This window comes from Vipera berus (assembly GCF_964194415.1).
Source record: "Vipera berus genome assembly, chromosome: 2".
In the NCBI taxonomy this organism is placed as follows: Eukaryota; Metazoa; Chordata; class Lepidosauria; order Squamata; family Viperidae; genus Vipera; species Vipera berus.
Window position 1 is genome coordinate 213,697,402 of NC_138203.1, and position 72,089 is coordinate 213,769,490.

General features: G+C 39.9%; 1 protein-coding gene across 6 annotated transcripts; it reads left to right on the top strand.

Moving 5' to 3' along the window:
- The first annotated feature begins 34,471 nt into the window (after positions 1-34,471).
- On the top strand, positions 34,472-58,608 carry HRH2 (histamine receptor H2). 6 transcript variants are annotated; one of them, XR_014025419.1, is made up of 7 exons: positions 34,472-36,195; positions 45,126-45,272; positions 45,990-46,056; positions 46,488-46,622; positions 49,748-49,880; positions 51,258-51,299; positions 54,120-54,228. XR_014025419.1 is itself a non-coding variant. In XM_081319992.1 (2 exons), exons 1-2 carry the CDS (start codon positions 35,111-35,113, stop codon positions 54,304-54,306), a joined length of 1,272 nt encoding a protein of 423 aa, XP_081176118.1. In that variant the 5' UTR covers positions 34,472-35,110; the 3' UTR covers positions 54,307-58,608. The 6 variants fall into 6 exon arrangements, 1 of the variants encoding a protein (XP_081176118.1); XR_014025421.1 differs by having other exon boundaries at positions 51,258-51,364; positions 54,120-54,163; XR_014025422.1 differs by having other exon boundaries at positions 35,159-35,218.
- Positions 58,609-72,089: the final 13,481 nt, after the last annotated feature.

Consider the following 72,089-nt stretch of genomic DNA (forward strand, 5'->3'; position numbering starts at 1 on the left):
CAGAGCAGATTAGAGCAAAGAATCTCAGAGAAGAAGCCATCTATGTCAAAACTGAACAGCCCTCTCTCAACAGAGGGGGAGGGATGTGACATCATCTATCTTCAGTCTACAACACAGTCCTTTTAACAGTTCCAAGAAAGCTCCACACCCATTTGCATTACTCAGGTGACCCTGATGACATAGATTAACCTCCAGGTGGCCTCAACACCTCTCTAAAACAGGGGTGTCAAATTGCTGGCCCGCAGGCTGGACACGTCACGAGGAAACCGCGCCCACCCCATTGCTGGCAATGGGGGAAAAGTACCAATATGTCATGCAACGTGATGTCGTGAGTTTAACATGTCTGCTGTAAAACAATGAAAATGACCAGCTGCCTGCAAGGAGTATAAATCCTTCCATTTCTATCCAGTCAGAGCTGAAGAAGCTTCTTGGGTGAGAAGTGAAACGTCTTCAAAGAAAAACAAAAAAGTCCAGTTGCCTTGTGAAAAAGCACATTTGGGATAATCTCCGAGAAGGACACAGCTCTGGTTAAAGCCAAAGAAAGGCATTACAAGGATTGCACATCATCTTTGAGTACCTGTTTTACATTTGGGAGGCATAAATTAATTCTATATTTGGACAAAAAATTCTGAATAGACATTCTCCACCCCACCCCACCCATATCAGATAAAATCCCATCCTGAATTGTTTGTTTATTAAACTTGTTTACTCCTGAATCTGGAACAACTCAATAATTTACAATATAAATAATGCTAACTCCCTCTAGAATTAGAATTCTCCACAAGGAAAACATAAAACAAGTCAACAAAAATTATAACCATAGGCAGTAATTGTAGTGAAGAAAGGGTTTTCCTTCTTCATTACATCACAATTAATGCACCGCCATAATGCTACTGGCTTGGAATCAATTCTAGACTCAGTGCCATACTATAAAAAAAGTGACCATCTTTTTATCTCTGCTTGTTTCAGAGAAATTAACTTGTTATAACTAAGCATGCAAACATATAAACAAACAGACATATAGAATGATAAAATAACCGCATTCCAATAACTAACGGAAATGTAAAACACTTGAATAGCAATTTAAAAATTTAAATCTTAAGACAGCAACTTATTTTTTTTTATTTTATTTTTAAATTAGCAGCACTAATTACATGGATGCCAAGATGCACAACAAACCCTTGTTGCAGTGGGGAAGGGCATCTTTGAACAGAAGGAGTGAATGCATGCAGAAGCAAAGCAGACCAGAATCAGTTAATGAGGGTCATGGATGCTGTGCAGAAAGGCATATGAATAGGGTTTTTTTTAACAGTTTATGAATAGTTTTTTTAAAAAAAAATAGGAAATTACAGGTAGTTCTCCACTTACAACCATTCATTTAGTGACCGTTTTAAGTTACAACAACTTGTCACAACAAAATGACATGATCATTTTTCACACTTATGGCAATTGTAGCATCCCCATACTCCAGAAGTTGTGAATGCTCCAACACTGGAAGTTTTTAAGAAGAGACTGGACAGCCATTTGTCTGAAATGGGATAGCGTTTCCTGCCTGAGCAGGGGGTTGGACTAGATGACCGCCAAGGTCCCTTCCAAATTTATTATTGTTGTTGTCGTTGTTGTTATTGTTGTTATATGATTAAAATTCAGACCCTTGGCAACTGGCTCATATTTATGACAGTTGCAGGACCATGTGATAATCTTTTGTGACCTTCTGACAACAAAAGTCATTGGGAAGCCAAATTCACTTAAGAACCATGTGACTAATTTAACACTTGTAGTTATTCACTGAATAACTGTAGCAAAAAAGTCATAAAATGGGACAAAACTCATTTAACAACGGTCTTGCTTAACAACAGAAATTCCAGACTCAGTTGTGGTCGTAAGTCAAGGACTATTTATATAATAAAATCTTAACAAGTGAAAAAAAACCCTAACCCTTCAGATTGTGAAGCTTATTCCTGAACTTGATTCCAACCTCAGGAATTGCTGAGACACAGAAGAAAAACTCCTGTAATGGAGCAGGCTCATAGGGTAAGTGAAGACAGTCCTGCAACTATTTTAATCCTGAACTATTCAGAGCTTTAAAGCTCATCACTGCCAAAACATTAATAATGCTAAGCAAGTCATGGGAAATAAAGCAAAAGGGCTAGAAGCAGAAAAAGAACTCAATAACTCACTCAAACATGAAGATCAAGTAACAGCCACTGGGAATAAACCTTTGGACCTTACGAATAGGCTTTACCAACTTACTAATACATTCCATTGCCTGGCAATGTAATAAGAATTATCACCAGTTAATATCTATGCTATGAAAAACATAGCCTAGACATTGATAATGAGCCTTATCTACAAACAGTGCCTAGCACTGCATGAAGTAAGAACAAATTTCAGCCTTCCCCAAACTGGCTTTCTGTCATGTAAAGGACTACAACATTCAAAACACCAGACAGAATTTGGAAGTTCTCCAAATTACAATCACAGAAATCTGAAGAACACCAGACTGGGAAAGGCTGGTTTATTATTGTTGTTGTTGTTGTTGTTGTTGTTGTTAACCACTTCTGTAATAGTTTGGGACTTTGATCACTGCTGGTGATGACCTATAAAGCCCTAAATGGCTTGGGTCCGGATTATCTGAGGGAACACCTGCTGCCGGCATCAACCTCCCATCGTCCTGTGCGCTCCCACAGGGAGGGCCTTCTTAGGGTACCGCCGGTGAAGGATTGCCAGCGGGTGACTCCCAGAGAGAGGACCTTCTCTGTGGGTGCGCCTGCCCTTTGGAACCAACTTCCGATGGAACTTAGGACTGCCCCGACCTCCGCTCATTCCGCCGGGACCTGAAAACTTGGCTCTTTGAGCTGTCGGGCCTAGACTGAGGGGTTTTAATTGGGTTTTAATGTTTTAACTTTTTAAATTTTGGGCTTTAAATTTAATTGTTTTAAATTTTTTTTAACTTTTGTATGGTATGATTTTAATTGCCCTGTAAACCGCCCCGAGTCCTACAGGAATAGGGCGGTATATAAGTCAAATAATAATAAATAAATAACAATAAACATTTCCCTTAGGTGTCAGAGTTCGTTCAGTAGCATGAGGAAAGCCAAGAGTTGAGCACCAGCAGCTATGAGACCAGCCAAAGCCAAAAGTAGACAAGAACACATGAAAGCCCAGGAGGAACTTCTGGGTCACGTCAGGATTTGCTGGCACAGAAAACTCCCTTAGGCTTCTTCCTATCCAAAAGGACTTATTGGTCTTTCTAGGTGAATGGAGTCGATCCACAGCCTGCGACAATTTCAGAGATAAGAGGGTGCAGTTCTGTTCCAGCCCACATGAGGGGGCTGCACAGATTCAGACATAAAAGGGAATGTGAATGCAATAGTAGTGGCTAATTTCACCGCTGTTTTTAAAAATCTGCTTTTTATAGGAATTGTTAAAATATACATTAGTATGCCACATTGTACTTTTTGACAGATCATACCTGGATGAAAGCTGGGAATTCTGATTAATCCACCATGTCACAGGGCAGATCAAGGGAGAAATAGTGTGGGTGCATTCTTTGTTTGCCATTAGCTTCTTTTCAGAGAGACAGATGAGATTTCATGGGCCACATAAGAGTTACTTAGGTGAGATGATTGGTGTAGAAATGTGATGAATAAAATAAAATATACCCTAATTTCCTTTCTAACAGAAATAATTCAACTTAGACCCAATGGAAAAAGTTCACTTTCTTTTAACCCATTGAGTCATATTAGTAAATTTCTGGATGCAAGCAGGAAAGTGCTGTGCCTGCACATCAGATGAGACTTCTGGGCCACGTCTTTGCAGCTTTAATTTTCTTTCTAAGAGAAATAATTCAGCTTAGAATTAGTGAGAAAAATTCACTTTATTTTTTTCCTTTTAAGAAATATTTCTGCGTGCAAACAGGAAAGAGTTTGCCCAGATGTCTTACACATCACTGTTTCCATTGCCCAATACCTGTGCTGTTAGTTTTTTTCAGAAATCTTTTTTATTTGACCCTCACTTGGATGAATTATTCATAGGGGCCTAGTACCAGGAGCTTTTTCCTTTATATTATCCTTACCACAACCTGCTATACTTCTCAAGCAAAGAAACTCCATTATATGCATTACTGTCTGGCAACACATGGCCCTGCCTTTGGGCAAATAGATGGCTTTTTGCTGTTTCCTATCTATGCACATTATGTAAATACTTTACAGGACGCTGCTCCTGTGAATATATATTGTTCTGGGATTTTAGGCAGTTCTTTCTGGCAAATTCTGCAGACATGACTTTCTTGGAAAGGCAGCAGAGAATGCAGCCCTTGAAAAATCTTATTCTGCCCACTCCTTCCTTGACTCACATATGCAAAAATCAGCCAGCCAACTCATTGGCTGCTTTGATATGTGGGGGTGGGGGAGAGGTGGGAGGGAAGTAGGAATAGAATTGGAGGCAGCTATCACTCTTGATATCAGCCCCGTGAATTTCCTTCTCTGCCAGGAGAAATTTAGCAGCTGAAAGAGACAGAACTTAGGAAGGGTGCTACCAAAGACAGAGAAATAGAGAGAGAGTAACCTTCCTGACTATCACTTCCAGATGGTTTTTTCCCTCCTTCTCTTCTCTGCACAGGTAATGTGACACCTTTTTCCCATCTCCAATTGATGCATGCCTTTTTAAAAAAATAGGAAGCAAGGCAGAGAGTTAATTTCTTTGACTGACTCCTACATTTAGCTTGTCATTTTGTGGGTAAATAAGAGAGCAGAATCTTTCAGATCCTTTCTTTTAATTTTCTCAAACTCCATGGGATTATAGCCCCTCTATCCTGGTGAGCAAACGTTTGACCAAGCAAGATTCCCAAAGTCAGAAGTCACAGTTTAGGCAGCAGAAAAGTATTTCCCACCCACCCCGGTCCTTCCAAATGGAAGGAATGGAGGAAACAAGATAAAATTAGGCACTTTGTTTTTAGTTATTAAAGAAACTATCTGTTTGGAAGCCCCTTCCTCTTACACATAATAAATCCTGCTGTAAGAAATTCCTAAGCCACTAATATTTTTTGGAAGAGTGCCAGCTGTACATCTGCAGCTACATGTTACAAATTAAAGGGAATATGTTGGGTTCCTAAGAAGAGCTCACAGACTACCTTGCTGTGGATTATTGGGAAGCACATCATCTGTTATACCAGTTATTATAAGTTAGCAGCAATGAAGATGCATGTTAAAAGAATTTCCTGACAACGTGTCGTTGAACTTGGCCATAATGATGATCCAACAGAGAGAATAATGGATCTATTAGGAGGTTGCATCCATATTTTCTATTGCCATCTTCCCTTCATAGCAGAAAGTAGAGGGAATAATGAGAAAACACTTTGAAAACTAGGAGGAAAGTAAGAGGAGACAGTGCACTTCAGAAATTCGACAGCTTTGATGTAATGATACCAACAAATGGCCCAATCTTTGAGTAGAACACTTGTGCTTCTTTGGAGCACACAGAAATATAAGCTATCTACTCCAATTTTGAGAAATAAAATTTTGGTGGTAGTAGTGGTTAGTATCAGCTAACCTATTCTGAATCTCTTTGCTTTAATTTTGAGCAAGGGTAGGCAATAAAGAGATCTGGGTCTATCATCAGTAGATCTCTGGGTGATTTGCAACAGACTTGTAAGAATTTCTGATTCCCAATTATTTAACAATATGCACAACAAAATGACTCTCTTCTTGCTGTAAATTGCTCTGCTAAAAGAAAGACTGGGATAAACAGACATGGATTGTTCCTTTGACAGCTTGCAAGCTCCATTCATTTGTGACATTCAGAACAAATTTCCAATCTCAGATTTCCCTCTAAAGTGAGGAGAATTGACAAGTGAAAATAGATGAATTTCCTAACATCATATGGTGGAAGGGACAGCTTCAGAAATGAATTCAAATACATTTATTCCATCATTTCAAAAGCATCTAAAAATACACTTCTGACTGCTGAGCGTACTTTTTTTTAAGAAATGTTTGCTAATTTCTCTTGTGCCATATAAATCATTGCTTGTTGCAGTGAAAAGAAATAATTTTGACAGCATTTCTAGATCGTTTATAATTTTATTAAGGAATTGTGATATATGTTTTTACCATCATCTTGCTATGTTGTCTTAATTTTTAATTTTAAGCGGATGTCAAAGATGTAGAGTTTAAATATATTTGTGAGAAGTTGGCATTGTTGAAATATAAATATTTGGGCTGGCTATAGAGGAGGGATGATGAAAAGTAGGATTATCTAAATGAGAAGTTATTTCAGCTGGAACTACCAAGCTCTGGTTGCCATGTGCAGCTTCCTTATCATTCCCATTAATTATCTCAGTCTGGAATCATGCTGATTTACAAAGAAACTGCACACACTAATCACTGCATTGAAAAATCATGCAATCCTGCTCAAAGTTTATTGATAGTTGGAAGGAAATCACATGAGAGACCAAGAAAGAGAGAATATATTCTAAGGAAGAAATCATCTATTCTAATTCCATTCTCCCAAATGTTTGCAAGTAAAAAAAAAAGACTATTAGAAAGTCCACATTTGTTACAGTTTTCAACTTTTCTGATACATGGAATACTGGGTGCAACTTTTTCCGCAATGTAGGTTTTGTAGAAAATCTCCCTAATGTAGAGTATCATTTTCTCTAACCTGCAGTCTGTATGCATTTGAACATATTATTTTCAAATATGTGCATCTTGATACAAAAGTCTGAGGTAGCCAATGATATTCCTTCTTGTCTGTGCTACAATAGTCTATTTTGGCGGATCTCTCCAAGGAAATGCACACATTGAAATCCATGGTAAATTGCTTTTATATCCCAATGCACCCAGCTTAAGAGCCATAGGACAGGACTTTTCAACCAGTGGTATGGGTACCACCTGTGGTACATTGGCACCTGGCAGGTGCTATGCGACCATCCTAGAAAAGTGATAGCGGGGGAGGGGAATGAGTTGAACTGGTGGCAGCACCGCACAAGCCTGAGCAAGAAATGGCTGGAGCTGCAGGGCAGTCAGGGCTCAGCGGAAGCTCCAGGATCAGCGCCAGGCTTCAGCTGGAGCTTGGCACTGATCTTGGTGCTTCTGCTGAGCCCAGAAGAAGCACCAGTCAGCTGGAATGTTGCAGCATCTCCAGGGTCTTGTGATTTGCATTCAGATGCTTGGCGACTGATTCATATTTATGACAGTCATAGTGTCCCAGGGTCATGTGAAGTGACCAAAAGCTGCTGCAACCACCCAGCAGAGGGGGGGGAATAAAAACCAAACACCCCCCCCACCCCACCCCTGCTGCTAATCCTCAACAGAAATGCTCACAACAATGAAAACCTCGGACAGGAGGAAGAGCACCGCTGGATGGGCAGGCAGGTGTCTTGCTCGGCTGTGGCTTGGGGGCCACTTTTTTCAGTGCCATTGTAACTTCAAACAGTCACTAAGCGAACTGTTGTAAGTCGAGGACTACCTGTACTTCATCACTTTTTTCCTCTTTTTTTTTGGTCATCAAGTTTTTGACACCTTGCTAGGTGATTGGTGGTACTCGGATGTTGCCATATCCTAAAAGTGGTACAATGGGTGAAAAGGTTGAAAAGCCCTGCCATAGGAGATCAGGCATAGCATTTTTCAACTGTATCTGTTATTGAAATGTTTGTTGAACATCTCCTGGTGAAAGATCTCTTCATTTCTTAAATAGTGGCAACCCATTTGGGTTGATGTGGAGATGTGGGAAAAGTTCAGGCTGATACAGTGGTACCATGTTTGTCAAGAACAAAGTCCTCTTGTATTGCATGTCGCTCATCTCAAAATAGACTTTTGAATTTTTACTGTGGTTGGGAGGATGTGGGAAAGATTCAAAGGAGCATGCTCATGCACCTAGAGTTTGCTCATCTATATAAATTATATGATGAAGCAGCAGATTACCTGCCTGATTATTAACAAATTAGCCTTGAATTGTATTATGTTATGTGAAGGGAAATGGGAGAAATGAGGGAGAAGAGATCAATTTGTACATTAATGTAAGAAGCATACCCAATGCCAATGCCAATCAGGTTGACATTAATACCTGGTAAAATTCTGGAAAAGATAATCAAGCAGTGGATTTTTGAACACCTAGAAATGAACAAGCCAGCAGGGGTTTGTTAAAAACAGATTATGCTAGACAAATCTTATCAAATCCTTCTTTAATAAAGTGACTAAGTTAGTGAAATGCTATGGACATAGTATACTTGGCTTCAGTAGGATAGACAACATCACCACCAGAGGGATTCACAACTGGCTAACCAACCCAAACATGTAGTCCTTAATGGAACATGGAGGGAAGCATACAGTGGGGTACTTCAAAGTTCTGTCCTGGGCCCTGTGCTCTTCAACATCTTCATAAATGATCTAGGTGAGGAGATAAAGGGGGTACTCATTAAATTTGCAGGTGATACCAAGCTGGGGGGAATTGCTAATACTTTGGAAAATAAACTCAAAATTCAGAAGGATCTTGACATATTCGAGCATTGGGCCCTATGCAACAAGATGCAGTTCAGTGATGAAAAAAGTAATGTTCTGCACTTAGATAGGAAAAACCAGATGCATAGGTACAGAACTGATGATATCTTGCTCATAGTATACTTGTATACTATGTATACTAGTCATAACTTGTATACTAGTCATAACTGTGAGAGAGATTTAGGTGTCCACCACTTACGTATACAGTACAGTAATGTACTGTATCTGCCAAAACAGCCAATGCAATCGGGCTGCATCAACAGGGGGATAACATCAAGAGCATAAGAGTGATAATGCTGCTTTATTACTTGAAGTCCTGTCACAGAGAAATGGGTATTGACTTATTCTCCAAATCACCAGAGGGTAGGATAAGAAGTAATGAATCTATTTTTAAAAAATAGATTGGACAGCCATTTGACTGGCTAGTAGATTGACAGTAGCTGGATGGCTTTGAAAGAACAAGATAACGTGTGGGTAAAAGGTATATGTATACGTTTATGTACATTAGCCAATGAAGGCAGTTAAACATAATTTCAGAATCAGTGCATATGAAAATAATGTTGAGAGTAAAGACAAAAATAAACAAGTCACTCAATTTCAGTGAGAGATGTGTAGAGTGATTTTATCCTGGAGATGCTGTGTGTGTCAAATGCAGGCTGGAGAAGAGGAGATCTCTGCATCCTGGATTATTGAGGAAAATCATCCACAAAGCTGATTTTTGTGGGGGAGATGTTTGAGAGAAGCGGAGACACACTTATTCCCAACCTCTCAGCCTCTTTTTTTTCCTGCTGGTGTCTTTAGGCAATGGATAAGACAGGCTTAAGGTACCTTTAAGTGTATTGTGGTTAAAGTATTATTTCCCCCTTATTCCATCACCATCCAAAGACAGCTTCGTTATCTGTTGTTTTTGTCATTCATTATTCTGAGGAAAGTCAGACGACTGCAGTTCCTGGAAGCAGAAGCAAGTAAGGAAAGGGCAACAAGGAGAACCACTTATAGGATAATGGCATGTTCAGTCCACTACAAGTGAGGAGCACTCTAACTTGTTATTGGAGAAAGGTCTTTGATATACTGTTGCATATATCTGTTGTGTTTAAGCAGACTTTGATTGTTGTTGTTAGTTGCGAAGTCGTGTCCGACCCATCGCGACCCTAGGGACAATGTTCCTCCAGGCCTTCCTTTGATAGCACGGGCAAAATGAAGCAGAAATGCTGATTTTTTTTAAAAAAAAACTTGGTGTGTATTTATGTGTTAATGTTGCAAACAGCAGGATCACAATCCCTCTTGACATCTTTCTACAGTATCTGTTTCTCTCTCTTTAACACGCACATACACAGAAGTAGCACAAAAGCATGTCAGGAATGTTTCTTCCTACTAAGGCTGGCCTTGCAGCAGGTTAGAACAGTTGACAGTCACAGTCCTCCTCAGGTGGATTTGTCAGGCAAGTCTTATTCTAGGCCAGGGGTAGGCAACCTCGGCTCTTTTATGACTCATGGACTTCAACTCCCAGAATTCCTGGGAGTTGTGATATCTGAAAAACAAACACTGTAGATTTACAGTGGTGTGGTTCTTTTTATCGAGGCAAAAAGATTTTTGTGGCAGGTGCCTCTCAGTGAAGTAGATTACAGGCCTTTAACTTTTTAAAGTGCCTCGGGGCTCATGATAGTTTTTACAATAGTGATTACTAGCGTTGCTGACACAGTCATTAGTCCACAATCTGGAAATGTTCACTTTGTCCATGGCCCCAAAGTCTGCTGTTCTGGCAATGACCAAGCATCAGCTGGACCAAAGGAACAGGTAACCAATAGCAGCAGGGAAAGAACAGTCTTCAGCAGAATAACAGGGAGGGCAAGGTTAGACTCCAAAGAATGTCTGCATGAATGAAATAGACAGAGACCTAAAGAAAGAGCAGACATGCATGAATGTGTAAGTGTGACCTCTGAAAAGTTCCTTCACTGCCAACATGCTGCCCATCTCCAGCATGTTATTCACGGGCATACAATGACCTAACAGACTCCCTTTTTCTATCTGGGGTTGGTAACCAGAAAAAATGAGGCTGGTGATTTTCAAACACTGTTCATTCACTTACTTATCAAGATATTTAAAAGGTAAAGGTAAAGGTTCCCCCGCACATGCATGCTAGTCGTTTCCGACTCTAGGGGCCGGTGCTCATCTCCGTTTCAAAGCCGAAGAGCCAGCGCTTGTCCGAGGATGTCTCCGTGGTCATGTGGCCGGCATGACTAGACGCCAAAGGCGCACAGAACGCTGTTACCTTCCCACCGTAGTGGTCCCTATTTTTCTACTTGCATTTTGACGTGCTTTCGAACTGCTAGGTTAGCAGAAGATCAAGATATTAGGCAGTGCTTTTTGCCAGGCTGAAATAGAGAAACAGATAAATTCAGTAAATTACATTGCAAATTAGATTGTACAGACAGTTAATAGAACAGTGGTCTCTGATGCTTTACCACCTCCAAAGATCTCCAAACCAATCCCTCTGTGGACACTTTAGGATTTATTTATTAAATTTATACACCATCTATCTCTCTATCAGATACTATTGTAAATGGTGTAGCTTAGGAGACCTTCTATTCCATACAAATGCTGCTTTCAGAAACAAAAAGTATTTTACCAACAATGTTCTTGTTTAGGAATGCTTGAGGAGTTTGATCTGTTTGAAGAGATCTGACTTTTATCTCCTGGGCAACAAAAAGATCAGAACTTTGCAACATTTTGGTGTTTTTAAACTCGTAGTCTAATGAGAAATCAGTTAGTATGGATGCATTAATTGTGGGTGAACACTTGGCAAGCAACAGGCAGATTCATTATATCCCTTCCTGCTGACTGTGGTAACTGAAGGCTAGCAGCAAAGAAGTGCAACATATCCTCTTAGTCATAAAAATGTTGCAATTATCAAGACTCAAGGCGCACTATTGCAGGAAATGCTATTTACAAATCTTGAATGATTCCAGGAAGACTTGAGAATATTCTTCCCAGACTATGCTAAAAGTTACAATACCCAGCACTCCAATACAACTATTCTGGGAAGTTTTAGTAACTGAACTCTGAGGTGACCTATGAGGGTAACCATCCACTCAAGCCATTCATTTTCCAGCTTGACTTGGCAGATATGGGGGGGGGGGAAACTTGTGATCCAGATACATCTGAAGGAATATAATTCCAGTGCCGTACACAACTGAGAATCCCAGTTCATCAGAGTTTATGATTGTGCAGAGGATTGTGAACAGATGAATGCAGTTACAGAGCTCATCCCAAATGCTGTGTATGAATGTAGGTAAATTTAAATTTAGAATGCCTGAATGAGGCTACTGTAAGTCCTTGACAGAATCAAGAAGGTTGAAAATTCTGTCTTTCTTCAGAAAATTCCATAGAAATGAATTAGGAGAAGGCATGAATACAAGATTATAGAAAGGCCTGCCTTGAATAGACAAAAGACAAATACTGCATTTTAAGTCTCCTTGGCTAATACTAAACTATAACAAGAAACTGTAACCTACAGTATGTTTGCACACAAGAGTTCCTGTTCCTGTTTGTCACAACAAAGCTGTTTCTCCACCATGATGTTAACACCTCTGGATGGTTACAAACAGAAGAATTATAACACCTTACAGACGTCTCAGCCTCTTAGAAGAAAATACAGTGTTAATATTCTCTAGAGAGAAATGCTGGACAGAAGGCATATTCTTTTGGCAAGTTGTTTTGATAATTGACAAACTAAAATCACTTCTTTCTGAATATATATTTTTCCTTCTCCTCCTCCTTACTCCCCACCTCTTCAAAGAACATAATTCAAATAATTAGTATCATAATGATGTCTGTATAAGGATATACTTGGTCTAACTTGGGGATATTTACACTTATATTTTAAGAAAAAGCCACTATTATTCAACTAAAAGACAAATACTGTAGGAGCTATGTAGCAACTTGGCAGCCAGGAGTGTGGGTACAATATAGCACAATTATATCTTCTGTCAAATTATTTGGTATCAATTGAGGACTAGTGCAATTATTATAATGCTTCAAAAATGTAGGCTGGTATTTTGGAGAGAAATAGTCCATGTTTCAAGGATGAATTAATATTGGATTGGTAAATGCTTAAGATGTGCATAGTTAGCTGAATTATGAACCTGCTGAGTTAAGATTAGGATACTCATTTAGACCACTTACAAAGTTGGCAAAAAAAGAGGGGCAGCTCTATAAGAACAACCTTGCTGAACCAACCTAAGAGTCATTTCAGTCCAGCGTTTTCTATCTCACATTGGTCAACCAAACATGGCGCTCTTTACCATTGTTTGTTGCAACTAAATGTGCAATTTCAGGCATTTTCCCCCAAACCTGGAAATAACATTGTATCTTCAAAACCCATTCCCTTGACAATCCTGCCTCTCATGGATTTATCAAACACCTTTTAAAGCCATCCAAGTTAGTGACCATCATATCATGTGGTAGCAAAATAATGTTCTATGTGAAGACTATTTTCTTTCATCTCTAATCAACTTTGTTGGCTGGCCCATGTTTCTAATATTTTGATTCAATGAAAAAAATATCTCCTGCCCATATCTCCATTCCATGTTAGATTTCATAAAGTCAAGCCCCCCTTCATTTGCTTCCCCGCCCAGTTAAGCTAAAGATAAGGAACATATTCTAGAAAAGCTATTTGGAAACTCTCATTATTTTGATTGCCTTCTTTTGTCTTTTTTCCCCCATAGGGGGAAAAAAGGAGGTGGTGCAGAAATTACATTCGATACAATTACATTCGATACAATCTCCCATATACATATACATTTGATACAATCTCCCATATAACTTCAGGATTTTACAAGTCTTTCTGCACATGTAAAGGCCTTTGTGAGTTTTTCACCCACGTTTTCCTTAATCTAAATATAAAGAATGTCCAGAATTATATAGTCTGTTTTCTTACATTCTCCTACTCAAGGAGAGCAAGACATCAATCTAAGGGGAAAAAACAAATATAGGAAATGTTCTTTTCTATTTCATGTATTAATCTAACTGATTGGACACTGAATTTTACAATACTAGTGACAAAATAGTGTCCTTTATTGAACTTAAGTTATAACAAGAAGGTGGTTAAAGGGCTGGTATGATGCCTCACACTACATTCTGGCTAAAACAAGTGCCTCACTCTACTGAGTGCTAGACTGCTCTTGCTTGCCCATTATATACAGAACATCCTTATATTTTGGATACATAATATTCTATCCTCAATAACAGTCTACCATTGTTACTGAGGAGAAAGAATCAGAAAATCTTCATATGATTTATGACTGCCTTTTCTAACTTTGGATACCAATATTTGACTCCTCTGAATTTTTATGACATCTATTTTGTCTCAGCCGCCTCATACATTTAAAGCATTTTTTTTCTCTCTTAATTTTGTAAGGTAAAGGTAAAGGTTCCCCCCCGCACATGCGTGCTAGTCGTTTCCGACTCTAGGGGCCGGTGCTCATCTCCCTTTCAAAGCCGAAGAGCCAGCGCTTGTCTGAGGACGTCTCCGTGGTCATGTGGCCGGCATGACTAGACGCCAAAGGCGCACGGAACGCTGTTACCTTCCCACCGTAGTGGTCCCTATTTTTCTACTTGCATTTTTACGTGCTTTCGAACTGCTAGGTGGGCAGAAGCTGGGACGAGTAACAGGCGCTCACTCTGCTATTTTGTACCTTATATTTAATCAATTTAAGTTTTCAGCTTTTTTTCTTTGCAAAATGTCTTCATTTTTGTACATCTATTATAATAAAGGAGAATATTTGTAGCTCAGGGTTGACACGAGGGGTCCTTGGTGCTCTCTGAGGTTGCTTGTTTTCTTGCAGATGTTTCATTACCCAAATTAGGTAACATCAGTGCTAGTGCTCATGTATTATAATTTTTTTAAAAAAAACATATTTGATATAAAAACTCTTCTTCTTTTCCTTTTTCTCTTTTTCATTTTGGCCAAAGCAATCCTGTCATTTTTTTTTAAAAAAGAGGTTTCTTTGTGGGACAAAATGCCTGAAGGCTAACTGTGGCTAGGCCTGGTTCAAAATATTTCATTTCATTTCTATAGTCTCAGTGAAAGAGTAATAATGCCATCCCTAGGACTGGTATAATTTTGGTCCAAAATAGGACTTCCACCTTCCTATGAATCCATCACACCTCTGATTGCCCTAGGACAGGGGTCAGCAACCTGAAACAGTGAAAGAGCCACTCGGAACCGGTTCCCTCACAAAAGGAAAAACTGGGAGCCGCAAAAAATATGTGCGCATGCGTATACATGCACACATGCGCAGAACAGGGTTTGACTGAAGAGTGGAGCCAAGGCGAGATATGCACCTACCCTGCATATTTGAATTGATTGGTTGAACTTTTTTAGTCCCTTTTTTTTGGACTGCACATGGCAGAGGACTGGGAGCCGCAGGAGACGGCTGAAAGAGCCACATGCGGCTCCGGAGCCGCGGGTTGCAGACCTGTGCCCTAGGAGTATTCTGTTTTGCCCAATATCAATCAGTGAAACATTGATTTTGGTCTATCTGAATCAGCAAATATCTGTACAGAGGTAATCTTTCATTGGGAGATTTCATTGGGAGATTACTCTTTCTTTGGGAGATTCAGTCAGAGATTTTCATACATTCCTATGCCTGAATTTAATAGAAAATTCTTGCTTCTCTTAGCACTCAATCCATGTTCTTCTCTACATGATTCAGTACAACTCCACCAGCTTCACTGTGCCAATCCTACCCCGGGTTTCTCTAATCTTCTGGTCATTTTCAGAAAATGTAGGGATTGCTGAGTCCAGCAGAAAACAAAAGGAATTAAAAACTTTGAGCCCAATGTTCTTAGAAGAAAATTATTTCAGGAAAAATATTTCACTCTTTTCCCAATTACACGGTTCAGTGGTTAAAACCACAAATCATTGCTGCTGGTCTAAAAATAAACAGACCTCAGGAATAAGAATTTATTTTGTCATTCTTACAAAACTGATTGAGAAATCCAAAGACAATATAGATAATAACACCTGCTGCCTTAAGTTGTGCAATTCTTGAAAACATTGATTTCCATCATTCGACAAAAAGCAAAACGATTTTTAAAAAGAATGATTAAAAGAAGCCTCTTGAATCATTTGGGAAATAAATACGCCACTTATATGCTATAGTGCCCCAAATCATTTCTTTTTCCCAATATACACACATAATGGTCTTTAGCTACCACTACAAGAAAAAGATTCATGAATATGCTGTATCCAGCCACTGTTTAAGAGCCATACATATGTACAAGGCCAAAAGCAAAGCTGAGGTTGAGAGCATGGGAAGCCATAATGATTCTCCAGTGACAGCAGTCTGTAGAGACTTGAGCAGGAAGTTAAAAAACATGAAGTGGGAAGTCAGCTCTAACTGAGAAAAAGAAAAATCTGTTACTTCCTTTGATTCACAGGAAAAAAAGTACCTTAGAGCCATTGTTTCTTCACCATTCATAAAATAGATCACAGTAGCTGGATCCACGATATTGCAGGAAAAGTTAGATAACAGAATAGCAGAGTTGGAAGGGATCTTGGAGGTCTTCTCATCCAACCGCCTACTCAAGCAGGAGACCCTATATCATTCCAGGCAAGTGGCTGTCCAGACTCTTCTTAAAAGTCTCCGGTGATAGAGCACCCGCAACTTCCTAAGGCAAGCAGTTCTCACTGTTAAGAAGAGACCTCACATGTGACAAAAGATGGGTACTGAAGAGAAAGCGGAATTATGACTGGGCACTGAGTCCTTTGGCCCACCATCTGTCCTAGAGCATCATATAACCAAACCGACCTCTGCCTTTTTTGGTCTGAAAAGCTTAGATAGTCCAACTTCTTTTATCCTAATGGTTTCCGCAAATCCTAATGTTCCAACTCTGATAGCACATATCAGTGTTTGGAACAAATCACAATAGATGAGAATGGGGCTAACACCATTCTGTCTTCTCCAACATAAGCAACAAACGAATCCTTAGAGAATATATGAGGCTAATCTTTTTTGTGAAGAAAGTGAAGAAGAACTAAAGAGCCTCTTGTTGCGGGTGAAGAAGGAGAGTGCAAAACTTGGGTTGAAACTTAACATTAAGAAAACCAAGATCATGGCATCTGGCCCTCTCAATTCCTGGCAAATAGATGGGGAAGAAATGGAGGTAGTGACAGATTTTATTTTCCTGGGCTCCAAGATCACTGCAGATGGGGAATGTAGCCAAGAAATTAAAAGACGCTTGCTCCTGGGGAGGAAAGCCATGACAAATCTAGACAGCACACTAAAAAGCAGAGACATCACCCTGTCAACAAAAGTGCGTATAGTCAAGGCTATGGTCTTCCCAGTTGCAATGTATGGCAGTGAAAGTTGGACCATAAGAAAGGCTGAGCACCAAAGAATTGAGGCCTTTGAACTATGGTGCTGGAGAAGACTCCTGCGAGTCCCTTGGACTGCAAGGCGATCAAACCGGTCAGTCCTAGAGGAGATCAATCCTGACTGCTCTTTAGAAGGCCAGATCCTGAAGCTAAAACTCAAATACTTTGGCCACCTAATGAGGAGGAAGGACTCACTGGAGAAAAGCCTAATGCTGGGAAAGATCGAGGGCAATAGAAGAAGGGGACGACAGAGAATGAGGTGGCTGGATGGAGTCACTGAAGCAGTAGGCGTGAGCTTAAATGGACTCCAGAAGATGGTAGAGGACAGAAAGGCCTGGAGGAATGTTGTCCATAGGGTCGCGATGGGTTGGACACGACTTCGCAGCTAACAACAACAACAACAAATCTTTTTTGTGCTATGCCTTTTAGACATTTTGGAATACAGTTCCCCTAGTCTCTGAGCTGATGGGACTTGTGATGTAAAGGCCAACAGATGGAGAAAAATGCTTATATGAGTAATCTAAGATATAAAATACTGCAGAATTTCCATTTATTATGACAATCAAGATATATTATTCAAATGGGAATCATGCCTTTCTTTGTTAATGAGTATGAGTAGTTTAAATAGTACCTAATTTACATTTTTGAAAGAAGCTAAGTAGATGTGCCAAAATTTTGAGACTTCTTCACTTTGCTAATATCTGATATCCAGCTCCTCCAACACTATCTGATGTTCTTCAGTTATTCTTGTCACACTAATCCAATAGAAACTCTACTCATAGGATGAAGGTATATTCGAACAGTACCACCTTGGCTATGGCTGGCAGGAGATATCATGATGGAAAGCCCTTTCATCTCTTCATTCTCTTTCAAGATGGTTCTGTTCTTAATTAAGCTTCCCTTTGATTGTAAGTAATGGGGGGGGAATAATTAGACCAGCTAAATGGCTGGTTTAAATCCCACTATGAGCTGGAATATTGGAAATCTTGGGCCAGGATCTATTAGATCTTCATCCCACAGCCTTTTTATCTTTCTGCAGCCTCCACCTCAACCCCTCCACATATTCTTTTGGCATCAAGATTGCATCGTCTCAAGAGGGAGAAATCAATATTATCTAGCCTAAGAAAACTCTCTCTTAAATCAGCAATCAACAACATTTTCAGGCACCATTGGGCACCTAATAGCCTCCAACTCTTGTGTGATTTCAAAAAAATCATCCCAAATTTTGTGAAATGTTTTGGGAGATTAATGAAAGTTTATAACATATGGCCATCTCACAAGATGATTGCAAATGAGTTCTCAGGCAATAGACATAAAGAAATACTACTAAAGTATACCATTTCTTGTGTCTTCAATTTCTTGTATTTATATAATCTTCTAGAAACAACAGTCTAGTTCAAATGTCCTGGACACCTTCATCTTCATTTATATTACTCCGTTGCTAACAGGAACATTCCAAAATATGATTGTAGGTTTTTTTGTTTTTGTAAATCAATCTAACATCTCTCCTACAATTCTAACAAATTCTAACTGATTCTGTAACTGATCGGTCTTGTTTTTCATGAATTCATCCCAAAAAGTGGAGTTTCTTGGAGAGCGGAGAACTCCTTACTACATTAATTTTTCTGCTGAATTTTCTGCTGAAATTTTCTCTTGAATCCTCTCATTATGTGATTTAAATTCCAATCAGAAGCTTCTGGGGCTATATGTAGAAGATTTCCACCTTTTTCATTTCCTTTCTTTTTTGATATTCACTAGGAATGCATTTTTACCGATAGCATTGCTTATTTTATTTTTTGTAGCTTGACTTTCCACCAAATTATTAATTAATTTCCTAATGGTCTTCATACATTTCCTATTTTTTTCTTCAATGCCCATTCAAATTAATCTCAGTGCTTTCCATTCATCATAATACTTTCACTTAATTATCCATCAGCAGCAAGCCGCTTAAATGCATGTAATGAATGTATTCATTTAACAAACAATAACTCATCATCCCTAATACATTTCATTAATGATTTTAAGTATGATTAAATATAAATAATCCACTCCATTCATTTGGCTTACTTTCAGTCACTTCACCAGTTAATAGGTCTGTTAATTTATACATGTAATCTAATTGCATTCCATCCAGTACAGAACATTATGAATGGGTCACAAGAGGTTTTATTCTGGGTTCTTCCACATTACATTTCTTTCACTAAAGTAAGCCTAAAACAGTTTGAAAATTACCTCAAGTGATTTTCATTGCAGATGTTCAGGAGAGAGGAATATGCCATCTGCCAATTGGGGCCCCATACCTCCAATTGATCAATTCACTAAAGACTGCCTTGAGCTGAGTTTAGTTCCTGGTAACTTCATGAACACATCCATGTAGAGCAAGGGTCTTCAAACTTGGCTGGCTGAGGAATTCTGGAAGTTGAAGTTCACAAGTCTTAAAGTTGCCAAGTTTGAAGATCTCTGATGTAGAGGTTTTTTAGCAGCAATGTCAGCATTTTTTCTGGGATGTTTTTATAAGAATGCAAAATATGCCATTCCAGAATTATCCTAACCTCTCATCTTCCTGCAGTTTCTAGAGAAACAAAAACAATCCTAATCTCAAACTCCCATGAAAATAAATAAATAAATTTTCAACTCAGCTCTTTTTAACCTACATAATCATAATCATAATAGTAAAGTTGGAAGGGACCTTGTAGGTCATCTAGTCCAACCCCCTGCTCAGGCAGGAAATCCTATACCATTTCAGACAAATGGCTGTCCATTCTCTTCTTAAAAACTTCCAGTGTTGGAGCATTCACAGCTTCTGGAGGCAGGTTGTTCCACTGGTTAATTGTTATAACTGTCAGGAAGTTTCTCCTTAGTTCTAGGTTGCTTCTCTCTTGATTAGTTGCCATCTGTTGCTTCTTGTCCTGCCTTCGGGTGCTTTGGAGAATAGCTTGACTCCCTCTTCTTTGTGGCAGCCCCTGAGATATTGGAACACTGCTATCATGTCACCCCTAGTCCTTCTCTTCATTAAACTATACATACCCAATTCCAGCAGCTGTTCCTTATATGTTTTAGCCTCCAGTCCCCTAATCATCTTTGTTGCTCTTCTCTGTACTCTTTCTAGAGTCTCAACATCTTTTTTACATCGTGGTGACCAAAACTGGATGCAGTATTCCAAGTGTGGCCTTACCAAGACATTGTAAAGTGGTATTAATACTTCACGTGATCTTGATTCTATCCCTCTGTTAATGCAGCCTAGCACTGTGTTGGCTTTTTTGGCAGCTGCAGCACACTGCTGGCTCATATTCAAGTGATTGTCCACTAGGACTCCAAGATCCCTCTCACAGTTACTACTACTGAGCAAGGTACCCCCTATACTATACCTGCACATTTGGTTTTTCTTGCCTAAATGTAGAACCTTACTTTTTTCACCATTGAATTTCATTTTGTTAGATAGCGCCCAGTGTTCAAGTCTATCCAGATCCTCCGGTATCTTAAGCCTGTCTTCTGGAGCTGCTGTACAAGTAAAATGTGCAAGAGAATATGTTTTATTTTAAAAGGGAAACACTCAAACTACTTAGTGCCATCACTTCACTGCACTTAAAAGCATCTGGAGGTGGTCATAATATGATATTGGCAGCTTTGCAACCAAATTTCCAAATTTCATTAAGGTTGGGTGCATGCTGCTCTAGCAAATGAAAAGAGAAAGAATTCCTAAGCAATACAGAACCTCTTCAGAAGTTGCATTTTTAAATGCAGCTGCAGAATGAATCCAGGAGAAAGACAACTTACTCAGCTGAGCAGGAAACTTGACAGAGTTTCCTGGATTGCAAGAACATTTCTTTCCCTCATTCCTGGAAATTTGCTTCTTTAAACTTTTAATACAATGGAAAAAAAGAGAATGTTTTCACTTCAGAATGGCCAATCTGGATTTAGGAAATTATGTCATCTGTCAGAAAAAAAGATTACTATTTTTCATTCTCCTTCTTGGACTGAGGAGGATGAAGAAGATAATTTTTAGAATACAAATAGGATGCAATATATTCAGTTTCAGTCCAAGAGGGACAGGAACTCTGAGTGAATATGCTAAATGCAGGGTATGTTGATCATGGCTGTTGAAATTATACATCATTCCAGTCTCTCAAGAATTAGGACTTTCCTTACTTTTCTATAGGCATGGCACAAACATGCCCTGGGAACCTTTTTTTTCCATCAGGGTCCCCATGGAGTTGCCTTCATCTCACTCCCAACCCATGAGTGATATAAACGTAATTGATCTTTTGAGTCTGTACAACTCTAAATGTAATTCCCCACCCTCTTACTCTAACACCTTTGAAATACAGCTTCAAGAGATATAGAAACTCTTAGGCTTTATCACCTATTATGCTGAAGAAAAGTCAAGTGCCTGTAGTGAGTGGGTAGAGAGGCCAAAAAGGTAGGAAGGAGATCGGCTAGAGGGACAGCAAATTCACAGTTTTCTGCCCATTCAAGGGATGGATAAATAGCACTTCAGCTGAACATTGGAGAAATGGTACTTAGTCTTTTGCTTTCCGATTCAAAGTCAACTCTACACCATAGTAATTAGATGATATGTGCATTAGATAATAGATAAAGCAGGTGAGCCATTTTGGTATAATGATCAAGACACCAAGGTAGAAACCAAGTGATGGTAACTTCTAGTCCCACTTTAGGCATGAAAGTCAGGTGTGTGATCTTTGGCCACTCACTCTCTTTCAGCCCTGGGAAGTAGGTAGTGGCAAACTACTTCCAAAATCTTGCCAAGAAAACTGCGAGGTCTAGTCCAAGCAGTTGTTAGAAATCAATACTGACTTGAAGGACACATTGTTGTGCAGGTTCTGAGGGTTTGCTTAATAAAAACATACAGGAAACCAGAAGTTGCCTTTAAGCTTTACATTTTTATTCAGTTGAACAAAGACAGGCTTCTCTAAAAGAGAGAAAAAGTCCCAAATATCAGAAATGCCTTATTTTTATACCTTCTTTGATTACATAAGCAATTCACCCAGCAAAGCTGACACACATAAGATAAAGACTTTCCCCTTTAAGGCTGGCACACTGTAGGAAGCAGAAGTAGCTAAAAATGTTCCCTTTTGTGTTTTCCCCTAAGATACTGTATGTTCCCGTTTGGGTGTTTCCCTAAGATACCATACTGTATGTTCCCAGGTGGGTTAGGATATTAGGTGTTTCCTTTGCTGTCCTTTTATGACCTTGCATTCATGGTTTTGCAAGTGGCCAGAGACAGTGGGGCCATTCTGGTTTCCTGTATGTTTTTATTAAGCAGAACCTCGGAACCTGCACAGCAATGTGTCCTTCAAGTCAGTATTGATTTCTAACAACTGCTTGGACTAGACCTTGAAGTTTTCTTGGCAAGATTTTGGCAACTGATACTGTCCCATAAGTCCAGGTCAACAACACATACACACACACACACACATACACACAATCAGCAGAAGATAAAAACTTGCAAACTACTTCTGTGGCCTTACCCTCAAGCAATGTGGGTAATTTTATAAAAATTAATGGCGAAAGAAAACAATAAATACTCCAAGTTGCCATTCACTACCATCTTTTTGCTTGAAAAAAATCATGCCTAAGTGTCAATCAAGAGAGGCATCCCTTTACATCTGCCAAAAGAGGATGGAACCTTGATTTTCCAATGGAGTCTGTCTTTAACAATATATTTGGCAGCCTCCTAACACAGTACATTAATTATAATTCAAAACCAGCAGGGTACTTTTTCCTCTGAAATGCCAAAAAGAAAGCATTTTGTTGCCAGGTTTTTAACATTTATAGTTTTTAATAGACTTGTATTTATTGAAGCTGTTTTAATTGTTGATTGGGAGCTACTCAGAGTTCGACATAAAATGGGTGGCTATAAGAAAAAAAGAAAGAAAGAAAGAACAAAAGGAAGGAAGGAAGGAAGGAAGGAAGGAAGAAAGGAAGAAAGAAAGAAAGAAAGAAAGAAAGAAAGAAAGAAAGAAAGAAAGAAAGAAAGAAAGAAAGAAAGGAAAGAAAGAAAGAAAGAAAGAAAGAAAGAAAGAAAGAAAGAAAGAAAGAAAGAAAGAAAGAAAGAAAGAAAGAAAGAAAGAAAGAAAGATTCAGCCTTTTATTGCATGTTCATGTCATTATTAGAGGCTTGGATAAACAGCACAGAAAGATCAGTCTCTGAGTTAGACTGGAATGTAATTGTATTCTGAAAAGGAAAGGCAAAATTTCTCAACTTTCACCTGCAGTTTATGGTGCCAATTTCAACTGTTTTTATCATGCAAACAGTCTTGGAAGATTTCTAGAATATTTGATTGGATCAGATACTATTATACTTTAATAAAGGAATATTTCTGCAGCAGCAAACTGGCTTTCAGTTTGGTGTCAGGTTTTTTTTAATCCCATTTTTATATCCCGCCCTTCTCTGAAGACTCAGGGCGGCTTACAATCTAAGCACAAATCAATGTGCTTAGTTTGATGTAGTGATTAAGCAACAGGCTATAAAAACCAGTAAACCGTGAGTCTTAGGTATCAAACCAACTGGGTGACCTTGGGCCAGTTACTGTCACTCAGCCCTAGGAAGGAGACAATGGCAAACCACTTCTGATATCTTGCCATAAAAAAATGCAGGGACTTGTGTAGGCAGTTGCCAGGAGTCAACACTGACTTGAAGGCACAAAAAGAAAGTGACTTTCAGCTCTTATAAAGCAATTATTTTTGTATTTCCTTGTCACATACAATGTCCTAGTTTTGGTTGTGTGTTAGTTTTCACCTGGCTTTTTCCATATTAGTGAAGTTGGGAGGAGATGAGGAAGAGAACAATTAGAAGAGACAATGCTTCCAGGCCATTTGCGATTTGATATTCCTTACATGGAATTAATTAATTAATTCAAATGGTGATATTTCTTGACTTTGACAACATAGCAAGCAACCCATTTAGAAGGGCAAAAGAGCAGGAGCCTGCTTTATTACAACTCAGAAGCAGGACGGACTAAGAATGGACTATGCACCTCCCATCACCAGGCAAGCCAACCAAAGAAATGACAAAACCTCCCATTTGGCAAGCTTCTCCACCAACCCTGCTTACTGCTGGATGATTTCCCCTCACCTTACCTGCTCAAGAGCTAAACAAAGACTTCGTTGTTTTGTTTAAACATCTCAAGAAGCTGCCATTAGAGTGTCTGTGTTTGTAGAAACCCAGATCAGTTTAAGCTAAAAAAATATTTGGGCACCAGGCATTCTTAGCCTTTATATGCAGTCAGTGTTGCCCTGTTACTACTGCTATTGCTACTACATATGATCTATGTAAAAGTCCTTCCTTCCTTCCTTCCTTCCTTCCTTCCTTCCTCCCTCCCTCCCTCCCTCCCTCCCTCCCTCATTTTAAAGAGATAATATTTATGTAGCTACAGTATTAGTCCAAAATTAATGGTTAACCCCACTCCATGTTTCAGAAGCCTTCAGAACTCTTCTGCAAACAATTAAATTGTTTCAGTGTCTACCAAAGCTAGAAACCATTTTGACATGCATCATTGAGGTTGCTACTAGTGATTGCTGTAGTTAATATAAGATCTCAAAGCTAGTTTTCTTGTTTGACAGAGTGAGATTCCACCCCCCCAAATAGCCTTTATATAAACCATAATAAGACTTATTTGCTTGGGTTATACTGTTATCATTTGTTAAACTAGGTTTAAGGTTTAGCAACCTTTAAACCTGTTTCATGTGAAGCTGCCAATTGATCATTATTTGGGGGGGTTTCATTTAAAAAAACTGTTTCATTTTTAATTGATCTAGTGGACGAGTCAACTGCAACACAACCTTCTCCTTCCACTCTTCACTGCCTACTGAACTACTGCACACAGCACCATGGGATGGGCATCACTATCCCAGCCTATTTCTCACACATGCTCAAACAGAAGTTTGTTTCCAAATTGCCCTCGGAGTTCTTGTTCGATCTCTCGATCTCTGCACCCCCCCCTCTCTCTCTCCTTTTTTTTCCACATTTATCTTTGAATTCCTATTTCTTAAAGGTAGACATCAGAACCCTAACATGCTGCAGGTTATTGCACCATGACAGCTGCACCACAAAAATGGAGAAAAACTGACCCAAGTTATGTAAACCATTCTAGTGGGGAGATGAGAAGGGAGTAGGGTATTCACTGGCTAACATGGGCTTACAGGTAAGCCCAAATATCTCTTGGAAGAGAAGATCTTGGAAAAGATAAGCTTAGTTCTAATGCTTTCTTCATCTCGTTAGGCCAATTCAGACATTATTCTAACTGGACTGTTCAAAATAAGAGCACTTCAGATAATTCCATCCATCACTGGTGTTCTTGTGATATTGGCTCCCTGCAGTCTTCACACATTCAGCTTTATTATCTGCAGAGGGGGAAAAAAGTCTATGGCTTCTGTCAAGTCAGAACACTGTATTATGCATTATCGGTTTCTTGGCTCATGTGGAATCCTACATATACACAGCACATTGTAGGCTTTTTCCCTGCAAAAAGCCACAGAGAACATACAATGCCTGCAGAGAACAAGATTATTTGAGCATTTATTGTTCCAGATATAAGAACATCTAAATGGAGTTTTTGTCTTCTGTCTCTTTTTATAGTAATTGTGTGAGAATGTTTGATAGATTTCTAGATAAATGGTTGGCTTCATGGCTTTTTTTTTTAAAAAAATGGCACTACTACCAAGATAATGTCTTGTCCTTGCCATCAAATTCCACAATAATCAGGAACGTTGTTCATTATTCCTTGCAACCTCCTGTTGAATTATGAATATTCTTCATAATAAGATACTTTCTATTGCATGTTGCAACATATTCAGTCAGGGGGGAAAAGCAAAAAAAAAAAGTCATATACAGTATGTGTAAATGTATGGTTTTGAAAGCATATAGCTCAAAAACACAGATTTCTATGGAATTTAGGAAGAAACCTATTGTAGCTTTAAATTATATATATATATATATATATATATATATATACCCCTTCATGGATTACTGCCTTGTCGTGGCGAAGGGGCTTGCGTAATTCAATGAAGCTATGAGCTATGCCGTGCAGGGCCACCCAAGACGGACAGGTCATAGCAGAGAGTTCTGACAAAACGTGATCCACTGGAGAAGGAAATGGCAAACCACTCCAGTATCTTTGCCATGAAAACCCTATGGACAGTACCAAAAGGCAAAACGATATGACGCTGGAAGATGAGCCCCTCAGGTCGGAAGGTGTCCAATATGCTACTGGGGAAGAGCAGAGGGCTAGTACTAGTAGCGCCAGAAAGAATGAAGCGACTGGGCCAAAGCCGAAAGGACGCTCAGCTGTGGATATGTCTGGTGGTGAAAGGAAAGTCCGATGCTGTAAAGATTTTTTCTCCATAGGAACCTGGAATGTAAGATCCATGAATCAAGGAAAACTGGACGTGGTCAAACAAGAGATGACAAGACTGAACATTGACATCTTAGGTATCAGCGAACTAAAATGGACAGGAATGGGTGAATTTAATTCAGATGACCATCAGGTATACTACTGTGGGCAAGAATCCTTCAGAAGAAATGGAGTAGCCTTCATAGTCAATAAAAGAGTAGGAAAAGCAATACTGGGATACAATCCTCAAAATGACAGAATGATCTCAGTTCGAATCCAAGGCAAACCATTCAATATCACAGTAGTCCAGGTCTATGCCCCAACCACCAGTGCTGAACAGGATGAAATTGACCAGTTCTATGAAGCACTACAGCACCTTATAGAACTAACACCAAAAAATGATGTTCTTATCATCATGGGGGATTGGAATGCTAAAGTAGGAAGCCAAAAGATAACTGGAATAACAGGCAAGTTTGGCCTTGGAGTGCAAAATGAAGCAGGGCACAGGCTGATAGAATTCTGTCAAGAGAATACAATGGTCATAGCAAACACTCTTTTCCAACAACCCAAGAGACGGCTCTACACATGGACATCACCAGATGGTCAACACAGAAATCAGATTGACTATATGCTCTGCAGCCAAAGATGGAGAAGCTCTATACAGTCAGTAAAAACAAGACCAGGAGCTGACTGTGGCTCAGACCATGAGCTTCTCCTTGCAAAGTTTAGGCTTAAACTGAAGAAAGTAGGGAAAAGCACTAGGCCACTCAGGTATGAATTAAATCATATCCCTGTTGAATATACAGTAGAGGTGACAAATAGATTTAAGGAATTAGATCTGATAGACAGAGTGCCTGAAGAACTATGGACAGAGGTTCGCGACATTGTACAACAGGTAGCAACCAAAACCATCCCAAAGAAAAAGAAATGCAAGAAAGCAAAATGGCTGTCTGAGGAAGCTTTGCAAATAGCTGAGGAAAGGAGGGAAGCGAAAGGCAAGGGAGAAAAAGAAAGATACACCCAATTCAATGCAAAATTCCAGAGAATAGCTAGAAGAGATAAGAATGCCTTCTTAAATGAACAGTGCAAAGAAATAGAAGAAAATAATAGAATAGGGAGGACCAGAGATCTTTTCAAGAAAATTGGAGAAATGAAGGGAACGTTTAATGCAAAAATGGGCATGATAAAGGACCAAAATGGCAGGGACCTAACAGAGGCAGAAGAGATTAAGAAGAGGTGGCAAAATTACACAGAAGAACTATACAAGAATGAGCTTAACGTCCCTGATAATCACAATGAGGTGGTCACTGACCTCGAGCCAGACATCCTAGAATGTGAAGTGAAGTGGGCCTTAGAAAAGCTGAGCAACAACAAAGCTAGTGGAAGTGACAGTATTCCAGCTGAGCTATTCAAAATCTTAAAAGACAATGCAGTAAAAGTGCTACACTCAATTTGCCAGCAAATTTGGAAAACTCAACAATGGCCACAGGATTGGAAAAGATCAGTTTACATTCCAATTCCAAAGAAAGGCAGTGCCAAAGAATGTTCAAACTATCGCACCATTGCACTCATTTCTCATGCTAGTAAAGTCATGCTTAAAATCCTACAAGCTAGACTTCAGCAGTATGTGGATCGAGAACTACCAGAAGTGCAGGCAGGATTTCGAAGAGGCAGAGGAACTAGAGATCAAATTGCCAACATACGCTGGATCATGGAGAAAGCTAGGGAGTTCCAGAAAAACATCTACTTCTGCTTCATTGACTATGCTAAAGCCTTTGATTGTGTGGATCATAACAAACTGTGGCAAGTTCTTAAAGAGATGGGAGTACCAGACCATCTTATTTGTCTCTTGAGAAACCTATATGCGGGTCAAGAAGCAACAGTGAGAACGGGACACGGAACCACTGATTGGTTCAAAATTGGGAAAGGAGTCCGGCAAGGCTGTATACTGTCGCCCTGCCTATTTAATTTATATGCAGAGCACATCATGAGAAAGGCAGGGCTAGATGAATCAAAAGTTGGAATTAAGATTGCCGGAAGAAATATCAACAACCTAAGATACGCAGATGATACCACTCTAATGGCAGAAAGTGAAGAAGAACTAAAGAGCCTCTTGTTGCAGGTGAAGAAGGAGAGTGCAAAACTTGGGTTGAAACTTAACATTAAGAAAACCAAGATCATGGCATCTGGCCCTCTCAATTCCTGGCAAATAGATGGGGAAGAAATGGAGGTAGTGACAGATTTTATTTTCCTGGGCTCCAAGATCACTGCAGATGGGGACTGTAGCCAAGAAATTAAAAGACGCTTGCTCCTGGGGAGGAAAGCCATGGCAAATCTAGACAGCACACTAAAAAGCAGAGACATCACCCTGTCAACAAAAGTGCGTATAGTCAAGGCTATGGTCTTCCCAGTTGCAACGTATGGCAGTGAAAGTTGGACCATAAGAAAGGCTGAGCGCCAAAGAATTGAGGCCTTTGAACTGTGGTGCTGGAGAAGACTCCTGCGAGTCCCTTGGACCGCAAGGCGATCAAACCGGTCAGTCCTAGAGGAGATCAATCCTGACTGCTCTTTAGAAGGCCAGATCCTGAAGCTAAAACTCAAGTACTTTGGCCACCTAATGAGAAGGAAGGACTCACTGGAGAAGAGCCTAATGCTGGGAAAGATCGAGGGCAATAGAAGAAGGGGACGACAGAGAATGAGGTGGCTGGATGGAGTCACTGAAGCAGTAGGCGTGAGCTTAAATGGACTCCAGAAGATGGTAGAGGACAGGAAGGCCTGGAGGAATGTTGTCCATAGGGTCGCGATGGGTCGGACACGACTTCGCAGCTAACAACAAAAATATATATATATATATATATATATATATTAACAAACAAATGAACACTGGGATAGAATTAAAAACTAAAACAGTTTTTATTGCTGAAAAATCAAGCTTTCGTTGGCCAACTGCCAACGTCATCAGGATGGAGATGCTGGGGTGGGGAGATTCCGTTTATACTGTTGGTGTCTGCACTCTGCTCATGGAGCATGCTCAGATCTGTTTGTTGAGGTCTGCCGTATTTCTTTGAGTTGTCGCGCATCCGTTTTTGGGATGTATTTGTCTCTGGGTATCTGTTGTTAAAAGTGAATTGTTTATAGCTCCATGTGTTGTAGCCATAACCCTGGTCATTGTCCGTGTTCTCATGCCAGGGATCTTAAATGGTTGTTGCTCTTCTTCCTTGTGTTCGACATTGCAGAGTGGTTGTGTGCTGGTGCAACCTTGGATTTGATGCAATGAGATAATTTGTGAATTCTTGCGCTGTTTGTCTTCATGTCGCGCACGTCGTTGCTCTTCCCAATTTTTTTAGTGCCTGGTATGCAGGGGGGAGGTCTATATGCCGGTTGATGGAGGAATGGTTTGAAAACCAGGCTTCCTTAAACAGGCGGCCGCCTTTAGTGTTGTCACTGGCAATAGCCTCAGTCCCTGCTAGATTAAAGGCATGGTTGTGTGTAGCCATGTGCGTCCACACCTGTGAACGTTGTTCTTGTCTTCTAATAGCAAGCTTGTGTTCATGCACCCTAGTCCTCAGTCGTTTTGCTGTCTCCCCAATGTAATTGCAATTGCAATTCTGGCATGATATCTTGTATACGACCGAGGCTTTTTCTTCATTGGGGAGTGGATCTTTAGGGCGCATGACGCAAGCTCGTAAGGTCCGATCAGGTCTGTGGGCAACACCGACTTTGTGAGGGGTTAGTATGCGCGCTGTGGCCTCGGATACACCGTGGATATAAGGCAGTGTTATCCGTGATGTTAAGGCGTTGTTACATTCATGGCGGGTAGGTTCACTTGGCCTGCTGTATTGTCTGATGAAGTTAGACGGGTACCCGTTGTTTTTGCAGACACGATAAAGGTGGCGTCTTTCTTCTTCAAGGAATACTACCCGAGAGCTGTATTGCTCACAGCCAGGAGATGGGAGAAACTCGCACGAAAGATTACTTGTGTTTATCGTAAACTAGCCTTTCTACACGACTGCCTACGTAACGATCTACCTCCGAGGTCACTCTGGAAGAAACCGCTTGTGGATTCCATGGAGTGCCGACTTGCCATTCATCGATTCCAACGCCATACTATACGTGCATTGATTAATGACCATCATAGAAAGATCCACACTATGACGATAGCAGCCCACGAATGCCAGGAACATTGCCAACAAATCCTTGCACGCCAGCATTACCAGCTTCTCACTTGCCATATTAGTGAAGATACAAGAAAGATCAAACAACTCAGGACTGAGGCCCTGCATCACAAAATGCAACGCCTGCGTGCAATAAGCAAACCTAGTTCTAACAATGATTTGGTACACAATTTATCATCCAAGACGCTTTCTTACAAACAACTTGAACTGTTACAACGTGATGCAGGTTACAACCTAATGGATGCGCGCCCTGTGGACTTTGTGGCAGCCTTTGAATCAGCCATCCAACAAGTGAACATCAATGAAGTGACCAAGGACTCTATCAGGCACCGCATCACAAGCCTACTTATGACTCATAGACGCTGCCAAACATTATCAGTTACTGAAAGAGAAGCCCTAAAGCAATTACAAGAGGACACATCCATCGTCATCCTCCCAGCTGACAAAGGCAGAGCAACTGTTGTAATGGACCGACCTGACTACATCCACAAAGCCCTCACACTGCTCAATGACACTAGTGCTTACCGGACTGTCAAAAAAGACCCCATGACAACCCTCAAGAACCAAATTTCCAAGGTACTGGATAGATTAAAACGGCAAGGGAAAATTGGGGAGGAGGCTTTAAGAACTATGCGCCCCAAAGATGCGCCCACTGCCAGATTTTATGGACTCCCCAAGATCCATAAGGAAGGAGCTCCCCTAAGACCCATTGTGTCTTTTAGGGGAACTCCAACCTCAGGGCTGGCCAAATGGCTATATGGCAGATTAAGATATCTAGTAATGAACAATGACACCACTGTGAACTCCTCTAGTGAATTTTTAGAGAAAATTAGATCCGTCAGCATAGAGGAGGGGGAGATCATGATTTCCTATGATGTCACCTCCCTATTCACCTCAATTCCACAAAACTTAGCACTTGCTGTAATTGGGGACTGCTTGCAACAGCAGGGAGTGGGGCAACATCAAGATTCACTTAACAACGAAGATCTGCTTCAGCTTACGTCCCTATGCCTGAAAACGTTTTTTACATTTCAAGGCACCATTTATGAACAGGTGAAGGGCACCCCTATGGGGTCCCCCATCTCGGGTGTCATTGCAGAAGCAGTCCTGCAACAGCTAGAGACCCGCGTGATGTCCACATGTCGGCCCAAGTTTTGGGTGAGATACGTGGATGACACCTTTGTGATTGTCAAAAAGCAGGACAAGGACAGGCTGATGAGGAAGCTCAATTCCATCTATCCTGATATCCGCTTCACCGCAGAAGAAGAGACCAATGGGGCTTTGCCCTTCTTAGATGTGTTAGTTAGGCGTCAACCTGATGGCTCGTTACACACATCGGTCTACCGTAAATCCACCCATACGGACAGGATACTTCATTACGAAAGTAATCACCCCACAACCCATAAGGCCAGCTGTATCAGAACCCTCTTTAGACGTATAGATACGCATTGCAGCACGAATAAGGCAAAAAGGGAAGACCTTTATCGTGTCTGCAAAAACAACGGGTACCCGTCTAACTTCATCAGACAATACAGCAGGCCAAGTGAACCTACCCGCCATGAATGTAACAACGCCTTAACATCACGGATAACACTGCCTTATATCCACGGTGTATCCGAGGCCACAGCGCGCATACTAACCCCTCACAAAGTCGGTGTTGCCCACAGACCTGATCGGACCTTACGAGCTTGCGTCATGCGCCCTAAAGATCCACTCCCCAATGAAGAAAAAGCCTCGGTCGTATACAAGATATCATGCCAGAATTGCAATTGCAATTACATTGGGGAGACAGCAAAACGACTGAGGACTAGGGTGCATGAACACAAGCTTGCTATTAGAAGACAAGAACAACGTTCACAGGTGTGGACGCACATGGCTACACACAACCATGCCTTTAATCTAGCAGGGACTGAGGCTATTGCCAGTGACAACACTAAAGGCGGCCGCCTGTTTAAGGAAGCCTGGTTTTCAAACCATTCCTCCATCAACCGGCATATAGACCTCCCCCCTGCATACCAGGCACTAAAAAATTGGGAAGAGCAACGACGTGCGCGACATGAAGACAAACAGCGCAAGAATTCACAAATTATCTCATTGCATCAAATCCAAGGTTGCACCAGCACACAACCACTCTGCAATGTCGAACACAAGGAAGAAGAGCAACAACCATTTAAGATCCCTGGCATGAGAACACGGACAATGACCAGGGTTATGGCTACAACACATGGAGCTATAAACAATTCACTTTTAACAACAGATACCCAGAGACAAATACATCCCAAAAACGGATGCGCGACAACTCAAAGAAATACGGCAGACCTCAACAAACAGATCTGAGCATGCTCCATGAGCAGAGTGCAGACACCAACAGTATAAACGGAATCTCCCCACCCCAGCATCTCCATCCTGATGACGTTGGCAGTTGGCCAACGAAAGCTTGATTTTTCAGCAATAAAAACTGTTTTAGTTTTTAATTCTATCCCAGTGTTCATTTGTTTGTTAATTTTAACATGCCTGGGATTCGTATTTTTAATCTTATCAAGGAATATATATATATATATATATATATATATATATATATATATATATATATATATATATATATACATATATATATATATATATATATATATATATATATATATATATATATATATATATATATATATATATATATATATATATACGTTATCTTCTATGAAATTTGGCAGCCTACATCTGTTTCCAATAATCTAGCATTTCTGGAAATTTCATTCCACACTAGAGAAAAACAGAAATATTAAACCAGAAGTACAAGATCTTTGCAGTGATTCTGTGAAAACTGTCATCTCTTTTTTCCTTCACAAGTATCTACCTACCCTGCAAATTTGGTCCTGATTTAAAAGAAGCATTTATATTACACATGCTTAATAATGAAAACCCTGAATTCTGTTTTTTCCATCTCTTCTACTGTTTCTTTCCAGTGATGAATTAACTGTTGCCTTTAACTCCCTGCTAGGTCTTTTTAGTAATTGCAGTTATATAGTGTTTCTCAAACAATACAGTGATACCTGGATAAATTATTAGTTTGTGTATTTATGTGTAGTAGTAGTAGTAGTAGTAGTAGTAGTAGTAGTAATGATAGTAGTTCTGTTGTGGCTTGGGGTTTTTAAGGAAATAATTGAAATTCCTGTAAATAATTATCCAGATGTCCATAAAATAAATTCCTAAGATATATCTTATGTCATTTAGGAAAGATCTCCCACTTTGCATGTGTTCAATCTCTGGCATACTTAGTTAAATTATCTCTGAGGCGCCTAAATTTTTCTGCTTGAAAAATATGTTTCTCCTTAATATCCTGAAAGAGAAAGAATTCTGCCAGACTCAGCAGATAGTTTTTCTACACTATTATATAAAGGTAAAGGTAAAGGTTCCCCTGCACATGCGTGCTAGTCATTTCCGACTCTACGGGCCGGTGCTCAACTCTGTTTCAAAGCCGAAGAGCCAGCGTTTGTCCGAGGATGTCTCCATGGTCATGTGGCCGGCATAACTAGACGCCAAAGGCGCACAGAACGCTGTTACCTTCCCACTGTAGTGGTCCCTATTTTTCTACTTGCATTTTTATGTGCTTTAGAACTGCTAGGTTGGCAGAAGCTGGGACGAGTAACAGGCGCTCACTCTGTTACGCGGCACTCGGGATTCGACCTGCCAAACTGCCGACCTTCTGATCGACAAGCTCAGCGTCCTAACCCACTGAGCCACTGCGTCCCTCGGCACACTATTATATACATGTACATAAATATGTATGTGTATGGATATACATGTAAATGTATAAGTATATACATTTACACCTCTGTACAGATGTAACTACCTATTATATGGCAGATTTATATCTCTTATACAGGACTTAATTCTTAATTCTTCCTTTCAGATTCTACCAAGGAAAGGCATGAAATATGTCCTCCTACTCTTCAACTGTTCCTACTTACCTTGGAAGAATTTTAAATAGAAACATTACTAAAAAAAATCCCAGGACTTTTGCAGCCCTTCTTTGATGTGATCTACGAAGCAATATTTGGTTACTAAAACATCAAGCAACATATGCTACATTAATTACCTCACTGAAAAGAAGAAACATAGAGTGATGAAAAGCAAGAGGCTGCTGCCCAAACCAAAGGAATCTGAAGGAAGAAAGAAAGGGGCTTTACTGCACCCAGGTTAAACAGAAGCCAAACAAATACTTCCAGGAAATCTACAAATCAGTGTGTAAAAATGACAGCCCTTCTGTGTAGCTTGATCTCAGATGTATACTGCTGCTAAATGTGGAGATTTCATTTCATCATCATGGACTGATAAATAATGATCAACTACTACTCTCTCAAAAATTATCATGCATTTATAAGAACATTGTTAATGAACATTCTAGCCTTTCTTTTTTCTTTTTTGTAACTATTAACCAAGCAAAGATTCCTCTGGGGAAAAATGAACAGGATCCAGTTTGTTTCACTGTAGTCATAGCTACGTAATGGGAGAAGGCATCTGATTGTTAGCCAATTGCTCAGAGCCAGCTGTCTTCCTGATACTATCTCATTGATTAAAACCTGGGAACCAATTGTGAGATGGGTAAAAGAAAATAGTTGGACTAGGATCCTTCCTAAGTATCTGTGTGGCAGCTGTCACAGGAATCTGCATGGATGAAAAGTGATATTACTTTGTGAAGCCAGCATGAATTCCACAAAGGTTACAGATGGTTCTCTCTGCCTTTTGGAAAAGGTGCTGATTGGAGCTGTTCTCACAGTTCTCATTGTTGTGACTGTGTGTGGTAATGTGATGGTATGTTTGGCTGTCTATTTCAATCGACGGCTTCGCAGCCTAACTAATTGTTTCATTGTCTCATTGGCCTTTACAGACCTACTACTAGGCCTACTTGTTTTACCCTTTTCAGCCATCTATGAGATTTCCTCCCATGAATGGCTCCTGAACATTACTTTCTGCAATGTCTACGTTAGCTTGGATGTCATGCTATGCACTGCTTCCATTCTCAATCTATTCATCATTAGTCTCGATCGCTATTATGCTATTACGGCACCCCTCCGCTACAGCACTGTGGTCACTCCTCTACGAGTCATTGTAGCTTTGATCCTGATCTGGGTAGTGTCCCTAATGGTTTCTTTCTTACCCATCAGTTTGGGATGGAATACCAATGACACGACTATCCAGAACCAGATCCAAATGAATGGGAAGCAAGAGTGCAAACTGGAGGTCAATGCGACATACGTTCTGGTGGATGGCTTGCTAACTTTCTACTTCCCCTTAATTATCATGTGCATCACCTACTACCGGATATTTAAAATAGCCAGGAAACAAGCTAAGAGGATTAACCACAGCACTTGTTGCAAGACTGACAAAACTATATTGCCCACAGTGAAAGAACACAAAGCCACTGTGACCCTTGCAGCTGTGATGGGAGCCTTCATTGTATGCTGGTTTCCCTATTTCACTGTGTTCACATACCGAGGTGTGATGGGTGCAGTATGTGACCCACTGATGACTGTTGTCATATGGCTGGGTTATGCCAACTCAGCTCTAAACCCCATTTTGTATGCTGCACTGAACAGGGACTTCCGGACAGCTTATCAGAGGTTGCTTAAATGTTGGCGAATAAGGCCAGATGCAAGGGAAACTTCTCTATCACATGAAATGAGAGACAAGTCCTGCAATCTGATGACAAATCTATATGAAAACAAATATCTAGAGACACATACAATGAATGGGAAGGCAAAGCCTCTAATCAAAGAGACCATAAAAAGGTAACATTCTCTGAAGGCTAAATAATTATTGAGATCTGCATTAGAGGCAGAAGGAAACTTCTGCATCCTGTTTAATGGCCCTTGGGTCAGAATGAATTGCAACCCTTTGGCAGCCTTGGGGAAAGCAGTGTGACCTATAAACTCCAATCTGTTCAGCTAGATTTGTCCTTGGGCAGTTTTAAATTGCCTGAACCTAGAACACTTCCCATTGCCAGGCAAGCTGACCAAAGAAGGAAGCTGTCCATGAGGGCTGCATCTCAGCAATTCTGCCATCTTCTACATGATTTCCCCTCACTTTCCCCCAGTATTGTTCCTCCAGTTTAGTCTGGTAATTATCCACTATTTCTATTGTCTCCTTACTCATCTTAAATTGCTCATTTTTTCCACCTGCATTTTTTAACATTCAAGGAAAGCTCTGCCTTTTCACTCTCCTAGTTTTGCTTGTTTTTGTTTTTAGAATAATTGCTGTTAAGTCATTCTCAGTTTCTGCAACCAATGTAGTGATGTCTACCAATCTCAGATTTTAACATTGTTTTCACTGATTGTTTCCTCTTCCAGACCGAAAGCCCATATGATATATTCAGTGTAGAAATTGAACAAGTATACAAGTATAGCAGTAGAATCAGTTCTATATGACTCCTTTTCCAATGGTAAACCATTCTTGTGTTGCTGGATTATCAACACAAAACAAAAGTAAAATAATGGAATAATAAAATAAACAATGAAGATGAAAACAAGAATACAGCAATATGATTACAAAAAGATGGAGGGGTAGAGAGAGGAGTTACCTCTTACCTTAGAGAGGAGTATATTCCAAAGGGCAGGCACCATGGCAGAAAAGGCTCTTCTTCTAGATCCCACAAGTCAGAGTTCTTTGACCGAAGGGATCTGTAGTTGGACCAGTCTGCTGGCACAAGTAAGCCAGGCTTGTCCTAGTGAGACAAAGTCAGTGGTGGGATTCAGCCAGTTCGCACCACTTTGGCAGAACCGGTGGCTATTTTTTTGTTGGCCAGGCCCAGAATGGATTTCTGGTTGCGGCATCCACACAGAGAACCGGTTGTTCATATATTTGAATCCCACAACTTGACAAAATGGTTCATCAGGTAGCCTGGACCTATGTCATTAAGGTTTAAAGGTAATATCCAACACCTTGAACTGCACTCAGAAGCAGACCAGTAGCCAGTGAATTTCATGGAGCAGAGGTGTAATATGGGCCATGTTAGGGGCCCCAAAGACTTGTCTCCCTGCTACACTTTGCACCAGTTGAAACTTCTGAATGGATTTCAAGGGTAGCTCCATGTAAAGCACACTGCAATAGCCCAGACAAGAGGTGACTAGAACTTGAGTAATTGAGCGCAGGGAGTCAATGATGCAGGAAAGGTTGCATCTGGTGCACAAATCGGAGCTGTGCAAAAGCTCTCCCAATTACACCTGCCACCTGTTCTTTGAGCAGGAGACATGATTCCAGGAGAACCCATACGTTACAAAGTGGGTCTGAGTCCCTAGTGCAATCCCATCCAGAACTAAGGATGACAAAAACCCAGATCCTGAGGTTCCACACCCCCAAAGCCATTCGGTCTTGCCATAATTCATTCAAATTCTGTTGTCCCCCCATCCAGTTCCCTACAGCCTCCGTGCAAGGGTAGTGACAAAGTAGGAAAATTGTCTACCCTACCTTGTGGGTCACTGTGGCTTTCTGGTTATTGTAAATATTTCTTCTAAAAAACCTCAGATGTTGTGGTATATCCACTGCTTTGAGAGACTTCCAAAGTCCTGAACGATAAAGACTATCAAAAGTTTTGAAATTGTCTATAAAGAGTAAAGCTATTTTTAATATTCTCTTGCTGTTTCTCTTATATATCTGTATTAGCTAGATGGTCATATGTTCCCTTTAAATCTCCCTTTCTAGGAATTGGGAAATAAACCAACCTTTTCCATTTCTGGGGCCATGCTCTTTTCCCCCACAATTGTTGCTCTAGAGCTGTCACAAACTTTATGGTTTCCCGTCTAGCCTCCTTTAATTGCTCCACCAGGAGCAATTAAAGCCTCCACCACCAGGCTTTCCTATTTGCTAGTTGTTTTCTAGACCATCTGACTTTGTCCTCACCTCAACCCAGTGCAGAATTCAGATTAAAGCATTCCAATCAATTACTATCCAGCCCCTCCAGAAACACCTCCATTGAAGAGAATTCCACCACGGTAATGGGTGACTGGTTCCCTTATTTAACCACTCCTTCCGCTAGGAGGATTTTGTAGCATACAGTAAGAACGTCCCTTTCTGTATCTGAAAACGATGAGTCCTTATCCTACACATTGAAATAACAGATAAAAGAACTTGGCCTCCTTTTGTATATGAAAAAAAAAATATTATTATATCCTCTGTGAGTATTCTCTCTTTGAGCCTTATCACTCCGTTTCTTCAGGCTCTGCATAGTCCTCTGACATTCCTTTATAGATACTCTGAATCTGTTCTGTTTTTTTCCTCTATCCTTCTTACGGTATGGTCCCCAGGCCATGGTTGGATGGGGAATTCTGGGAGTTGTGGTCCACCGAATTGAAAGCTGCCAAGGTTGAGAAACACTGGCCCAAATTATTCTGCCCAGGGCAGAATAAAGTAGAACAATTGTTTTCCAAGTTTTATATTTTCTCACACAACTGAACATTGGTTCTGCTTTTTTTGCAGCTGCCTGAAACCGCTCGGTTTCTTATTAGCTATGTTTCAAAATCTTGGTCTTTTATTTCATAAGCGGGAAAAATGCATAGCTCTCTTAAAATTCATTCTGGTTTTTTTCAGTCCATTTTCAAAACTATTTTGTAAGTTATTTTTAAAAAAGAGGAAACCTCCTAAAGTGATTAATTAAAAAGAGCAAGTGAAGCATTTCAAGTCTTAGTCTCCTAATTAAATAAGCATCTGAGAACAACATAGGCAGTTCTGCTTATTTTGATTCTAGACAGATTGCATTTCTAAAGGTCCAGAAAAAGAAAGGTTGTGTGTCGCTTCCCAGAAACATTTAGGAATTTCATATTTTTCAAACAGATATTAATTGATCAGAATATTACAACTTTACTGTATACAAACTTTCCAGTTGGCAGCTAGCACTTAGTAGGTTTCAGGAAATGTCAAGAAAAAGTCGGTTCTGCTGCTTGATCTTAAATAGAGAGGCCAAAATATACTTCTCATTTTCTGCAGATGCTTTGGGTTCTAACTGTCAGAATGGGTCCAGAATGTTGCTTTACACAATAATCAGTCCTAAAAACATTTGCAGCACAAAACCTGGCTGTATTGGGATGCTTGCTTTGCTTTAGCCATTTATTTGGTGTATTGTTTTTATCTAAAAGAAGCTGTGATAAGGGAAAACCTGAAACATTGTGGAGGGAACATCTATGCCCAATCTTTTGCTCCAGGCACCGGGTTCAGGTTACCATAGAGCTGGCTGGTCTTTACAGAATGGTTCAACCATTCACCACTGCAGCAAATTATCTTTGACATATAAAAAACTTCACATGTCACGGGCAAACCTTTTATCTAGCTAACATTTTGTTGTATTTTTCTCTTGAAAATAATGTCTCTGACAATCTGGACACAATGCTGTTATCTTTCTTTCACAGATCCATTTTACAAAAAAAGAACTGAAGCGGTACATATCCAAACAAAGAGCAGCTGGGCTTTTATTATATAGATATAGAATGAACTCAAGCATACTTATAGCTGATAGAAATGGGCAGTATGCTGCGTTCAGAGTGGCTCAATTAATGGACTAAAATAAAATGTGTCATTATAGATGGATGTAAATACAGCTAACTGGGTTCTTTTGTGCCTATGCTAGCTTTAGGGGTTGATGATTACTCTTATACAGTGTTTTATTATTGAAATATGGACCTGTACCAAAAATCCAACAGTCTAGAGCAGAAATCCTGTGATTTCTGTGCCGTGGTGACACATTGGTTAGAATACTGCTAAGCACATTGCTAATATTGCTAAGCACATTGATTTATGCTTAGAGTGTAAGCTACCCTGAGTCTTCAGAGAAGGGTGGGATATAAATGGGATTAAAATAAAATAAAAATAAAATAAATACAATATTGCAGATATTCTGCTGATTGTCAGCTGCTGGGAGTTCGATTCTCACTGGCTCAAAATTGGCTCAGCCTTCCATCATTCCAAGGTCAGTAAAATGAGGACCCAGATGTTGGGGGCAATACTCTGACTCTGTAAACCATTTTGAGAGGGTTGTAAATCACTGTGAAGTGGTATATAAGTCTAAGTGCTAATGCTATTTTGGTTTCAAGAGTGGAGATTTCAGGAAGAAAAGCTTCCCTGTGCTTTTTAAAATCTTTTCTTGCCATTCAATAAAAACAAAGGAATTCAAATTCCACATCATCTTCTATTCCCCCTCCCCCAAAATTTTTACACTTTATCCCTATATAATGTCCAGGGAAACAGCTAGATCATATAGAGGACTGGAAGCAATAACGTCCAGTGCAAGAATTGATTGATCATTCCTGTCATTGCCAGAACTTTATGCCTTTGATAACAGTCCCTGCTATTGTTAAAGATTTTGATCTTTGATCGGCATTATTCTAGTTCACTTTCTAAAGCATCTTAGTTCAATAAATACCTCATTAGAATCATACTGTTTATTAGCACAGATTATTTAAATTCAAGGGAGAAAAAATACTTGCTTTTTTAACTAAATGCTGTTCAATTGTATATGAAAGAGGATTTGCTTTAGGAATTATTTCAAAGAAGAAGAGAATTTTAGAGAGAATTTCACTGGAAGAGTTGCTACATTTTTATGTAGCTGGGAGGTGTACTGTACAATCATTTCTCCAGCAATCCTGTTTCCTCATTTCCATTAAACCCTGCAGGAAATATCTTGAGCAAACCTCATCTCTGGAGCTTTTTCATTGGCAGTGCTTTTCAGAAATTACTGAAAAGTTCTTTTCAATAAAGGAGAATGTTTGTAGCTCAGGGTTTAAATGAGGTGTCTTTGGTGATCTCTAAGCTTGATTGTTTTCTTGCAGACGTTTCATTACCTAAACTAGGTGACGTCATCAGTGCTAATAGGGAGAAGGTCCCAAAGGTGATTTTTTTTTTAAAGAGGCAACTGGACTTTCTTTGTTTTCCCTTGAAGACATTTCGTTTCTCACCCCAGAAGGTTCTTCAGTTCTCTTGGATGAGAAGTAAAATGTCTTCAAGAAAAAACAAAGAAAGTCCAGTTGCCTCTTGAAAAAAAACACCTTTTGGACAACCATGACCTGGATGACTGACATTCTCCATAGACAGTAGGGAGAAGGGTTTGTTCTCAACTTATACTCTAGTGATGTGTCCTGTCAGTGTTGGTGGGAGTGGTGTTAGTGCTGGGGTGGAGGTGGCCTGTTTACAGTTTGGCTTGTTTGGAGTAAAGTTTACTTTTTGATTATTGGTCTGATGTTAATCTTAGTGTTAATCTATTCTTATCTAGGTGTTGATTGCTGGTGGGGAGGTGTTTTGATCTTTTTGCTCCCTTTTTGGCTTGTTGGTTGTCTCTTTTGCACAGTATATAGCTGTTGTTGATGTGCACCTTTGATTTGTTGAAAGATTTCTCCATCAAATTGAAAGTATGTGGTTAGTCAGAGGTTGATAAAATCTTTGAGTCTGGGTGTTTCATTCTTCATGTATTTGGCTAGCTAATTCTAGGTCTATGGAAGTAAAAAAAAGGAACTATGGCATAAAATGAGACCATGATTTCATCTTCATTTATTGTCATATCTTTGATTCATTGAAGGCATTGTAGGGCGGAGTTGAGGGAATATTTGCTTCCCAGTGTGAGGTGCCCAAGCTTTTTTGTCATTACAAGGGATCCCTGGTAATGATATAATTGGACAGAGAGGTATGTCAGGCTTGTGTATTTTAGGGAGTCCATAGAAGCATGGGAGAATGGGTTCACTGCTTCTCATCTACCACTGTTCCTTTTTGGTAAGTAAACTTTGGAAAAGTTCTTTCCCAGAAGAGATTCAGAGACATCTTTAAATTTCACAATTGATGGGAAATGTTTAAGTCTTCTACTTCTTCCTCATAGAAATCATTTTTGTTTTCAGTTTGGTTACAAAATTTGGAGTTCTGAGAGCATGAATTTTGTTATTTCACAAAATGTCAGTTATTGTTGGGGGGGGGGGAGTTTTTGGGATTAACCCCAGCTCTAAACATACATAAAATGGCTGCTAAGTTGGAGGTGACTAAACACAGTTACTAGAAGGCAAACAGCTGGCTTTGCTTCAGAGGGTTCATGAATCAAGAGGCATTCTTCTAAATAAAGACAATGCTGAAAGCTGGTACTTTGCAGCATGCCAGATTGTCTTTTTAAAAACAATAAATAAACAATTGCATTTGGTAAAAAGGAACTGATACACATAGGAGAAAATGCCTGGGTATATTTTGGCTATGAACCACATTTTCTCTGCCTGTTCTATAGGTTAATTTATCACTTTTGTTACCTGAGATATAGTTTTTGAGGGGGGGTTTGGGGGGGTGTATTGCGGTTTAATTATCTAGGAAATATCATCTCCTTTCCCATGTCTCTTGCCTCGACATTGGCTCAAATTAGATAACACTATTTTTTTTAAAAAAATAATAATCATGTGTTCATTTATTCCAGCAAATCATACCAATAATTAAAGATTTGGAAAACGACACCCTAAAACCATAAAGAATCATTTTGTGCAAATAGTCTTCTAATTCAATGTCTGATGTTAAACTTTATTGCCATGCAAGAAACTACTGATGCCATGAAGTTTTGCCACTCCCTTCCTAAAATTATAGACACTTTTCTTTAAAACAAAACAGAAGTAGCATAGACAGAAGCATAAAACCAAAACTATTTTGTCTGAAACTTGGCCGGCTTTATCCCTGCAACAAGAATTTTGCTTGCAAATTTTGTCAAATATTAGAAGTCAAAAGGGCATGTCAGTTTTGGAGACCTTTTAAGTTCACATAAGCTGTGCATTCCCACAAGGAAGCCTAGCTGAATGGAATGAATGTAATAAACAATGGATGTCATAAGAATGCCAATCATTATTCCCTATTCAGTGCTAAAAATTACCATAATCGGTTATGCTCCCTATCATGGATTAGGAGGGGACTTCTTCTCCTTTACAGAGAATGGGCCTCCATCAAACAGGAAAAATGTTTGTTTGAAGACCATGTGTCTTTGAAGGGATATCCTGTTTTAATCTAGATTCTTGAAGATAGCTAACTACACTTAACATCTGGGTGGCCTACAAAGCAGCTGTCACATGAATCATTGGGCGGTTTGCTGAACAACAAGGTATAACATGTTTCACAATCACTTCAAAAATGTACATTTACACATATAAATTGTCATAAATCCATTTTATACCAATCATTTTTTTCTTCTGCCCTCTTTGTGAAGGCTTCATACTTCTTGAGAGTTGTTTTTTAGCAATCCATAAATGGTTACTCTAGGATTTACATGGATAATATTGAAATAACCATAGAAATTTCTAAAGAAAAAACAATGGAAATGGCAAATACTTTTTTTATTCCAAAGGCATATTCATATTTAATTTTCAGAAACAAAATGAAGTTGAAGTAGTATGAAGTTGAGTCTGATAATTTGCATTTTTAGCAACAAACCGAGTCTGTAACTTGACTTAATTGTCAAAGCTTCATATCCTTCAATTTCACATGTATTGTTTTCATAGAATTATGAAGTTGGAAGTCATCTAGTTCAATTCCATGAACAATGCAGGATCTGCTAAAGCATTTCATAAAGTGTCCAACTTATTTTTGAAAACCTACAGTGAAGGAACATACATTTCAAGAGGCATCTTTTTCCACTGCTATCAGATATATGAATCCCCTTGGTTCTGGTCATCCCTTTCAAGACAACAGAGAGTACATCTGTATGGCTTTTTTAATATCTGAAACATGCTCTCTATTCCCCAAACTAAACTCTTTAGTTTGGAGAAGTAAAAGTGTTTAGTTTTTACTTTTTCCAAACTAAACATACCCAGGTTCTCTAACTACTCCACCCAGGACTTGCTATCCAGTCCCAAGTCTTGCTATAAGTGTTTGTAATATATTATTGTTATTATTATGAGCTAGGAGTTTAGACAGGATCTGGCATTTTTATCAGCATTATCAAGCTCTTCCCAAGGACCTAGGATAAGCAGATGTCATTTTCTGAGGGTTAAAAGTGTCATCATAGGATGTAAGCTCCTATAAATAAAGCTGCCTTTAGCAATAGACTGATTTTGATTTTTTTCAATGCCAATGGTGTTCAAGTGTTGTTCCAGATGTTTTGGAGTTATACCCAAGGTGCATATCACTATTGGTAACAACAAATGGCAATTGTTGCTTTCCTCTGCTATGGTCATTCTGCTGCTATTTGCAGGTCTTTGTATTTTGTGATTTTTCTCCAGTAGTGGAGCTGCAAAATATTCTCAGAAAAAGATAGGTGATGCATAGCAATTGGAGGGCAAAACTCCTCTTATACAGGCTGCACACCTTTAATCCCCCTCCCCAACCAGATTATACAAGACAGGGTCTGGGGCTCATATGTTCAGACTGACCCTGAAGGCAATATTTAGATTGCTGCTTTGGCCTATCAGAAACGAGGCATAATAAGCTCACTTTTCCTGCAGATATAACTATATTATCGGTTCTGCTCTGATCTGCAATTTTGATTTTCCTCACTTGTTCATCTTGAGTCTGGAACTGAATGATATAGACCAGAGCTCATGGAACCAAGTTCATCATTGGGCAGCTGAAGTACAGTAATAATAGCCTGAAGCAAATATATGAGCAAATATATCCTAAAACTATTATTCTATATCCTAAAACTATTATTCTATATCACTGACAAATGTTCTCCCTCATTCTCTCCCCTCCACCCCACTTTCTCCCATTCTTATTTTAACCTTTTCAGCTCTGGGACTTTTTCTTAAACTGCAGACAGGCCAGTAAGAGTGGTTACTGTGACATACTGTAACTCTGACTGTCCTCTCCCCAAATCCACTGAGAACAGAAGGACACAGTTTAGATTTTCTTCTGGAGAAAATCTAGGGCCCCTCAGGTGAGTATCTGGGAAGTCACATTTTAGAATGCAGTAATCTTCCTTTTTTTCCAGGTCCTTATATCTGACAGGCCACATTAGTCTCTCTGTAATATATTTATTAATTACTGTCTCCATGTGGGCAACAGTATGATGATCCTTGTTTTTATTTATTAGGCTCAAAAGAAAAATTATAAACAAAATAAGTTAGCTACTTTGAAAAAATTGGCTTTAGGACATATTAAATACTAGACCATAACTTTGCAAGACCAACAGACACAAGATCTAATAGAGGAGGATTTATAGAAGTTTATAGAAGTATATAAATTAAAAAACTTAAGATAATGTGACAAATTGATTGAAAGTCCTCAGTCAAAAAGGATTTAGTTCAACCAAAGACAAACAACATGCATCAACAATTCCCTGTTTCAAGTCAGGCATAGACAGACATGAGTTAAGAATGACTTTTATTCCTAATTCTGCCTTTAGCTCAAATTTGTAGGTAAGTTGGAACTTGTACTTTCGCACAATGAACTGCTGAAAATAAGCTGCACATTAAAAATGTGTGGCTTTAACAGTACATAAAAACATTATATGGCTTCAGTGGTTCATCAGCTTAAGGAAAAAGAACGCCATCTGCAATTTTTGGTAATAGGCAGCTTTTTCATAAGTAGGGGTTGTCTGAAAGTCAAACATTCTTAACTTGGGAACTACCTGCATGCATTTATTCTTCTGTAGCAAAGATTCCCTTGGTTCCACCTGGGTGCAGATCACCTGTAGCTCCTGGTTTCTTATAAGATATACAGTAAGTATCCATTTACACTGAGCTCGTACTTTAAGTTTACAGCATGACTTTCATTTTATTATCTACTATTGGTTGTTTATACTATGTTTATGCTCAGGATACACACACATTTTTGACAAGCAGTAAATATTATATAGATTGTATTAATGCATGTCTTAAAGTGTGCGTAGAAGGTGTCTTATAGGAAGGAATGCTGATCCACTTGTATATGAAGCCAAAAAGGCTTTTACAAGACCTGAAAATTTGCATGAGTGTAAAATGTTTTAGACATTAGTGTGTTATTTTGTCCTCGGCAGAAATTGATAAATAATTTTTGAATATCCATTTTCTTAAATTCAACTACCATCAAATTCAAGGGTTACTCTGACCATCTGTATTTAACAGCATTTTCTCCCCTTCCAAAACTGAGTTCCTTTATTTTTCATTTCCAGAAAGTACAATATTCAAAAACGTGACTCAGATAAAGCCAATGAATTTTCAGTTCCCTTCTGACACATGATGAAAGATCCTCTTCTGGGCTCTTTAATCCTAAATCATATGAAAAACCCTGATCATATGAAAAGAAGGTCAGATATTCTACATTAGAAGAGTAAATGCTCTATAATGCAAACAGCAAATTTAGATAGAATGTTCTTCCCCTATATTGTTAAGGGGTGGCGCGGGAGGACATCTGTAAGAACATGAATGATTTATAATTTAGAATGCACCAAATCTTACTATTGCACAGTGTTCTTTCCCTAATTAGAAATATGACAGTTTTGCAAGTGAGGGGGAATCAATCTTTCTGATATTTTTTTTTCATTTCAGTAGTTCTTTAAAATGTCCCTCCTTTCTTCTACCACATAGTAGATACAGTTCATCCCTAAAAAGGAACTCAGAAATCCAGTCTAATAAATCTTGGAAATAAGGCTTTGGGAAAGCAAATGATAAATAATTAGCTGTTTGACAAGGAACTACTTCTCCCCAAATTCCCTTTTTTTTTTCCTGTTGAATGAGAAGTACTGAAAGAATATCACAATGTCAAATTGTCAAAGTTAATTTTTATTACTTTCTTTACTTTATTCAGGATACTATAGAACAAGATGGCATGTAACTGAGTTGCCATCCTGCTTTTTCCATTTGACATACTCCCCATCCCTTGAAGTCTCCTTTCAGAAAGAGTAGGTCTGCATGTTTGTTTGGATCAGATGTATTGCTATGAGAAGGAAACTCCTCTCTGACACTTCTAGTTTCTAAACATTTCTGCTTCCTACTTCTTTTACGGTTGTTGGTGCACAAGTATCAGTGTTCTTGTCTACGAAGAGTTTCAATCATCCAGGTCACGGTTGTCCCAAGGGTGTTTTTCCAAAAGGCAACTGGGTTTTCTTGGTTTTTAACTTGAAGGCATTTCGCTCCTCATCCAAGAAAGCTTCTTCAGTTCTGAACTGAAGAAGCTTCTTGGATGAGAAGTGAAATGTCTTTGAGGAAAAGCCTTGGTGGAGCAGTGGGCTAATGCCTCCTTAAGTAACACCAGCTGCCTGCAATTAGTGCAGGTTCGCATCCCACCAGGCTCAAGGTTGACTCAGCCTTCCATCCTTCCGAGGTAGGTAAAATGAGGACCCAGATTGTTGGGGGCAATAAGCTGACTTTGTAATAATGCCGCTTGGGGTGTGTGTGTGAAAGCCCTAACAAGCAGGCATATACATAGAATGAAGGCTACTGCTAAGCTTGTAAGCCGCCCTGAGTCTTCGGAGAAGGGCGGGGTATAAATGTAATAAAAAAAAACCCAAGAAAACCCGGTTGCCTTTTGGAAAAGCACCTTTTGGACTATTAGTGTTCTTCTTCAGTCCTTTCACCAACTCATGTGGTCCTGCTAGGCTCCTTAAAAGCCATCTGAGAATGTTTCACTAGCTGTTGTTTTTTTTAAAGAATGTGTATGTATATGCATGTATATAACATGTATATATGTGTGTTATATATGTGTGTGGGTAGATATATACTTCCTTCTGAGAACAGGCAGCAGAATTTCATAATGTGGGCCAGTGTGCGCATAGAAAAAAAGACAATAAAGGCTATCTTACCTTATTTTATCTTATTTGCCACATTTGGGGGCAATCTCCTTTTAGCAAATCCAAAATACAATTGGCATTCAATCTCTGTGAAGAATCCCAATAATACAAGCAACGAATTGCTTCTGGATCGTATTCATAATAATGGTGGAGTCTGAGTTACACCTGAAAATTCAGTTATTCAGAATTTAATCAAGATGTTATTTGCTGGGAGCCTGGAAAACCTGGGCAGGGTTTAACAAAATAAGGTCAGAATCACCTCTGCATACCATCCCAACAACCTTCTTCCGCTGATAGCATGCTCTTTCTGTTCTGCCTCAGTTTTATTGACAGTGTCACAGGAATTAAAAAGCAGAGGTCACCTTGCTGCTAAAAGCCAGATACAATTGTTGTGCTGGTTCCACACGAGGCAGTTGTAGCTTTGCACGAGATCTCATGCAAATAAAATCCCTGCCATTGTGGGGAAGGGAGACTTAAGACTGTACTGCTATCAGTAGCTGTTTTTGAGGGATACACTTTCTGGCAGCTCTTGTTAAAAAAAATAGCAGATGTAGTAAATCATTTGCCACCATTTCAGCCTTGAAAGTTAGATTTTTGTGCAAGTGCACTTATTTATTTATTTATTTATTTATTTATTTATTTATTTATTTATTTATTTATTTAATTTCTATACCGCCCTTCTCCCGAGGGACTCAGAGCAGTGTACAGGGCAATAAAATGCAATAAAAGTAAAATATACGAAAGTTAAAAATGAGATTAAATAGCCTAGCCCATTACAATAAATAATTAATTACAAATTACAAATTAAAATACCCCAAACCCATTAGACCAGGCCGGCTTGTTCAAATAGATGAGTTTTCAGGTCACGGCGGAAAGAGCGAAGGTCAGGAGCCATCCGAAGCTCAACCGGTAATTGATTCCAAAGGGCTGGCGCGCCCACAGAGAACGCCCTCCCCCTGGGGGCCGCCAGCCGACACTCTCTGACCGACGGCACCCTGAGGGGGCCCTCTCTGTGGGAGCACACTGGACGAAGGGAAGTTGACGCCGGCAGCAGGTGCTGACTTCATCATATCAATGTCACAGTCAGTAGCAACCTTTTGACCACATTCATCACAGAGATGTAAAAGCAACAGGATAGCAGTAATGGCTGAGCGATAGCTTTTGAATAAAAAGAAATGAGGCTATCATGAGCAAAAGTGGAACTTTTGAACATGACCAGCTGCTTGACAAACTTGTAACTCTCATTCCAGTTTAGGTCTGTTTCCCAGATCATTAGTTTTCTTTTGGGAAACATTCTTCACATTTCAAAAGGTCCAAGGTTCAAAAGGAACGTCTTGAGAGTTTAGTTTACATCCAGCTTTGGATAGTCCTCTGTTTTGACTTTGATTCAAGCTGTTTGCCTGAAGAGAAAGAGCACTGATACATTCTGCTTCACATCAGGGAACCCCGGTCAATAGCACAAGGATAGTGCTCAAACTCACAACAATGTGCAATTTAAACCTTTCGTGAAAAAGAAGCCAACTGAAGCTAAACACTGAATCTCAAGTGATTCCTGCAGTTTGACTGTTTTGTTCCTGTATCAGTTTCAATGCTAGCTGAGTGTTTCATGTGATATTATTTCATAATATATGTCTGTGATATAGGTATAGAGATAGAGATATAAAGCCAGATGGATGACCTTCGTCCAGTCCCTCTCTCTCAGCCCTAGGAAAGAAGCAACGGCAAACCATTTATTTCTGAGAAACCTTGCCAAGAAAACTGCAGAGACTTGTCCAGGTAATCTCTGAGAATCAGACATGATTGAACAGAAGGATAAAAAATTAGAGACGCTAGATCTGCTGTCAAAAGACAGTGACGTACCACAAAAGCTGGGAAGGAGGCTCGGATATAAAGTCCTATAGTGAATAAGCATGTCTTCAATTGCTTTCAGTAGGGAAAGGCTTCTCATTCTGAAGATGGAAAGAGTTCTGTCATTAGTATCATCAGTCATGTTTAATGGATCATATTGATGCCTTAATAAAAGCAGAGATAGGCTGTTAAGGCTTATTAACATACTGTATTTCCCAAAGGAGCCATAGTAGTTTACACAAAAAGGGGAGGAAGGAAATTAAACCAGCATGCTTCAAAATAATAAATAGAAATCTTCTCTTAGAATAGAATCTTCTCTTAGAAGAGCATAGAGCTGGAAGTGACCTTGGAGGTCTTCTAGTCCAGCCCCCCACTCAAGCAGGAAAACCTATACCATCTCAGACAAGTGACTGTCCAGTCTCTTCTTAAAAACCTTCAGTGATGGAGCACCCATGATTTCTGGAGGCAAGCTGTTCTATTGGTTAATTGTCCTCACTGTTAGGAACTTTCTCTTTAATTCCCGGTTGCTTCTCTCTTTGATCAGTTTCCAATCATTGTTTCTTGTCCTGCCCTCTGGTGCTTTGGAGAATACCGGTAATTTCTTTGTGGCAAATACTGGAATACTGCTATCATGTCACCCCTATTTCTTCTTTTCTTTAGACTAGCCAAACCCAAGTCCCACAGTTGTTCTTCATATGTTTTAGTCTCCAGGCCTTGGATCACCTTAGTTACTCTTCTCTGAACTTCTTTCCAAGATCTCAACATCATTTTTGTAGTATGGTGACCAAAATTGGTTGCAGTATTCCAGGTGTGGTCTCACTAGGGCAGGGGTGTCAAATTCACAACATCACATGACATGTCAGGACGTATCACAACTTTTTTGCCATTGCCGGCAATGGGGTGGGCATGGTTATGCTATGATGCATCAGGCCCGCAGGCCAGCAGTTTGACACCCCTGCACTAGGTTTTATAAAGCGGTACTAATACTTCATGTGATCTTGATTCTATGCCTCTGTTTATACAACCCAGGATTATATTAGTTTTTTTGGCTGCTTCTCCACATTACTGGCTCATAGTCAAGTGATCATCCACTAGGACTCCAAGGTCCCTCTCACAGTCACTGTTTTTAAGCCAGGTCTCACCTAATCTGCACTTGTACCTTTGATTTTTCCTGACTAAGTGTAAAACTTTGCTTTATTAAAACTGAGTTCATTTAAGTAGAGAAAAATGAAATAAGTAATAGGAAAATGTAATAGGAAAATGTTATGCCTGGGCCTGGAGTAATTATTTTCATCTCATCAACAGGCTGAATGGGTTCTTTTCTGAAAGAAGACAGTGAGGAGTCAGGCAAGTAGGCTTGGGGAGAAATTTCCATCACTTAATGAGAAGATCCTACTGCTGGCTACCACAGTGTGAGCCAAACCTACTAGTGAAAATATAAGTAGGGTTCTCCAACCAATATCTGTGTAGATGTTGGAGACATTTGGGGCGGGGAGTGGGGGGGCGTTTAACAAGATTATGAGGAAGTAAGACTAATGGTAAAATATATCAATGTGGAATCGGCACAACTGTGTAGTTTCCAAAATGTTGTCTGTGCAAATCATGACAATCATATGCACAGGTACTTTATAAAGATGTTAAATTCACATGATCCTTCTGTGCAGGGCTTTTTTTCTCATAGAACGCTCAGAACGGAGTTCCGGCACCTTTTTTGGATGGAACCTTGTAGGGTAGGCAAGGCGGGTTGTATGACCAGTGGCGTAGCGTGGGTTGTCAGCACCCGGGGCAAGGCAAGTAATTTGCGCCCCCTAACCCGTGGATTTTAGCACTCGATTTTAGCACGCGCTGGGCGGCCGCTGCACTGTCCCTCCCCCAGATAGTCCCTCGCTCTCTCTCCGCACCACACCGCACACCTGGCACCCCCCCTCCACAGTGGGCGGCGACCCGGCGGCTCGGATCGGATTCGCACAGCCAGCACTGCAGTGAGAGAGAGTGAGTGAGCCAGGCAGGGGCAGAGAGCTGCGAGTGCGAGCGCGCCCCCCCAGATGTTGTGCCCGGTGCGGCCGGCCCCCCCTGCACCCCCCACACTACGCCACTGTGTATGACATGTGTGAGTTCCGGCACCCTTTTCTTTTACAAAAAAAGCACTGCTTCTGTGTAAGTATCTCTAAGGCAAAAATACAGAAGTGAGTATGCCTGAATGCTTTTAAAACATTCCGATATAAACTTTTCCAATATATCTGTTGCATACAACACCCGAAAGAGACCTTACTTAAAACCAGTGTTTTTTTTTTGTGAAAGAAAAAGGTGCTGGAACTCACACATGTCATACAACCCGCCTTGCCTACCCTACAAGGTTCCATCCAAAAAAGGTGCCTGCTTAAAAGCCCTGCTTAAAACTCAACTAAAGATACACATTCGTGATTCATTTTAATAAAAAGCTCTCCTCTGCTCTGTGGTTTTTGAAAATTTCTGAGGCATAAAATAGAAAAATCATTGCAAAAGGAAGGAAAAAAAATCTCTGTGCCAGAGATCAACTGCTAGAAAGTATCTCATGTTGCTTTTAGCAAAAGAACATTTTTGCCCTTAATGATCTCCTTAAAAAGCTGGGTGCAAAGGAAGAAAAGTATTTTGTGAGAACATGACATTTCAGTGAAATAAGTTTTCATTTAAAGAAATCTTTAATGTTTTTTTTTCAACAATAAAACAGGTAATGCGTGGCTTAGCTACAGATTGAATTATTTGATCAGATTGATTTATAGTTGTTTCCTTTCATATCTCTAAGCAGGCCTAGCAATAAACCCACTTGCTCGATGTGAAACTTTTGCAAATAACCCATCATTAAAAATGGATAATGGTCATCAGTTTTTGTTATTCTTCTGGATATTCTGAGTAGTTCTCTGAGGCAGAGACAGAATCTGTTTATATTTATTTATTTTTAAAGAGTAGTTTCAAATTTGAACTTTGGAAAAATGAATTTTTATTTTTCCACTTTTTGTTCTTGTTTCATTTCCTCTATGATTTGTGGGTTTTTTTTAGATTTGCTACAAATCACAAATGGTGCACAGCATTTGTGGAGTTGTTCCATTTTTCATAAGCTATTCCTCTTGATTATACGAGGTTATTACAAACTCTGACGCTGTTTGTTGAGGGACTCAACCAGTGGTGGGATTTGTGAACAACCAGTTGTCTGTGTGAATGCCACTTCCAGAAGTCCATTCTGGGCCTCGGCAATAAAACATTAGCTACCAGTTCTGCCGAAGTGGTGCAAACCGGCTGAATCCCACCACTGGACACAACTACTCAACACTCCTGGCCCCATAGATAGAGATATATGAAATTGGTCATCCTAGAGGGAACTGTTTGTCCATTCTCCCTAACTCTGATTAGAAAGTTCCGTAAATTCTGCTTCACTTGAGAAAGTTTGCAAGTGAAATGCTTTATTAAATTCTGATTAACCCTTTCCTTATTTAATAGAGCACTCCAAAAGTGATATTTGAAAACAACTCAGGCTGCCTCAAAGCATGAAATAACTTATATCAGACAGAGAACTATTCATTCATTCATTCATTCATTCATTACCGTATTTACGTAGCTTTTAACAGTAAGCAGAGGTCTCACGTTACCAAAAACATAGAAAGTGACAGGCATATGTTATATGTTGGCATTTCTTTCAGTTCAGTTGTTAATTAAATTAATTGGTGAATGTGAATTCCTAGACAATCACAAAATTCTATTAAATTAAAGCAAATCTACTGTATATAGAATAAATAATTGGTTGGTGGGAACGATGGTGATGATGATGATGACAACAATACTGTAATATTGTCTCATAAACACAGAAACTGGGAACTGGTTTTTCTATCCCATGCATAAGCCAGGATGAAAAGAGTATTTCTGAATATCAATTTCTAAAAGTGAAAAATTAATAACTGGATGTTAATGTGGGACTCCATAGCAGATATAAGGGTGATAAAACAAAACTAAAGCTGTAAAGAGGTGCTAAATTATAGTTCAGAATGCCTGTATCACACCTCTTATTAATAAATACTGTATATGAGTTAAGAAAAGACCCTGGAAAATGAGACCATTAAAACAAAATGTGAAAATTATTGAGAATTACCTTCAGTCATATATATGTAACTGGGTTTTGTTTTTCCCTTCTAGGTATCAGAATGCACCATGTGATACCTCATCTTCTACTATCCTGCCCATCTGTCAGAGCCTTTGGTTGGCCAAAGTTCTACCCAAGAGGAACATATGGATCCCGGTGTTTGAGCAGTCAATAGCAAGTGGACAGAACATAGAGCAACATGCTGCACCCCATACAGTTATCTACTGTGTCTTCTCTTAAGCCAGCAGGTTTTCCATGGCACTGAATGTATGTGAATGATGAAGCAAAGATGAATTGGAAGTTTTTGCGTTTCACTGTTGAATGACATTCCATGTAAAAACAGTTGACTCTGCCATGTCACACATGTGGAAGAAGATGAAGAGAAATTTCTCAATAGCCAAACTCTGTGGGGGGGGGGAATCTTTCATCTACATCCTACCATTTTGTTAAGACCATTCTTATCCAAGAAGAAATGCATGGGGGTACAGGGAAGAAATACTGGTTTCACTGGAGACTGGAGAATTTTCTCTCTCCAATATTAAATTAATCCTGGGGCTCTATTCTCTGACAACCATACTATCAGAATGTTCTAGTATCAATATTCCTGATAATTCACTTTTATGCCATCAACTATTCAGACTATCTTTTTCTTTGACCTAATCTACAAAGGCCATAAATGTTCTGTACCAGCCTGCTACCGGCCCTGCAGAAAAGGCAGGGACAACCCCTTTACAAACGGCAAGAGGCTGGAACTAAGCCTGCCAAATTTATTAACATAAAACAGAGCAAAACAAGACACCAACCATGAAACAGGAGCTATTCAAGCGGTTGCCTTCAGCAAACCAGCCCTCCCACGCATTCACCTTTTATACAGTTCAGGGCGTGGCTTCTCTCTGCCTCCTTCCGAGGTGCCCCACTGCCTTCCTCTGTTTACTCCTGATTGACTGCCTCCTGCGTCGGGCGTCCTTGAACAGGGCCAGCTGTGGGTCATCTTCATCCACGCTGTCAGGCTCACACAGCTGGGTCTCCGTCGTGACCAGGTGGGAGGGGCCTGGCTCAGGGCTCTCATCAGCAAGCTCTCCAACCCCCTCAGCAAGCTCTCCAACCCCCTCAGCAAGCTCTTCAACACCCCCATCCTCCTCTGAGTCATCCGACCCAACTGCCGAACCCACAGGCTGACCCTGAATCACAACAATAAATGTCTTGTATGTCAAATATAGTTCAAATAACAATGATTTTGAAAACCGGGAGTACAAGGAGGAAAGGAATAATGTGGGAAAAGAAGGATGGGGCTGGGTAAAACAAGGAGGAAGAACAACCATTGCTTTCATTTACATATTCATTACTGTATACGCTCTTCCTATTCTTTACTTTTCTGAAATAAGAATAGTGTATATCCTGGAAATATTTATTTCATTTAGACCCTCTAGAATCACTTGCACATTGTCAAAATTTCCAGTAAAATACATTAAACTAAAAAAAGAGAATTTTGAATATTTAATAGACTCAGTTGTTTTCATTAACAAAATATTCTGTTTTGTGTATTTCAGTTAAAGACACTAAAAAAGAACCCAACTAGCAAAAATATGTCTTTAAATGCTATTTCATATTGTGATTCTTTATCATTCATAATTCATATTGGGACAGAAAAACTATGCCCTTTCAGATTTTGGTCACGTGTACTCCCAGAAACTACAGCGTTCATCTTCCATTAACATTAGATTTGTTAAACACAGATACGCCTCCATGTAGCTTTAATGACTCTCTAAAAGAATGCAAATGACCAGCTCTCTGCAAGGAGTATAAATCTTTCCATTCCCCACCATCCAGTCAGAACTTAAGAAACTTCTTGGATGAGAAGCGAAACGTCTCCAAAGAAAAACAAGAAAGTCCAGTTGCCTCATGTAAAAGCATCTTTGGGATATTCTTACAGTGAGCAGATAATTGGGCTGCCTGATCCCTTACATCTCTGACATTCTATTACTGTATGGATTTATCATCTAAACCTTATCTTGCCAACAAAGTCTGGCATGTGATTCTGCTATTTTGTCTCAGTTCAGATAGATCTGCTCTTGTTTATTTAAATCATTTTTATGTGCCATCCATTTCCCACGACTTCAGGTAGTTTATAGTTGAATTTCACAAAAACATTTAAAATATGTAATTCTAAGTTTTAGATGTTTTTATATAACAGACACCATATTGGGACTCTTTCATATATTTATTCCAACGTCTCAATCCTGATATGTTTCAAAGAAAAATCTCTTCACCAGGGGAATAGTTACAATAAGAATAGCATTCAAAACTGCACTCAAACTAGCCAGAGATGGAAATCTTTTCTTTGTCAAGAGTCATATTTCCTTAAATATAGAAGGGATAAAGCAAACAAAAGTTGTAACTCCCTCTACAATCTTGTTTTTTTCTGACATGCCTTTCTTCTTTTTGAATTGCCCTCATTTCTCTCTGTCATTTACTTTTCCATTTTCTCCTTCTTGAGACTCAACTCAGCCAAGCCTTTCTCTGCCAAGGAATAGTTGTCTGTCAAAGATCTGAATTGCAGAGGGCTATTGCAACCAGGAAAAAGGCTATGGGGGGGGCCAATGCTCCATGTTGCCCATCTTACAATAATCTTGATTTATAACAAACCCATTCACTTAGAATAAGAAATGGCAACATGTTTCCCTATGTATTAAAATATAATGCATGCTCCTTTATGAAAAGAAAAATAATTGCCCGAGGAGGGAGGATTTGGAGCAGTTTCAAGTCCTAACTCATTTATCTCCAACAACTGTTCTGTTCCAAATGTTCCCATGGAGGTTTTCAGTTTGGTTGGTATTCTGAAAGCAACCTTTCAGATTTGGGAATCACCACCAAAACCCAGCAGTAAAAGGCTTTCCAGTGCCACCTATTGTCAGATTTTTCTCTGTTTAATTATCTTTAGCATAGGGACATTGTTTGATATTTGTTTCCTCACAAAGCATCTGTAAAATGCAGATATACACAAAGGAAGAGGATGACAATAATCTATTCATTAGACATACCAAAAGATAGCATTTTATCTTATCAGTTCTTGGAAATAACTAGATTTAGATTTAGATTTTATTAGATTTATATACCACCCTTTTCCCGTAGGACTATGCGGGCTATTGAACAAACTTTAACGATCTTCACCTTTCCAGGCTCAAGCTGAAAGTGAGAAGTCCATTATGGACTTCTCCATTTAAGGGAAAATGCTTATTACAAGAATCTCTCATATAATTCTCATAATTCTGATCTTGACATAGACATTTATAGGTATCTTTGGTTTTGCTCTTCTTGGATTACCCCATAATTTCTTTTATGACTCTTCAACATGCATGGCATCAAATCCGGGGTAACTGTAGAGTGGTCAAAGAAGACAAGATGGTGGCTTTGACCTTTTAGCCAAAGCCTTTTCCCTTTTCTATATGCATTGCACATGCCATCTTAATATAAACAAGGACTGAGGATTGGATCTAGCAGTCAAGGACACTACCTTGACTTTTTTTACACACACATCCTTTCAAGGGCACCCTTGCGTTATACACAAGAAATGGAAATTTGGTTATCTTCTTAGAATGCCTGACATGAAATAATTTAAATTATATGAAGGCAGATTCCTGGTGCATGTTTGGCAAAAATACCAGTGAATCTGTTTGATACTGCAATTGTATCAGAGGTTCCATCTTTGACTATAGGAGGAGAGATGTTACCTCCCATTGATAGAGCACGCAATCTGGGCGTCCTCCTAGATTCACGACTCAGTTTTGAAGATCATATTGGAGTCGTGGCTAGGGGGGCATTTGCCCAGATTTGCCTAATATACCAGTTGCGCCCCTTTCTGGACCGAGATGCCCTACGTACAGTCACCCACGCACTTGTTACCTCCCGTATAGACTACTGTAATGTTCTCTACATGGGGCTGCCCTTGAAGACCACCCAGAGGCTTCAGCTGGTGCAGAGTGCAGCTGCACGGGTAGTGATGGGAGCACCCCGATACTCCCATATTACACCCCTCCTGCGTGAGCTGCATTGGCTACCGGTTGCCCTCCAGGTGAGATTTAAGGTGCTGGTACTTACCTTTAAAGCCCTACATGGCTTAGGCCTGGGCAGGACCATCTGCTGCCGGGAACGAATTCCCATCGCCCAGTACGCTCACACAGAGAAGGCCTCCTCAGGGTACCGTCAGCTAGGCAATGTCGGCTGGCGACCCCCAGGGGGAGGGCCTTCTCTGTGGGAGCGCCAGTCCTATGGAATCAGCTCCCCCCTGAGCTTCGGATGGCCCAAAATCTCCAGTCCTTTCGCCGCGGCCTCAAAACACTCCTTTTCCACCTGGCTGACCTGGACTGACAGGCATTTTAATTATATTTACAATTTTTAATTTATTTTTAATTTTTAATTTTAATTTATTGCACAGATGATCTTAATTTTATTTTTATCTTAATTTCTGTACTTATTATATGTTTTGTTGTTAGCCGCCCTGAGTCCTTCGGGAGATAGGGCGGGATATAAATCCCATTAATAAATAAATAAATAAATAAATAAATATGTAAGGAGTCTTTAGGTTTGTTTATTTATGAAATCTTTATTCTGCTATTCATTCAGAGATTTCCCCGACACACACACTAATAACCCTGTGAGGTAAGTTGGACTTAGAGAGAGTGATTAGCCCAAAGTCAATCAGAAAGTTTCTGGGTCAAGATAAACGAAAACCGGATTTTCTGATTCCTAATCCACATCCTAACCAGTACATCACACTGTATCTCAGTTTTGGAAGACGTTTAAGACATTATTAGTAATGACAATAATGTGATAAGTTAGACATTATCATAAACTGAAGTCAAGCCAAAGTCAAATTAAACTCCCAGTCTCTTTGAGAATAGATAAACCTGTGAGTTCTGGGAATGAGCCAGCCCTCATTTTAGGGTTTAGCTTTTGAAGAGTTGTGATGAAACCCAGATGGATAGGATGCTGAATGAGAGGCAGACCCCAGAGCAGGCCAACAGAAATGTACACTTGGTGAAAACTGAAACTTCAAATCTCCATGATTCTAAATTCCAGTTTGTGTAAATCTGAAATGGTAGCTACCTAGGTTTGGACTACAGTATGCCTTTTTTTGTAGCTGCCCCTCTCTTTGGTGCTAGTGCTCCATTCCAGGTCAAGTCAGCACAAATGTATTTAGAAAAGCTGCCAAGATCTGACTGTTCCAAAAGGTTTTGGGGAGACAAATGCCTTGGCACATCTCCCTCCTTGAAGTAGAAGACTGGGCACCATCCAGCTGCATGAATTTCAACTCTCAGAAATCTGTCTGATGGCAATGCTGTCTAGGGGGTTTAAAGCCACATTGGAAGGTTCTTGCATTGAAGAAATCTGCAGTCTATGACATGTGACAATCTCCTAACCATTAGTTTATACTTCCTGTCTATGAGAACTCATCCCTAACCACTATACCCCAATAACATTTTTTAAAAAGGGGGAAAAACAAAAAGTCTTCATTTTTAAGAACTATAGGCTAATCTAATTGTAAGAATAATAGCAAGTGATTAATTACCAAGCAAATAATCTTAATTTTAAGGAAGAATCATTTGCAGTGCTTTTAGCAATTCATCTTATCCATCAGATCACGTTTTGAACTAGGTTTGCTGTTTTATTAGATCAGAGTCAGAGAAGAGTAGTTCTGTTTATTTCTATGGTGGGCCAGAACTGTCACTTCAAGAAGACATATCTCTCTTTTATTGCATCTAATGAGATTTATTCTTCTGGCCTCACAAGCTTCTTTCACATATTATTACAGTTTTTCTTAAGTGACATTAATGGATGCAGGACTGATATAAGCCCTACTCAGCCATTCCTGTTACATGTAACATCCAGTAAGGAATCTGCCAATTTGAAAATAGCCCCAGGGCATCTGTGCTTCAAGGACATCAATAGTGTTGGAGAATTGATCTGATTCATTTTCAAGTCCAGCTTGGTTGACTTAATTGATTGGTGGCTATTTAGTTGGTTGGTTGGGACTCCTTTTCCCCCTTAGAAAAAACTCTTGCCTCACTTCATCCACCAGCCCTCTGAAGAGCCCAAATAAAGGCATATATGAAACTAATCAAGAGTTTTTCCCTTTCTTTTGGTGCAAGACAAGGAGATGTACAAATTGTCGGGCTATTGCATTTTTCTCTCATTTTTTTTCCCTTTCTATTTTCTGTTGAGAGGTGGAGGACGGCAGCTGCTTTAGGGCCTGGACAGCATAGAGCAGCGGTCCCCAACCTCCAGGTCGTGGCCCACTACCGAGCCGCAGCCTGTTTGGAACTAGGCCACATAAGCAGCGGGCAAACACATGCAAACACATGAAGATTGCCTTGTGTGAAGCTATCTTTGCCCCAGTGGCAGCCACTTGCCCTCAAGTGTGAAGCAGCAGCTACTTGCCCTTGCATGCAAAGCTCCTACCTGTCACTCACAGGGAATCATCTCTTCTCTTCCCCACCCACCCACCAAGCCATAAAGATTGGGGACAGCTGGCATAGAGTGAGCCATTTTAACTCCTTGTTCACCATTTCAGGTCAGCAGAAGTAAAGATAGTTCTAGATTACTGTCCAGTGAAGAAAGACATCAATGGCAGGTGGAAGCACCTTAATCTTTAAGCATGAGCAGGGAAAATGGGGACCAGTATACTAATTTCATCTCATAATCATTCTTGGCACCTTCTGCAGATGAAAAGGGATAGTTTTTTTTTCTATCACAGTTTATCTCCAAGTTATAATCATGGATTTCCAGAATTTGGAAAATTGAAAGAGAACCTGAAGAAAAAATTCCTTTGTAGACAGTTATATTCTACATATAGAGAGTGATGAGACAGAAGATGATGGAGGTAACATGTCTAGCTATTCATTTCCTCCTCAGGTATACAGTCAACATGCAAGAGGTAATTGGGCTATACTGGCCACTTGTGTAAAAATACCATAAAGTTTGCTGTGTATATTTAAGTATTCACAGACAGGCACATGCAAGCCCTGCTTTGTTTCTCTTTATGTGACTGTGAAAGTCACTGGGCCCATATAGTGATTCATTGACCACATGATGGAGCTATCTTCACACAGCTTCATTTTTGGAGACCACTGTGCCCTTGACATACTTGTGCAAATGAGATTTTAGGATCAAATCATAGGTTATTCTCATCAGTAGACACTATTTAAAACAATTTCCTGCATTCTTTTAAAACAACAGCTGCTGCTGCTATGTTGACAGTAGTGGATAAACCAACTAATGATATTTATTTCTACTGTTCAATAACATCCTACATCCCTGATGTCTAAACCTCCTTGTAAAATAGTTTGAAGTCATGGGTCATTTCTCCCACGAAGGCTTTTTCTGCAGTTTTTCCTTGGCAATTGTGATCCATTCTTCTAGCTCACTTACAGATAACACATTACATAATTGCAGAGTCAAATGTATTCATCAATTGTCACCTAGTTTACAGACATTACATGGCATAGCTCTCCTGCTGAATAGAGACCTTTTTGTCACATTTACTTTTACTCTTCTAATATGCAACCCACAGACTTCTTTGGAGGATTATATAGGAAGTACAAAAAGCTGAGTTACAGATCTGCTAACTGGAGCCAAGCACAATTAGTATTTCAAATGGCCTTAAAGAGCTACACTCACTCTTGATCTCTTTCAGTGCTCAGTTCAAAGTGCTTTTATAGTGTTGGAACCAAAGTGCTTAAAGGATTGCTTATCAGTCTGCCTGAATTGTGCAGGCACAGTAGGTTGAGAGGTCCTCACACTAGTGAGATGTGGACATTGATTCTGTGGGCCTGCTAGCTTTATATTCAGGGTCAGTCCTTATTTTTCAATATCTTCACAGTAGCCAAACCTAGAAGGGCTTGTTGTCCATCTCAGATTCTGAAGGAGCTACATCATCACATCATCCTATTGCTGTACTTTTTATGACAGGAATCGTAACTACCCAGCAGACCAGAGTTTCCACTAGATCAGGGATGTCAGACTGCCAGCCCATGGGCGGATGCATCATAGCGAAACTGCACCATTGCCGACTGGCAAAAAAAAGTCACGATGCATCACGACACATCACGTGATGTTGTGAGTTTGACACCCCTGCACTAGATCAAATAACCTCTCAGCCAGCCAAATACAGAGTCCAAAGAGGAGGGAACTAGAGCATCAGCTATACTGGACTTAATTCTTCATACCAGAGATGAAATAATATTTAGGGTTGAGGTTGTGGGAATTTTGGAGGAGAATTTAATTTAATAATTTAATTTAATAATTTTATTTATATACCGCCCTTCTCCCGAAGGACTCAGGGCGGTGAACAGGGCAGAGATATAAAAAATACAAAAATACAAAAGTTAAAAAATATTAAACATATGCCCAAGCTAAAAACAGTAAATACATATATTAAAAATGACAATAAAAAACCCAACCCATACCCCATCAGGCCAAGCCGGCTTGTTCAAATAAATGTGTCTTCAGCTCGCGACGGAAGGAGCGAAGGTCGGGCTCCGTCCGGAGCTCAACCGGCAACCGATTCCATAGTTCCGGGGCGCCCACAGAGAAGGACCTCCCCCTGGGGGCCACCAACAGACATTCTCTGATCGGTGGCACCCTGAGGAGGCCCTCTCTGTGGGAGCGTACAGGGCGGAGGGAAGTTGATGCCGGCAGCAGAATGACCATGTCATACTGGAATTCAACATAATACAGGACAAGTGATTGAACAAAGTCAAACTACTGTCTTAGACTTTAAGATAGCTGACTGCAACAAAGTAAGAGAGAGTTTAGGAAGGATTCCATTGATTAAAATCCTCAAAGAAAAAATAACTCTAGATGTTTGGGAAACTCTGAAAAATAAGATTATAAAAGTCCAATTTATGATAATTCCCCAGAGAAAGAAAAACAAAACAATGGTAAGAGAACACCTATTTATTTTAGACAAGTTCAAATCACCAGGACCTTATGAACTCCCAGAGTTCTGACGGAGCTGATAAACATGATATTGAAGCCACTAAACTATCTTTCAAAGATCCTGGAGCACTCAGGAACTACCAGAGGACTGGAAAAGAGCTGATGTGGTTCCAACCTACAAAAAGGGGGGAAAGTGGATCCAGGAAACTACAGACCAATCATCCTGACATCAATACTTGGGAACATCCTGGAAAAGATAATCAATAACACATTTGTTAACCCTAGAAATGAAAAAAGACAATAGAAGCCAGCATGGGTTTGTCAAAAACAGATCATGCCAGATAAACCTTATTGCCTTCTTTGACAAAGTGACTAAATTAGTGGGTAGGGGAAATTCTGTGGACGTAGTTTTCTTAGAAGGGACGCGGTGGCTCAGTGGGTTAGGACGCTGAGCTTGTCGATCAGAAGGTCGGCAGTTTGGCGGGTCGAATCCCGAGTGCCACGTAACAGAGTGAGCGCCTGTTACTCGTCCCAGCTTCTGTCAACCTAGCAGTTCGAAAGCACGTAAAAATGCAAGTAGAAAAATAGGGACCACTCCGGTGGGAAGGTAACAGCGTTCCGTGCGCCTTTGGCATCCAGTCATGCCGGCCACATGACCACGGAGACGTCCTCAGACAAGCGCTGGCTCTTCGGCTTTGAAACGGAGATGAGCACCGGCCCCTAGAGTCGGAAACGACTAGCACGCATGTGCGGGGGAACCTTTACCTTTACTAGTTTTCTTAGACTTCAGTAAGTCATTTGACGAAGCAGACCACAGCCTACTTTTTCATAAGATAGAACAATGGGGTATAGACAGCACCATCACAAGATGAATTTACCACTGGCTAACCAACCACACTCAGTGGTAGTCCTCAATGGAACTACATCTACATGGAGGGAAGCAATCAGTAGGTTACCTCAATGTTCTGTCTTAGACCCAATATTCTTCAACATCTTCATAACTGACTTAGATGAAGGAATACTCAATGTTTCCATATTAAATTGCAATCTTCTGCTTCCATTGTTTATATTATGACACACAGGTTTCAGCAGGTGGCAGCACCTGACTAACCTTGTTTGGTCCAGAAGTTAAGCAGAACCATATCTGTTAGGACTTAGATGAAGACCACCGGGGGAAATGAGAACTCTACATTAAAATTCTAGTAGTCTGAAAGATGACTACAGGTCCCATTCCATCCTCTGCTTAGGCGACTTGGAACAGAAGAATCAGTATTTAAAAATAGGACTTAATTGCACTGCAATTCACTCATCTCTATGCCATAGTACTAAGTGCACGGTCTAAATTGGTAAGAAGAATTCTTATTATGGCATGGGATACATAACATAATTGACCTGGTAAGTAAATATTTAGTGTAGAATGAATTTTGGAATAAAAGTTAATTTTAAAAGGCCTGTAAAATGGAGGTGATGAGAAAGCATATCCAAAGTTCCTTGTCTTATTTGCTGTAAGAGCTGTACTCCCATGTTCTTACAGATGAATGAAGGGGTTATTTAACTGAGTCATCTTTGCACTTGCTGAACTTTTATTTAGTGATCCAGGATTGCAGAAAATTTGAGAACAGGGTTGTAGGTTTCATTCCAAAGACTGTGTCTCCTGATGGGCTAGAAATACACTGTTCACTCATGCCAGAGGAGGGTGAGGGATTTTAATCTAATATGTTGGGGCCTTCTCAAAAATCTGCGTCTGGACAACTGTATTTGGAAAGTTTCTGTGCCTGCCACTTGAGCATTACCTTGAGACAGACAGTCTGAACAATGATGTGGTCACAGAGAAAATGGAGAATAACAGAATAACAGGTAACAGAATAGATAACAGAATAATAGATATCACTTAGACTTATATACCGCTTCACAATGCTTTACATCCCTCTCTAAGCGGTTTATAGAGTTGCCCCCAACAATCTGGGTCCTCATTTTACCAACCTTGGAAAGATGGAAGGCTGAGTCAACCCTGAGCTGGTGAGAATCAAACTGCCAAGCTGCAGTCAGCAGAAGTAGCCTGCAGTACTCCATTCTAACCACTGCAACACCAGGGCTCATAACAGAATTCGAAAGGAAGAGACCTTGGGGGGATCTTCTAGTCAACCCCCCTGCTCAGGCAGGAAACTATATACCATTTCAGATAAATGGTTGTCTAGTATCTTATTAAAAACTTCCAGTGTTGGAGCCTCAATGAAAAATTATCACCAGCAGCAACCCCACAAAAAGTACACTTTAGTTATGTATCACTAGGAGTTCTCTGAAAAATGGTGAACATAGTACTCAGAGCTAAGTTGGAGATGCCAAGAAGCAAGTTTAGTGATCTGCCTTCTCGCTTTTTTTTTTTTGGTCCACCATAGCATTCTAGACATGCCCACCACTAAAAAAAAAGATTGGGGACTGCTACCAATTAAAAAATATTGGTTAGTCATGCCATCTTTTCCTTTCTGGATTGATTTTTATTTGTAGGGGAGGGAAACAGAAGAGTTTTTGCTGAAGCTTAGAAAAGTTATACATCTGGAAAATGATAATGATATCTGGATAAGGCAGCTGGATTGGCCTGTTAAAGAGGCCAGAATTCTTAGAAACCGCAAAGGTACTCCTGTTGCAAATCTATTGTGGATTCATTGGCCTAAAGAAACAAACACTTGAAAATAATAGTTCATTTCAACCTAATACATCCCATAGGATATATTCTTCAGAAAACCAATGGCAATGAAACAAACAAAACTTCTTTTAAAAAAGCACAAAGCACTGACTTTGGGGTTTTAAAAAGCACAAGAAAGCAAAAATGTAGCAGAGAAAATATGAACTAATTTCAATCCTAGTGAAAAAAAGCTTCAATTTTTCCCCCAGAAATAATGGAGAAAATGGTCAAGATGGATTTGGTCTTCCTATTTGTGGATGTTGGTTTTACACTGGCTCTATGATCAAAGATAGAATATTTTCCCTATTCCTTAATTCTATTGCTCCTTAGAGGCTAAGCAAATGGCCAAAATGTTCAGAGAAAGAGGGACCAGGCAACACAAAATGAAAAGCTAACATGGTTAAACTGAAGGGTGCAATAGAATCTTTACACCAGTAGTGGGGAACCTGTGGTCATCCAGAGATTGGTGAATCAAGGCCCTAACTGGCAAGGTCAATGATGAAGGATGCTGGGGATTGTTTGAAGAAACAGCAAGGTCTCAATGCTTTCATGCAATATTAACATTGCTCTACTGAGGGTTATCTGGAAGATATTTTGGACTATGATGAGCCAGAGAAGATCTGGCTTCTGATTTAAAAAGAATGTATCCACTGGGCAAGACTGTGAATGAAATGTGAATGTTCTTTCACACTTGTTTTCTTCTTCAGATATAATGAACACACAAAGAAGGAGTATAATATCCCTTGCCCCTGTTTCCATCCTCAGACCTTTCGGAGCATATGTGTAGGAAGCTTCCATATAGATGTAGCTGGAATTGAAGGAGTTTTATCTTTTATTCTATGTTCTTCCCTCATGACTGACAATCTCTCCTTTGCTTCTTCCACTGTTATAGCCCCCATTTGTTGTCAGTCATTTTTCACTGGGGGTAAAAAGCTTTCCCCCTTCAAGAAAGTATCAATAGGGACAAAAAACCTACACACGACATCAAGAGAACTTCAGTCAGGAGGATGAGACCGTTTCTGGAAGTCCCATCACTAGGCAGGAGAATTATTTTTCTGAAACTGTGTGGTTAGCAGCTTTCTTAGGGCTCTTTATCCCTATATTTAAAAGGAAGCTAGAGAGACCAAGGAAAAGAGCTGCTCACCTGAACCCCTGAGGGGAGCAGCTAATGAAATGAGATAAGACAAACCAATCTGCAGAGCATAAACAGCATGTCCCTGCATGCTCCAGTTCTCTCAAACCTTGTCAACTAGGAAGGAGATAATATGAGAGGCTATATTCCTTACATTTACTGGGGTCATCATAATGTCAAATGAGTTTGGGTGACTAATCTTGAATGCGCAGAGCCAATGGCAGCAAGAAACTGCAGGTAATCTCATAAAACAGCTGGAAAAAAGTGAATCTGGTGATTACAAAATCCAGAGTAGAAAAATATAGTCATTATAAGTATCTGCTTGGGAGCTATATTTCCTTCTGTTTCTGAATTCAATTTTTTAATTTCCTGCAGCCAAACAGGAATTTAAACATCAAAACTGGGGGGGAAATGTTTTTAAGTGGAACGCAGCATTTCGATTTTGTACAATACTGACTCAGGTGTAATTTAGATTAACTCTATTCCCTTCTGTTGTTCAGAAGACAAAGACTTTTAGAGGCTGTTTAATTCACAGACTATTGCTCTTAATGGATGCCAGCAGTTTTCTTCTTTTTTTTCTTATTTGTTTCATGCGGGGATTTTATATACTTTAATGCTTTAATTGTCTAGACTACATGGCTTATAAGTACAGCTAAATAAATATTCATAACCAAAACAAATCATCTATTTGAACCACATTGGACTTCTGAAGCCTTTTTTTTTACACAGGACTTCTTATAAGGTTAAGATCAACATTTTTGTTTACATCCCCTCCTGCTTTTCCTAGAAGGGTAATAAAAATACTCATTTAGAAAACACGATTTGAATTCCAATGTAGCAAACTGTAAAATGTGTATAAAATGTCAATAGAGGAAGGGGCTGCTCGAGCCCTTAGCTCTCAACAATATGAGCCTCACATTAGTTTGATCTAGAGCTGATATAAAGCTACGGTGAGATTTCTAATACAGTTATTACATGGTAACTTAACTAGATTTAAACTCTGAATAAAACAGGCATATGTTTTACCCAGAGCATCGGGTCTTGAATCTGGCATTGCTAAAAAAGCTCTGCTCTTTGGTGAAGAAATTTAGTTCAGTACAGTAGTAAAAGATAATGTCACATTCCATTTCTGATCAGAACAGCATTTCTGTGGAGAAAAAAAATGTATGTGATTCATATTGCCCCAACTTTCCTCAGTCTAAAAACAATGACTTTATTTTCCACCTTCGTTGTACTGATGATTTGGACATTTTGGGCCAAATATCAGCAAATGGGAGAACTACAAAGAAAAACTTTGCAAGGAAGATTCAGCGGGCTTCTGCACCTCTGCTGTAGATAATTTAAGGAAAAGCAAGGGAGGAAAAAAAGTGTGATAAAGCTTTTTCATCTTCCTAATAAGCGTAATTGTTTTTAGCAAAGGACTGGGAGGGGGGAGCCAGCTGGAGCTATGAGAGGCTAGACTATTTGCCATTGCTGCTGTCACTGAAAGATGTTAACTGACAAAATACTGAAACAATAGGGATAGGTCACTGTCAGTCATCTTCTCTAAGCTCCCATTTTTTGAGTCTGTAATATGGGCAAAGAGTAAGTCGAAATAGGCAGGCTACCTCCTGCCACATTATAAATGGCATGACTAATGTTTATAAAGGCACTGTGCTTCCTAATTACACCCAACAGAAAGCAACACTGACACATTAACTTACAAACTGACAGAGCCAAGTGGAAATGCCACATCCCTGGCATCTGAACAGACATCGGATCTGCACTAAGCAAAGATGCCGTCTCCCAGGAGCATGGCTGCGCCTGCTGCTGTTGAGATCACAGAGCCTGAACGGCAGAGCCTGAACTTAGCCAACTTAGGAAGACACTACAAAAGGGCATGCAATGCTGAGAATTAGGGTCAGGTCTGCAATGTTTACTGCTAATATGTGGAGTCTGGGATCTATTTATTTCTCAAGTAAAAGGATCTGTGATTCAGGAGAAGAAACCTGGCTTGAAACCTCATCTGCTCTCCCTTACTTACTTCACAGTACCCAAATTCAAGCAGATTCCTCCCTCTCTAGCTGGCTCCTGGTTGAGGAAATAGGCTGGGTGGGGAAGAGGTGTTGCTTGAAGCAAATTGACTCATTGTTCATGCTTGCCGAGGATTATGGAAGTAGCATTTGGCAGTGTCAAAGCCAATAATATGAGCTATAGTCCATCACATCTAGAGTACACTAAGTTGGAAAATTGCTCATACATCCATAAACCATATGTAATACAATTCTGACAAGTGTATGCATTATTCCAACCTTCCTAGAGGTACCATACATGTGACCTTTGGGGTTCTGTCTGTTAAAAATTAATAAATGTGGAATTCATTCAGCTACTCAAGCCTTTTTGATCTTAGGCCCAAGAATAACTTTAACTGAATATCAACATAAAACCTGCATTGTACAGGAACCTCTGTATGTTTCAAATGCTGAGGGTTGAGAGGACATTAAAACATGCTCTGGAGAAGACCCAATGATATTTAATATAACTTCTCATAAGGAACATTGTAAGGGGGGAGTGGTGTTAATCTACGGTAGCCAAAAATCAGAAGGAATCTGGTAGCATTTTTTCAGACTAACATATTTTAGTCTAGTGGTGCAGTGGTTAGAATGCAGTATTGCAGTCTAACTCTCCCAACTGCCAGCACTTCGATCTTGACTGGCTCAATGATGACTCAGCCTTCTATCCTTTGAGGTCAGTAAAATGAGGACCCAAATTATTGGGGGCAATATGCTGACTCTGAAGACTGCTTAGAGAGGGCTGTAAAGCAGAGGTCCCCGACCTTTTGGGCACCAGGGACCAGTTCCATGAAGAAAGATTTTTCCATGGACCAGAGTGTGCATGGTTTTGTGTGCTGCCTGCATCCCATGGATGGGGCTTTGCTTGTTTGTGCGGACCAGTTGCTGGCATTCTGCGGCCCAGTACCAGTCCATGGACCAGGGGTTGGGGACCCCTGCCATAAAAGCACTGTAAAATGGTATGTAAGTCTAAGTGCTATTGCTATTGCTATTAAAAGGAATGGATTTTTATGCATTGCAGCTGACTTCATCAGATGCATAAAATGGTTAAACCAATGTAGGATTTAAATTGGGGTGATGTGGGAGAACATCATCATTTGGATATATAGGAAAGAATCTCTTTTCAAATTTCATCAAGATCTCAAAACGTCTATTCCCATCAGCCTCAGCCTACCTGCAATGAAACTGAACATATAAACATCACATTAAATAGGAAATCTACAAATTGTCCTGCATACCTACATGTTTCCTACCAATTTCTACCCAGAACGTACCATCAAGTCTATTGTCTAGAGCCAGGCTCTAATCTAATGTTTACTACATTTATTCTGACCCACTTGATAAAGATGCGCAACTGATGGTATTAAACCAGGCATTCTGAAGGCTGAACTATCCACCTAGTAAAATCAATAGACAAATCAATAAAGACAAATCAATCCCCAGGGAGGATTTATTAAAATATAGATAACAATAGCAGAACTGGCGTGTAATGCATGGGTGACCTTGAAGAAAGGGGAGATAGTAAACAATCAGACAAGAGGGATAGGAGCCCACAGTCACTTAACAGTCAAAGGAAGAAACTAAAGAAGGATGCACCCTAATGGAGCAAAGCAGTTAAAAGTAGAGAACTGGAAGTTTGTACTTAAAAGACTTGCAAGATTGATGTCAGCCCTCCTTAGTAAATCAGATAGGAAAACATGACTAGATGAGCTAAGCCTACTTTATTGTAAGGCTAACATTAAGGCAAGTCTGAAAGTCCCCTTTCTTCAAGGTTATCCATGCATTCCATTACAGATTGTTATCTACAGTTCACAGCTCAAGCCACTCAAGCATATTATTAATCAGCTACAATTCATTTTGACCAAGGACATTGTAGTTCTCAGGTGACTAGCCCATACTTGCATATGGACAATCATCAGTATGTAAGGCAGAGTTTCACAAAGCAATCAGAAATAACAGAAAATTATCTTGAAATGAGTGGCACGCCCTGTCACAAGCCCAACTTTATTTTTATTTATTTTATCCCATCTTTATTATTTTTATAAATAGCTCAAGGTGGCAAACATACTTCCTCCTCCTTCCTCCTCCTAGTTTCCTACAGCAACAACCTTGTGAAATGAGCTGTGTTAGATACTGGGTTCATTGCTTCAATGACAAGACGAGGTGAGTGAGTTCAGCAAAGATCATTGTTTATTGCTTGCAGGAACTGAACTGAGCAACAGGGCTGCGAATGCGGCAATTTCTACCCTGAACTCTAGGTGGTAGCCAATAGGTTTAAAGCAACCTATTGCCACCCTAGAGGCAGCCAATGGCGGTGCTGGAGATGGGTTGTCTGAGGAGCTGGGAGCCGTTAGCCAGCTTCCCTGCTTGAGCAATTAACCCACGTGATATTCCTTTAGAAAGACAAAGCCCAATACATTACACCCCTCCCCCCTAGAATGTACATACATTATAATAACAAAAGGAGAATGATTACAGAAATACAAGTTTTACAGAGTTACAACAGTCACATGCAATGTGCACATTTTTCCATACTGGCTAATACAGAGAGTTCCTTGGCTAGCAGCACATGAATGATACAAACACATTATAGCTCAGTTATTTCAGAACAAAATCTTGTAGATATGCAAGAGGCTTGCAAACCCTCGTAGAACGCCTAGGAGAGCCAGGCCCTCCCTGGCCTACCAGCTTGCCCGCCATAAGTTCCAGCAAGTCTGGCTTACTCAGAATTCTCTTGCTGGCCCTTTCAGGTTGGCCCACCCCAGAGTCCAATCGCTCCGCAGAGTTAGCGCAGCGGCTGTAGTGTTCTGGTTGGCTTTCTCCATCAGGGGCCCCATGTTGCACTTCTGGGCTTTGCTCCCCTACAGCCACCTCCCCGTTGCTCTGACTGCTTGGGAACTCAGAGCCTATGAATTGATCGGCCTGGCTACTGATTTGCGGTCCGTGGCTAGGACCCAGGACAAAGTCCTCGCTTTGTGACCATTCTGGAAAATGCTTCCTAAGCTGATTGATATGGTGACAGATGACTCACCTGTCCTCTAGGCCCACTTCGTATGAGAGAGGGCCTGACGTTTTGGTGATTTTCCCTGGCACCCACAAGTTCCCATGCCCCTAGTTTCTGGCCCACACCCCCGTCACCACTTGCAGCCCCCTTGGGGGTTTCAGGCAAGAGGCCTCAGCTGCCACCTGATCTGGGTGCAACCTGTCCAGTTTCGTG

Excerpts from the sequence above, each read along its gene's own strand:
- HRH2 (XM_081319992.1), top strand. The coding sequence starts at position 35,111 with ATGAATTCCACAAAGGTTACAGATGGTTCTCTCTGCCTTTTGGAAAAG. Across the intron at positions 36,196-54,119 it reads ATCAAAGAGACCATAAAAAG|GTATCAGAATGCACCATGTG; the intron begins GTAACATTCTCT and ends TTTCCCTTCTAG.